The sequence below is a fragment of the Nyctereutes procyonoides genome, unplaced genomic scaffold (assembly GCF_905146905.1).
Source record: "Nyctereutes procyonoides isolate TBG_1078 unplaced genomic scaffold, NYPRO_anot_genome, whole genome shotgun sequence".
Lineage (NCBI taxonomy): Eukaryota > Metazoa > Chordata > Mammalia > Carnivora > Canidae > Nyctereutes > Nyctereutes procyonoides.
Genome location: NW_026575035.1, coordinates 20,082,158 through 20,154,246, shown reverse-complemented (window position 1 = coordinate 20,154,246; position 72,089 = coordinate 20,082,158). Strand labels below are relative to the sequence as shown.

The 72,089-nt window shown below is 37.8% G+C and overlaps 1 protein-coding gene across 1 annotated transcript; it reads left to right on the top strand.

Annotated features, from left to right (window-relative positions):
- The first annotated feature begins 38,984 nt into the window (after window positions 1-38,984).
- On the top strand, window positions 38,985-71,433 carry UBXN2B (UBX domain protein 2B). The gene is made up of 8 exons (XM_055318326.1): window positions 38,985-39,088; window positions 45,137-45,240; window positions 49,823-49,973; window positions 55,664-55,747; window positions 56,765-56,874; window positions 60,121-60,258; window positions 66,532-66,693; window positions 67,109-71,433. Exons 1-8 carry the CDS (start codon window positions 39,008-39,010, stop codon window positions 67,269-67,271), a joined length of 993 nt encoding a protein of 330 aa, XP_055174301.1. The 5' UTR covers window positions 38,985-39,007; the 3' UTR covers window positions 67,272-71,433.
- Window positions 71,434-72,089: the final 656 nt, after the last annotated feature.

The following is a 72,089-nucleotide window of genomic DNA, read 5'->3' as shown; positions in this document are numbered from 1 at the left end:
TGCTCTGTAACAGCCCCAGTTGTGATAAATTGCAAGTATTTTAATTATGTGTGCTTCTTCCTCTCTACTATAGGCTCACATTAAATATATCTTTAAACCCCCAGGGCTTAGTTCAATAGATGGTACATACTTGGTACTCGGTAAATGGGTTTTTCTTTTTTTAATGAATGAATAAAAACATGAATCCTCACTACTTTCCAAAATTGAAAACCATATATTGTGTGAGTAATTTTCATCCTCTATCCTTGAAAATGGCCTGGTGTTATTGTTTTTATTTTTCCCTCCTTTACAGTACAAAGCTGTCAGTTAACATGATACAGAATTCCAAGTAAAGATTAGATTACTTAACAAAAGAAAGATTTGAAAGAGTTGTAAAAGGAGAAATAATGATGACAGACTGACATAGCAACATTGTCCTCTCATAACACTATCTGCTTTCTTCTGTCATTTTACCAGGCACCTGGGTACAAGGCTTCAGCTTAGAGAACTGTAATGATTAGATCTTTACGCATAGCTGGTCTGCCCTGAGAGTGTGTAGCTTACTTTGTTGACTTCCAACTCCCAGTGGCTTCAGATACAAATAAGATGGAGCTGACATGATAACACAGAGGAGCAGCCCATCAAGAAATGACTCTGTCAAGCAGCAAGTGACTGCTGCACTTTCAACTGCATAAAAATCCAACAATTTTGGGGAGAGGCTACGGTAGTAACACATAATGAAGATTAAATAAACCTTCCAGCTTGTCTGTTACTGTAGATATTCCTTCGAAGTTTCTGCTATTTTAAAATATTGCCAATGTGGACACAATTTGCCATAACTGGCAAGAACCTAACCATAGAAATGTTTAAATTACAAAAGAGATGCACTAACACAAATGTATAGAGAAAGCACATACACTGCCAGCTTTGCTATGCCTAGTTTTCAGGCAATGATTTTCATTTTCCTAAGTGACCAAATTTACTCAGATATTGAAAAAAAAAACTTTATCCATTAACCCTAAATTTCAAAATTTCCTTAAATATATACATTAATATCTGTTACTATTAAAATTAAGACTACAGCTTATATGTGATTATGTGAGTTACATATACGTGTCTTGGTTGCCACTAGCTGTGGGAGGAGACGGTATGAGAGATTCCAACTTGTCAAAACTGACCCAGTATAGCAAGTTAGTTTTAGTTGCTCCACGCATTGTTTATCCACAAAAAAGAATCTATGACTTCAAAAAACCTGAAAATGGCTACACTAAAAAACAAAACAAAACAAAACAAAACCAATAATCTAAGGCAGTAGAATCTTATGAAAAGGACCCAGGTTCAGATCTAGGAGAGCTTGGATCCAGCCTAAGCTGAGCACTAATCAGACCAATGCTAATTGGACAAACCATAAAAAACTGGCTGGATCTCGATTTCCTCATCTGAAAACTGATGCAATGAATAAGAATCTATAGCCCATTTCAGCTCAAAGATTCTGAAACGCAAATGAAAATTTTTGAATGATATTAATGATCACTTGTGGGTAGGTAAACACAATCTCTGTCTCAGATGTTTTAAAAGAAATTTTATTTTTTAACACAGTGACGTTCCGTATAATAAATGTAACATATGGAAGTCATCTGTCTTTAGTTGGTGTTTCTCATAAATGGTGCTTAATCTCAATGCTTCCTTAAAATTCTGTCCCTGTTGTTTTTGGTTGCCTGATTGAAAACTGCAACCATATGAGCCAGGCCTCCTTTTCAATTTGCTCACCTTATTAATTATTTAAATTATGTGGTTCAATTAAACCAAAATGAAGATCCCTAGCACCCCAACGTGATTAAGAGAATATGAGACTAATCCATAATTCAAAAATTATAAAGATATGATTGAGCTCAGAAGCTCAAGGCTGTTCCATATGTCACAGCAAGTATTTCTCTATGTTGCTAATAAAATCTTGAATATATTGCTAAGTAATAATATATTTGACCTCCTTGGGTATATCACCTAAGATAAGCAAGCATTAAAAACCATACACACACACATATGTATCCACAGATGTACATATACATATGCCTGCAGGATTTTCAGGCATCTTATCTCTTAATTTTCACAACTCTATGAAATTGCATGTGTGCACGCACATGCATGCGTGTGTGTGTGTGTGTGATTAAGAAATTATCAAAGAAATTAATTACACTGCTCATGGTCAAATCTAGTAGGGATCAGAGATCCAGAATTAAACATAGGTTTGGAGATCCCATTCATTGTTCTATGCACTTCATCATCATCTTGACAATTGAATTTTCTAGGGTAGTGGCAACTTTGAAGCATCTAGCAAGTGCAGTGCAAGGACATCATGGGATATGTCCTTTCCCGTGGAGCTCTTGTCATCAGTTAACAGGCAAAGCACAGAAGAAGCACCATATGACAAAGGCAGCATTATTGAAATGCCCAGTGAGTAGTAGGATCCATGGGGCTGTGAGAAGGGAAAGACAAATTATGGGCTGTGGTGATGAAAAGCTTTATGTAGGAAGTAGGACCTGACCAAAGTTTTGAAGGGTAAAGTTCTGAGTACAGGAGGCATTCCAGGCAGGGACTGAGAACATGAGCAAAAGCTTAAGAAGCAAGAATGAAAAAGCATCCCATCACATCATAGGCAAACACAGTGGTAATGCCCTGACCCAAAGTTGGAGGAGAGGAGGAGAATCGTAGTGTTCATTTTATTTGCTATGCTTTGAAACATCCATACATATGCTACATATATTCTTTTGCATACAATTGTTACACAATAAAACTTGAGCAGATTTAGCAAAGTATATTCAGGGAACAATTAATAGAACCTTCTGGGGATACAGGGTCTATAATTTGAGGAGAGGAAAAGGAGATTTGACAGATGAATTGAGGTTAAAATGAGAACAGACTTGAATACAACAAGGAAACAATTAACAGTTAAGGACAATGAATTCCATTGGGAAGAATTAAAAGTTCCATGTAATGAAGTTATTATAATATCTTTGCAAATATGAAAAACCCTTTTGTTCACTGATTGCAGAAAATCACATTTAATTAATAATTTGGGATAATCTTATATATTTCCCTGGTTCTTGCCAGTGGTTGTTGGCAATGTCCATTAAATGGTGCTTAAAGTGGACACTCTGCTCATGTGCTGGGACATATTTATGTGCCATCAATCTTCTTATCTCCAGCATGCCAGTTACCTAAACCTTGTAGACACATAACCAATAAAAGTGATTTATGGGGTGCCTGCGTGGCTCAGTCACTTAAACATCCAACTCTTGGTTTCAGCTCAGGTCATGATCTTGGGGTCCTGAGACCAAGCCCCCCGTTGGGCCCCCTGCTCAATGTGGAGTTTGCTTCAGATACTTTCTTTCTCTCCCTCCCCCTTAGTCCCTCCCCACTTTTTCTTTCTCAAATAAATAATTAAAATCTTTTTTTAAGTGATTTAAAGTAGTTGGTGTTCTGAAAGCCAGAGCTGTTTATCTACTTCACTATTATATCCCTAGAGCCTCAGAGTTGAACTCCTATAGTCACTCACTTCATACTTATTGAATACACAGATGAAAAAGAGAAAAAGGAAGGGAAGGAAGGAAAGACCATTTACCCTCCATTTCCTTTTCCCAAGTACATATTTTCATTTTTCATTCAACAAGTGGTTATTGAGTGCCTAGTATGTGCTAGTCACTGTTCTATGTGCTGGGGATATAGCAATGATCAAAATGAACAAAAACTGCTTACCCTCAGGGAATGTTTTCTAATATTCAAACTCAAAAATAAGCTATTTTTCAACCCTGCAGAATGTGATTTCCTGTAATGAGGGTTTTTTTTTAATTAAACAATGAGTATGTGTGCACACGTGTAGCAAAGGATTTTACTAGTTTTCAGTTAAGAGATACAAAAACATTTTTTTCGAATTAATCAGATCTTCATCAACTTTTGCAATTAAAAGCTGCCACAATAGATAATATTGCTCTGTTGTTAGAATGGTGTGTCAAAGGAAAGGAATAAATAAATCCATTTTGTTTTAATGGTTATTTTCACATTTTCTAAGAGTCTAGTACAGAAATGACAACATAACTCTTTTTAACAATTGGAAAGGAACTAAAATAGTTTCAACCTAACAAGGTCATATGAAAGCTAAGCTGCATTTCTGGATGTGGTACGTCGCGCGGACCTCTGGTTTCTTTTCAGCAGAAGTCAACTGTGAGGAAGCTATTGGAGATATACACAGTAGTGTGACTCAGACTTCCAGCAATCACCGGCAAACTTTCTTGTTTTATTGGTTTAAAAAAAAGAGATTCTTGGATAGAGTGATTCATAGTTACATGCTAAGGTGAGCTGGACTCCCAACGTATTGCTCATGAATGTACCAAATGCTATTCAGAACTCTGGTTACAGATATATTTTACTTAACTCTAGTGCCAAGATATCATTTCCTTAATCTTACTTCCCTCTCCACTCTAAGGGATCACTGTGCTATCATGGAGGAAAATCCCCATGCAAGATAAGCCTACCAAGCAGCGTAAATAACATTAGCATCCTATAACTTCCAAGTATCTCTTTATCCCCCTAGAGCACACCTGGACACATATGCTTCACCTTTGGAGGCCAATAGCTTAAAACTAGGCCTTTTTAGTGAAATTGCTTTCTTTTCAATCATAACTGGATTTTCATTTCTGGCTTCGCTTTCCTTTTGCAAAATTACAAAGAAGAAAGCAATTTGCTACCATACTTGTCTTAATTCCTAAAATAATTTTATTAATAATCTAATAGATGATTTTCAGTTCAAACAAAAAACACCCAAATAGGATCCCCATATGACTGCAAGATATTGACTTGTACTTAGAATTCCCACTGCCCTGTATTAGAGATTTCTTCCTAGAGCCACAAAGGATGAATGTTTAAAAGCTCATTATCTGCTAGTCAAAATAAATCCTTAAAAAAGGTATTTTACTCATATGGAAGGTCCAAATGCCTTTTGAACCAAAAATATCTTGAACTCCCCTCTCGTATTATTAATCACACATTAAAGTCTGTATATGGCCCAACGCCACTCCAGGAGGCTATAAATTCTATGACAGCAGGCAACATGCCTATGTTATCGCCATGCCCCCAAAGTTAGCCGTATAGTAGCTGCTGGATAAATTTATGCTCCAAGATTAACATTTTCCTAATGAATATTGAAAGCATAATTCTGAGTAAGGGATATATGAATACATAAATATAAATATATAGGCTACTTTATATATAAATGCAAATTTACACATATATTATGGAAGACAGAATGGCTGTAATTGTTCTGCTAAGAAAAGCAAATGGCAGTCTCAGACTTTGAAATATTTCACTGTTTGACAAGGCTGTGGAAGTTTCTTAGGCATCCAAAAGGACAGATTATTTCATTAAAGGTAGAATGATTAGCAGAGAGAAATTCTGACATATCAGAGCAGGGAAGGAGCACAGAGCAGGCAAAAGCCAACGTTTTCTGGAATTCAGTTGGCACAAGAACTTTCTACATCAAAGGATGAAGAAGAAGACACAGATGGTTTTGTCCTTCCTACCATCTTTCATCAGGAGACTACAGGGATTTCTCTCGCAAGCCTCTTTATTTTGCCAATTAAGCATGCTACTGTTATTGTTGATGCTGTGAGAGGGGTAAATCCCTAACTTAAGATACCCAGATTTGGCAAATAACAGTAGGAGATGCCTGAATAAATTTGAATTTCAAGGGATAATTTCAAAGTAAATGTCCCAACTGTTCTATTTGAGAGTCCTGTGTTTTCTCCAGCAATCCTACCCCAATAGCAGATACATTTGAATTTTAGATAAACAAGGAATAGTTTTGAAATACATGTCCCAGCTGTTCCATTTAGGAATCTAGCAAGCCTACCTCAATCTTACCATGCTTCCCAAGAAGGAAATTTCGAATTGATTGTAGGCTTCCAAGAATTCCATTTCTTTCTTTTTTATGCTATACCTGTCACATTTTTCCTCTCTAAGGACTGAATGATTAACTACATTGGAGATTTTTTAAATTTTTCTCAGGATATTGTATTTTTATGCCATGATGACTTTCCAGTTTTTCCAGGCAGACTCCACTCACCAACCAGCATCCTGTTCCTGTGCACTCCCTATAGCAGTGTCAACTTCCCAAATATTGGCATAAAGGGAAACTCTGTTGACACATTTTTCAGACTTGATCAAACAGACTTCCTCTCCTAAAAGACGTCTACATACCTTTGTTGCCTTTTGACAGAGTGTAGCAAGAAGAAAGGCAGCTAGTCTTCAGGAACTATGGACTTCATTTCTGGCTCTTGCAGAGACTTTCCGTGTAGCCATCAGGCAAGTCATCTCAAGATGATTTGGGGGCTAGTCATCCCAGCATCTCCTACCCGAAAAAAGGATTACAAGACTAAGATGAAAATTCTTTGAAGAAAGTGAAATTTTGTGGGGAAAATGTAACATCACCTGTTGAGAAAATGCCTACTTCTTGGAAGGTCTCGGGATGGCATAAAATACTTTTAAATATGACCTCTCTTTTAAAATAAAATGATGTCTCATTTCCCTGGCTTTTTCAGAGTGCTCCATAGTAAGCAAAGATTTTAGAAAAATATTTCTAAATCTTGCATCTGTGAGCATACTGGAAAAAAATTGCATTTTCTTGATGATTCTAGGGCAACATTAGAAACATTGGTAATTGTGCTGTGCTATGTGAAACAAGTAAGCAAGAAACAGACACATAAATAGATTTTGTACTTTTGAGAGTTTCCAGAGTCCTTATGCCATGGAGGATCATTCGCCCTTGTGCTAAATAGCTCCGGCTGCTGGGTTTTACAGTGCTGTCTCCCAGCTGCTGTCATTTCTCATGGCTGTCACGGGCCATCATTGCTTCTCCCTTATTTTGCATGCAGTTTTATTGTAAGAGGCACACATCCTATAACGAAGCACGTGGGATTTGGCACTTGGAGGCGTTTTTACTTACTCCTGTTTTGCTGCCTATAGTCCAAGTGGTTGAGATTGGCTGTTCCTGGAGGACTCTGTTATATATCTTCATGTCACCCCCAGGTCCCGTGTACATACAAGATATTTAACAATCACTGATCTTTATCTCAAATGTAGAGTGGTTAACATACCTCCAGATTCGTTAACAACTACTGAATTGTTTTTTTGAAATCAACCTTTATCAAAAAGTAATGAAATTGTATGCCTGACAGCTGCTAAACCTGTCAGCTGAATTACCATATTCCTTCATTTTGAACATGCCTGAATAAATATTTTACTATTTCTTAAACTGAGATGTCTTAAAATTGACGTATTTAATCTGAAAATGCCCCTTTGATTCCAGGAAAGCTGCTATTAAGAATGATACAGTTTCAACTAACGAAATTGTAGTTGAAGGAAATAGGAACATTTTGGTGGGAAGGGGAGGGGGTAATTGGGTGATGGACATTAAGGATGGCACATGATGTGATGAGCACTAGGTGTTATATGCAACTGATAAATTATTGAACACCACATCTGTAACTAATGATGTATTATATGTTCAATAATTGAAGTGTTAAAAGTGGGAAAGAAAGAGAAAGAAAGAAAGAAAGAAAGAAGAAAGAAAGAAAGAAAGAAAGAAAGAAAGAAAGAAAGAAAGAATCTTTTTAGTGTTTTTCCACACAAAGTTCAGAGGCAAGTAAATACCATGAGAAAAGAAGTAATATTACAGATATTACTAGTACAGCTTTTAATCATCACATCTTATCCCTATACCATTATTTCCCCCCACACCCCAAAGGCATGTATAATTTTGAAATCTAGGCTTCCATTACATTTTTTTATATGTATGTAGCCTCTCATTCCATATACAATTTAAATTATCTACTCTTACTGTAGGTGTTTTATATTATTCCAGAATGATATAATAACATTGTTGTGTAATTTGTTTGTATCATTCCATATTACGTTTTGAGAACTAATCAACATGCATACAGTTCTATAGGAATATATGCAGAAATAGCTCATCATTTTTAACTGAAGTATAGCCTTCATGTAACTTATCATGGTTTATAAACTCATCTTTCTATTGATTGATATTTAGTTAGCTTTATGTTTTTAGCACTACTATGAATCTTCAGGAAACATGCTTGCTCCTGTCTCTTGTGTTCTTGTGCCAGAATGTCTCACAGTGTGGAGGCGGACCCAGCTCAGGTAAACCCATGAGAGCCAGAGACAGTGCACATCTCTTCCCCGTTCTGCCTGCAGTGACGTTACATTGGTAGCTTGAATATGACCATGGTGAGAGCATTTACACCATGAAAAACGGCAAACCTACAAACCAAACTCTCCAACTTCCAATCAGAAAGCCAGTTAAACATTTACCAGCAAACCACTGACAATTTTCCAGCCCAGCACTAGATGTATATTCCCTGAAACAGAATTGCTAAATATTAAACTTGTTTGCATTTTTTCCAGATGCAACCAAGTGTTTTCCACATTGCTCTCCCACCAGTGTATGAAAGTACTAGGTTTGACATATCTTTACAAAGGCCTGTTGTTGCAAGATTAATGTATACCTACAAGATAGGTAGGAATTGGCATCCCATTACAGGCTGCATTTACAGTTTCCCACTAACCGATGAAATCAAGCATATTTTCACATGCATGGTAGATATTTGCATTTCCTTGACTTTAAATTACTTTGCCCATCTTTAAATTGGCTAATCCTTTTCTTATTGAATTATCATTCTTTACATACCCTGGGAAATTAATCTTTTTCTGTTACACAAGTTACAAATATCTTTTGCCATGTTTGTTGCTTGTCTTTAAACCTTGCTTATGTGCTTATTGGGTACTAGCTATGTGACTTTTAGAAAGTTACTTATTATATAAGACTGATGAATCACTGACCTCTACCTCTGAAACTAATACGTTAATTAATTGAATTTATATTTAAAAATACGTAAAACAAACAAATCTATATATCTCATATTTTTCACCTATGAAACTGGAGCAATCATTGAACCCACCTTGTTGGTTGTGTGGATACATGTATTAGGTATATCATTGCCTAGTAATTCTTGTTACTGTTATTGTTATTATACTGCTCTTTGGAAGTTCTTGATTTTGATGTAGGGTTTATTTTTTTATGGTTGTTTGTTGAAGGAGTATTTCCCAAATCCGAAAGGTGGGGAAATAGACAACTCTACCTTTTTTTTTTTTTTTTGTAGTTTTAGAAGTTTTCACATTTAGACCGCTTATACCTTTGACTCTGCTTTTTTCTTCCCTTTATTCTGATTACCTAGCCAGAAGTCCTAGAGCCTGTAGGCACTCAATAAATGTTTACAGAAGGAAGCAATGAAGGGAGGGAAAGGAGAATTAGCATTAATTTTTATAAGTGGTCCTACTTAGAAACCCAAAGGGGGAAAGAGATGAAGGAAGAGCTGGCAGCATGAGTTACTATTAACCATACTTAGAACCTATTAAATGGAAATCCTTTATTCCTCATCATATTTATGTCAAATCTTCTAGAAGCTTTAAAAATTGATAACTTTTAAGACAACCAAAGACACTTGGCATTCTTGCCTTGAGATGTTTTATCCTGTAGGTAATAATAAGTTCTTCCTTTATTCCCTCCCTAGATAATATCTAATTCTTGCACCCTAAACTATCTCTCCCTGAATCATAGTTTTCTGTATGTATTTGTGGGATTTGGGGGGAGTCTAATTTAAATTTACAGTCAAAAAAAATTTACATTCAAAAAGTAGGATGGAAGAATATGCTAACTGCCAGACCTCTCTTCCCCCATTGAGGCCTGACCCAAGGAGCCACAATCCGTGTGTATGAACCATAGGACTAGTACACAAAACCCTCAATTCTACTATATCTTGTACCAACTAGTATTTGTAGACTGAAAAGTTAAGGATATCATCATTAGCAGCTGGGAAGTCCTCATACTCAACACTTTGGGAACCACCAACTAAATGATAAGTACCAGGAAAGCTGGACTTTCAAATGCTTGCCTAGATTGGAAAATTTTAAATTCAAGCCAAATGGGAAATTCACAAAGTTCACTGTCAGGTGATTCTTGCTTATTGACACTTTCTGCATGCACACCTACTTTTATCCTATCAACCAATTAAGTTACTCAAATGTCAAAATCTTTGGGATTGGGGATTTTATTATTTTTTTAATAACTCTCCCCATTCCCGTGAGTTAGGTACATTTCTAATGTCCAGCTTACCATGTTGTACCAAACTAAAATGATGTGGTTTATAGGTGGCCCTTGACTTAAAATTACTAGCCTTTCTTACAACAAGAATTTTTGTGATCAAACATTATTGCATCTAGGGCACTTTTTTGGCAGCAATGGGACTTTTCATACATTAGTTCCTAAATGTATATGTAATTCACAGTGCAGTGCATAGTGTCTCAGGCAGCATATGCACTTTTGCATGATTGCCACCTTTATCAATCAGCAGTGTGGGATGCAATTGCTAGAATCTCGCATTAAGGTTTACCAAAATAGGTGAAAGTGGAAAAAATGAGAGTGTTGATACTAAGGCAAAGATCACTGTGACAAGAGTGAAATTGCCATCATGCTAAAATTAAAATGTATAAGACTTCAATCAGATGCTCCTTTGTCTTTAAGAGGCCATTTACACATTCAGTTCTGAATGGAAAGACTAATACGAATGTGTAGAAAATGCTAGAAATACACAAAGGGGAGGTGTCTAAGGAATGATCTGGAATTATAGATTTGAAAAAAGTATTGTGTATACAAATGGGAGATGTTGTTCTGACGACATTTGTTCCCCTTAGGAGAAGAAGTCGGTTTAATTGGTCTTCAACCCCAGCACCAAGCACAGCACTATCTCTAGGCACTAAAGAGAGCTGTGTTGGCTCAATTTGTTTAATTGCATACAAGCCTCTTTTTCTATTCACCCCAGATATCCAGGACCACTCTCATGAAATAAAAAAGTTTTCTTTTTTTTTTTAAGATTTTATTTATTTATTTGAGAGAGAGAATGAGAGGGCACAAATAGAAGGGAGGGGCCAAGGGGGAGGAAGAAGCAGGCTCCCCACTGAGCAGGGAGCCCCACACAGAGCTCTATCCCAGGACCCTGGGACCGTGACCCCAGCCAAAGGCAGAGGCCTAACCAACTGAGCCACCCAAGCACCCCTCATTATATAAAAATTTAAAATACTTCTTAGTGCCTAGATTTTTCTTTTGTTTCTGTTTACCCACAAGAAAGCATTTCCCTCTCGGCTCCATGGATAACTTATCCTCCCCAAGATTACGCTGCTCACAGAGTCTAAACAGACGCTGACTCCTAGGTAAGTGCCAAAATTCAGCTTCACAGGATTCCTACTTCTTATATCTCTACTATTTCACTCACCAGCCATCCTAGTGACAAAATTAATGGATGCAATTTTTACATATGTACAAAACGACTCCATTTAAATGAATCCCAGTCCTTCTGCTTCTTTTGTGCAAGCTTTTCACTGGTGCCAGTGAGAGCTTGGCTAGAGAAAGCCTGAAGGGATTGGTCTGTTATTGGAGAAGGGAGAGGAAGGAGTGTTTTATGAAAGTAGGATCATTATAATGCTTCCCATTAAAACATTTTTAGTGCTCGCATTTCAAGCTTAACACAGTCGACCCTGTAAATTGGCAATAGCCCAGACCCAAGAACCAATAAGCTCCTCCGTGCTTCCTGAGGCTTCTTAAGCAGTGAAGCAGGCAGCTCTTTCTCTTTTCTGATCACCATCAAAAGAATAAATTACTAAACAATAGACAATCCTGCTTCATTTAAAACATATGAAGCACTTCACAGTAGCATTGCCATCTCTTTTTTTCTTTCTTTCTTTTTTTTTTTTTTTTTTGGTGTGTGGGGGGGTAAATGAAACAGCTGTTTTAAAGCCATAGCATTAGACCTTAAAAATTATTAATCCAATTTAGAATGATTTAATCCATTAAAATAACACTTCACACTAAGTGCAGGCTGTCAATTTCAATGAAGTTATAAAATTGCCTGACAAAAGTGGTCTTGGAAAACTCTATTTTTTTGAAATGTTGTGATAAGATCTTCCTTTCAGAGTGTCAAAGACCTTACTAAATAATTCGATTTTTTTTTTAAGCAAACAGATCTTTACTTTTTAAATAACAATGGATAGAGACTCCTTATAAACATAACCCTGCTCTGGATGTTTATGGCGTTGGTTTGACCTGCGAAGTTTTTCTCTGCTGTGAAGTCATGAATGCAGTCATTGCCTTGATTAACCATCTTTATTACCTATGTATTTTGCTGCTATCATGGTGTTGCACAATTTCTGTCAGCGTAATGTCAGCCAAATTGATCTTTTGTTTCTGAAGTTTCATTTATTCTGCAACCCCAAAAGACAAATGACGAATTTAGCTTTCCTCTCATGAGTAAGCGAGTGGTTAGCAATTTCTAACAACTTAAAAAGAGGTTGGAACCAATGGTTTCAAATTCAGATTAATATATGGCTGTTTAAACCACAAAGGAAATAACGACAGCTCATCATGATATTCTCAAAGTCAGTAAAGCTGCCTGCTCCCAATCAGTAATCCTGGACGCCAAGACATTTTCTGAGAAGGATGTGTATAGATGTATTTTTAAACTTCCTGCGTGTCTTGCTATGAGAAGAAAAACATCCCTAAATGTATAATCCTGCAAAACAGAAGAAAAGGCAAGAGGACTGAGAGCCGATACATGCTATTCATGACCCTCTGAGATGTCCTTTTAGGTGGCAGTTAGCAATATTGTGTCACATGTTATCTAGCAAAATAGTTACAACATCTAATGTAGCAGCAAGGATGTTCGGGCCTTGAGAAAACTGATGACATCAACAATTAGCAGCACATAATTCCAAAAACAAACAAATAAAGCAAGGCCAATGAAGAAAAAACAAGATTACTAGCAATGAAATGTCTAGAATATTTGATGCAAATATGGCATCATAAACCATATTACATTCTAAATTAGTTAAAGTGTAAAACACACATTGAAAACTACTCGTGAGTCAGGAAAAAATTTAAAAACACATTTATAAGATGACACGAATAAATATTTTAACAAGAAGGCAATGAAATTCCCAAACTGACAACATAATTTAGAAATTTCATATTCTGACTACATAAAGAACTGATACAAATAACATCAATGGAGATAGGAAAGAAATATAAAATAAATTCCAGTAGCCACTACCTATCTATGAAACCAACCATAATAAATACCAATGATAGGAGTCAACATGAAAGACAAAAGCTGCAAGAAAACAAGGGTGCCTGGGTGGCTCAGTCAGTTAAGCATGTGACTCTTAGTTTCAGCTCAGGTTGTGATCTGAGGGTCATAGATCGAACCTCCCCATGCTCAGTGGGGAGTCTGAGAATTTCTCTCCCTCTCTCTCTGCCCTCCCATTCTGCTCACATTCTCTCTCTCTCTCTCAAATAAATAAATCTTTAAAAAATTATTTTTAAAGCTGCAGGAAAGGAAAAGTATCCCCAGTAAACTATCTGACACCATCAAACAATATTTACAAAGTCTATGACAACATGGAGTATCTACTGATATAGTCATGGGAGAATGTGCAGGGCCAGTGTGAGGGGATCAGAAAAAGCTTAGTGGTTGCAGTACTTCACTTCTAAAGTTTGTAACTAAAGACAAAGCAACTTAAATATTAAAAATAATAATAATATGGACTTAATTACTTGGTTATGCTAATAGAAACACAACAAAAGTTGAAAGCTGTGGTTCTAGAGGCCAGACTTGTGAAATAGAAATAGTGAAGCAGAAGACTACTGTTTGTAGTAAGCCTTGGAATATTAGTCAGTTTTGTGATAATGTTTGCTTTGAATTTCTTTCCAGCATAATTAATTAATGTATTACTTTGAGAACAATTTGAGAATAATGCAAATTTTCCATTTCTTTATGTGCAAATGTGTCTGCACAGAACACTAGTAATATTGCACCCAGCTGGAACTCCTGGGAATACACAACACACACACACACACACACACACACACACACCCCAGATATGTACCAGCTGCCTCGATGCACCACGTGTATGAACTATCCACTGTTCCTATTATGCATCTGTATTACTCATAAAGATGAGCAGCAATAAACATGACTGTTTCTTTTTAGTCACACCAGCATTGATGATTTTTTTTTTGCTAAATTTTGCAGTTAAACAAAGAATTTTTTAAGTATTATTTATTTTCTGACCACTTATGTGTCAGGTCATTTTATGTCATTGATGAAATGTTGGAGTGCCTTGCCCCTAACTCCGTTTTTGCCCTGTGGTCTCTGTTTTTTTGTTGTTTGGTTTATTTTTTTTAATTAATAGATTTTATTTTTTAGAGCAGTTTTAGGTTTACAGAAAAATTGAATGGGAAGCACAGAAGTTCCCAAAACATATCATTAACATCTTATATTAGTGCAGTACACTTGCTACAATTGATGAGACATTATCATTTCTAAAGTCCATAGGTCAGTCTTTGTGTTCTACATTCCATGGGTTCTGACAAATGTATGATAAATAACATGTACCCACAATGATAGCTTCCTACACAATAACTTCCCTGTTCTTTTTTTAAAGATATTTATTTATTTATTTACTTGTTTATTTATTCATGAGAGAGAGAGAGAGAGAGAGAGAGAGAGGCAGAGACACAGGCAGAGGGAGAAGCAGGTTCCATGCAGGGAGCCCGATGCGGTACTCGATCCTGGGACTCCAGGACCATGCCCTAGGCCAAAGGCACCAAACCGCTGAGCCACCCAGGGATCCCCGTAATTTCCCTGTTCTAAAAATCCCTGTGTTTCACCTACTCGTTCTTCCCACCCCACTAACACCTGGTAACTGCTAGTCTTTTTACTCTCCATGGGTTGCCTTTTACTGAATATCATATGATTGCAATCATACAGTATTTAGCTTTTTCACATTCATTTCTGTCACTTAGTAATAGGTATTTAAGACTCTAGCTTGTGTCTTTGTGGCTTGGTAGCTCATTTCATTTTATTGCTGAATAATAATCCTTGTATGGATGTACCACAGTTTATTTATCCATTCATCTTCTGAAAGACACAGTGGTGGCTTCCAATTTTTGGCAATTATGAATAAAGTTACTAGAAATATCTGTGTGCAGGTTTTTGTGTGGAGATAAGTTTTCAAGTCATTTAAGGGCAATTAAGTTTTTAATTCTAGGAGCACAGTTGCTGGATTGTTATGGTAAGAATATGTTTAATTTTGTAAAAAGAAAAAAAAAACTACTCTCTTCCAAAGTGGCTATAACAGTTTGCATTCCCTCCAGCAGTAAATGAGAACTCCAATTGCTCCACATCCTTGCCTGCATTGGATATTGCCAGTGTTTTGGATTTGGGACATGGTAATAGGTGTGTAGTAGTTGTGGGGGGGGGAGTTTGTTGTTGTTGTTTTTGCAATTCCTTAATGATATATGATGTTGAGCATCTTTTCACATGCTTATTTTCCATCTGTATATTTTGTTTGGAAAGGTATCTCTTCAGATTTTTGCCCATTTTTTTTGCCTTTTTTTTAATTGGGCTGTTTCTTCCCTTACTATTGAATTTTAAGAATTCCTTGTATATTTTGGATACCAATTCTTTATCAAATATGTGTTTCACATTTTCAGATTTTCTCAAAATCTGGCTTGTCTTTTATTTTCTAAACAGAGCAGAAGTTTTTAATGTCAGTGAGGTCTAGCCTTATCATTTTTTCTTTTATGGGTCAAGTTCTTTTATTGCACAATTTTGCACTACTCAGTGATTTTTAGGAATTTGTAGAGTATGTAATAGCCACTGACCACATTTATCCTTTTTCAACCATTCATTTCTTTGACCAAATAATTCCATTTTGAATGAAGTTCCCAGAACAATTGGTGGAGAGGTACAGCGTAGGACAACTTATGGCAAAAAAACTGGAAACTTAATGTCAAACAGATGAGAATGACACATAATAATAGAGAATATTAACAAAATAAAATACTAGGGGTGCCTGGGTGGCTCAGTTGGCTAAGCAGCTGACTACTAATTTCAGCTCAGATCGTGATCTCAGGGTCATGGGATCACAAGCCTGGCGTTGGGCTCTGTGCTGGCATGAAGCCTACTTAGGATTATCTCTCTCCCTCTCCCTCTGCATCTGCCCCCCCCCACACACACACACCATCTTACTCATGCTTGCTCACTCTCTCAAAATAAATAAATAGATAAATAAAAAGTAAAAAGTAAAATACTAATATGCCGTTAAAGATTGTTAGCATGTCAACATTCTTTGCATACAAATACATAAGTTCATGGAAATGTTAAGTGAAGAAGATAGCACATAAAATACTACTTATACATAACTTCAACTAAGAATAAATGTAATTTGACAAATAGAAATTAAAATCCAGTATCATGTATTAGTTAGAATGAGTAGCACTAGTTGCTGTAAAGCAAATTCCAAAGTTTCATATTAAAAGTTTAAGTTTTATTCATGCAAAGCTAAGCAACCATTTCAGGTAAGCATCAGCTAAGGGACCCAGGCTCCTTCCATCTGTGGCTCTGCCATCCCCTGGGCTATGGAGCCCTTGGCCATTCCTTCTCCTGCATGTGGCTGGGAGATGGAGGAAGAGTTTGAGGGAACCACACAGGAGGTTTTTATGGGTTTGGTTTAGAAGACTGAACTCACTTGAACAAATGTGGCGAAACCTACCTTGAAGACAGGCTGGTCTAGCTGTGTGCCCTAGAGACAGAGGAATGCTTTTGTGCCTACATAACACCACATTTGACAAAATTGACTGCTGATTTTCTTTGGTTCCTTTCTTTTTTCAATTTTGCTTAACTCTATAGTAATATATAAGTATCTCTTATTATCTTATTTAGTTCCTGAGTCCAGAGAATGAGGGTTGAGATACCACTTATGCCACTTATCCAAGTCTACTCTGCTCCTAAGTTCAAATAGGAAGAGTTTTGATAGTTAAGATGTATTCATTCTTTCCTTAAAAAAAGAAAATTGAAGTTTGCAGTCTTTCTGAATTCATTTCCCAGCCATCATTTCAGACAATCAACTAAATCAACTCAGATTATTGTCTGTCCTATTTAAAAATTTTACAGCAGATTATATGTCTTGCCAAGGGAGCAATATGTAAAAATCTTTTCTGTGATTCTTTATTTCTAACCTATATTTTTTGTTTTTTAAGATAAAGCAAAATTGCTTTGATTTTCTTCTCTGCATATTAAGAAGTAGTGTTTGGTTATGCATCTTTGATAACATTCATCAGAGTCAATTCTTATTGAAATGTTTCATGTTAACGTAGATTTTTTTATATGATAAAAAGACCTGTAAACATGCTGTATTTGGGGAGTAGAAAATCTTTGAATAATAATCTGTTTCTAAAATTATTTTCTATTTCCATGATCACCTTCAACATTGTTCTCCATTATCTTTCAATTTTAACAAAAGTTTTTCAAAATGTCTGAAAATTATATAGAGTAAGTTGATATTATTAGTATCTTTAAAAATTATCATATGTACTTACTTCCTGGTTTTTGCAGATTTTTTTAAAAGGTTTATTTATTTATTCATGAGAGATACAGAGAGAGAGGCAGAGACACAGGCAGAGGGAGAAACAGGCTCCCTGAAGGGAGCCAGATGCGGGAATGGATCCCAGAACCCCGGGATCACAACCTGAGCCAAAGGCAGACTCTCAACTGTTGAGCCACCCATGTGCCCTGGTTTTTGCAGATTTTTACTATTAACTTGCCAACTTGTGTAAAATGTTCCGTACAGGCTCTTAACATATATTTACATTTTATCTATGTTTACTTTAAATAGTATTTTCACGTGCAGTGTATTTAATTCTGTAATTATGAATATCTTCCTTTATTTTTCCTACCAAAGTTTTCTTATATTCTGTGAATATGTTTTATGTTCCAAGATAAATCACTATCACCTATGCAAGGCTTTTGCTAAGTACATTTATTTTTTATTTTATTTTCTAATTACATGTAATTAATATAAGTGTGCAATTGATTTTTTGAAGTTACACCAAAATCTTTCCATTTTGTGAACTAATTTTTTGGTTGATATACTTGATTTTTGATATAATTCATTGTACAATTAGCAGAAGTTGACTTCCTCACTAGATATCCAGAGACATTATTTGAGGCTTTCCTCTACCTTTTTATGCAGTATTTTTAAAGTTCCTTTTTTTCTTAAGATTTTTTTATTTATTTATTTATTTATTTATTTATTTATTTATTTGGAGGAAGGGGCAGAGGGAGAGACAAAGAATCTCAAATAGGCTCTGTGCTTAGCCCAGAGCCCAACAGGGGGCTCAATCCCACGACCCTGAGATCATGGCCCGACCCAAAATCAAGAGTCAGATGCTTAACTGAGACACCCAGATACCCCCAAAGTTTCTTTAAGATATACAAAGCTTGGGGTACCTGAGTGGCTCAGTGGTTGAGCATCTGCCTTGGGCTCAGGCTGTGTACCCAGGGTCCTGGGATTGAGTCTTGCATCAGGCTCCCTACAGGGAGTCTGCTTCTCCCTCTGCCTGTGCCTCTGTCTCTCTCTCTCTCTCTCTTTCTCTCTCTCTCTGTCTCTAATAAATAAATAAAATCTTAAAAAAATAAAAGATATACAAAACTCAATCTGTATCCACTTAGTCTTCTAATTAAGTAAATCTGTTAATTGAAACCAAAATATTTAAAAAAATTAACAGAATTAAAGAAATTGTGACAGATTGGAAATCACATCATCTGAAGTAATTGGATTTGGAATTCTATTTCTATACAGGAACAAATTAAAGGAACAAATTAACAATTCATTGATATCCTAAGTGAATATATTAAGCATAACAAAAATTTTACACAAGCAATTTTTGTATAACATTGTGTAACATAATACATTTTATAAATGCACTTTTTGTGTAAAATCAGAATTCTACTACAATGACAAAGAATATTTCTGAAATGAATTCTGAGGCAATGGTAATCAGTTATTAGATCAGTAACTGTTTTGAGTGTTGTGATATCACCACCTACTGGATAATTAGAATTGGAACATTTTCATTTTGGAAATCCTCATCAAATGGCAATATTTATTGAATTTAGATCTTTCTAGATTTTCTTTATTTTTATTTTTTATAGATTTTATTTATTTATGAGAAAGAGAGAGAGAGAGGCAGAGGACACAGGCAGAGGGAGAACCAGGGTCCCTGCGGGGAGCCTGATGCAGGACTTGATCCCAGGACCCCCCCAGATCACCCCTGAGCTGAAGGTAGATGCTCAACCCAGGCGCCCTGACCTTTATAGATTTTCTTTTTTTTTTCTTTATAGATTTTCATAACATTTGTTAAGATATTGAGATCTTAGTCCCTTACTTTACACACATGTGAAAATAGACATGGAAGGGCTAACCATTCAATGATTTGCCTAAAATCACTACTAATTATGTGTAGTTGATCATATAAGATGAATTACACATAAGACTCTACTCCATTTCTACCAGTCCTCAGCCCCATTATCTGTGTTCTATAACTTGCCTGCTAATGCAACAGTTGCCATGTTTATTGTCAGTATCCATTATAATGAAAGCTAAAAACACTCTTGAAGTGAAAGCAAAGTTGGTTTTCTTACCAAAATTGTTTATCATCATTTCTCATTTTTATTTTACTGCCTCAGAATAATCAAGGGCTAAATTTTTACTAAATTCTTAGGTTTTCTCCCACAGATGACTACTGATCAAATTATTTAGTAGGAGCATCCAGTTTCTCATTATCCTCCTTTTATTTTCTCACCCATAATTAGAGAAAAAAGGAAGATAGCACTTTCCAATTCTGACTACAAATTAAAAGACTGTTGGAAACTATGGGAAAACAGGCTCCCTCTCAAACTTAGAAAGAATAAATTGGTGTTCAAGTTTGTTAGTAAATTCACACTATCAAAAGTTTAAAAATCACGTCGCCTTTGACACTAGAATTCCACAGATATTTTTGCCCAAATACCACAGTAATATTGCTGATAGCAAGAACAAAACAAATATGGAAACAACCTAAATGTTCTAAAAGGATACTGATAAATTATAGAACATTGCCACAGCCATACTATATGGAGTACTGTTCAGCCTGGGGGAAAAAATTACATGGTTCTGTGCATACTTATAAGAAAAGAAGACTAAACTTTATATGTAAAGAGAAAGAGATAGTTTTTGCATTATGTATATTATCATTCCACCTGGGTAAAAATATAGAATTGTAGAGGTACCTGGGTGGCTCAGTCAGTTAAGGGTCTGAATCTTGATTTTGGCTCAGGTCACGATCTCAGGGTCCTGGGATCAAGCACCACATTGGGCTCTGCTCTCAGCAGGGAGTCTGCTTGTCCCTTTCCCTCTCCCTTTCCCCACTCATGCACTTTCTTTTTCTCTCCCTCTCTCAAATAAATAAATAAATAAAATATATTTTAAAAAACAAAACTTCCAGTATTGGGAAAAATATTAAATACTAAATTTAAGTTTCAAATATTATTTTCAAATGTTTCATGTACTTTTAAGTTTGCTATCATGAATATAACTTCTAATATATGATTTTTATGTTTGAGATGGCTACACCCAATTTTTGATCAAGACTTTTAACATATATTGTTGTCTAACTCTTGGCCACCTTGGATGAAAAATCATTATTTGCACTAGAAATACAATAGAAAAAATTATTTTGCAACCATGTGAAAATTTTCAAATAGCTGAGAGTCTATATGTTAAGAAGAATGTCATCTCCTTTTCCTTCATCGATAAATGTAATCTTAAAATTTCTTTGGGGATGTGACTGGGTTTTCAAGTTAACCAAACATTACACAATCTAAATAATCTCTCATTTTCAAAAAGGCATGAGCCTTGTTAGAGCAGTCACCCTCAAAGTGGTTTAGATGGCCCTTAAAGGATGTGTCAGCCCCAAGTAGACAGAATTGTATGATATACATAGTGTACTGGGTTGAATAGTGCTCCCCCACCACCAAAATTCATGTCCATTCAGAACCTCAGAATATGACTTGATTTGAAATAAATGTCTTTGCACATGTAATCAAGGTAAGGTTCAAGATAGGATCATGGATCATGGTGGGCTCAAAATCCAGTGGGACTATCTTTAAAAGAGAAAAGGAAGACTCAAGGACTAGAGAAGAATGTGATATGAATATAGAGGCAGGGGTTGAAGTGATGCATCCTCAAACCAAGGAATGCCAAGGACTGAATTCTATCACCAGAAGCTGGAAGAGAGAGTCAGGGAAGGGATCTCCCTCAGAGCTGCTGGAAGAAACCAACTCTGGTGACACCCTGACTTCAGACTTCTGGAATCCAGAACCATGAGAGAATGTATTTATGTTATTATAAAGTCACCAAGTTTGTGGTACTTTGTCATGGCAGTCCCCAGAAACTAATATTCATGGCTGACCTCTTGAGGTCCCGCCCCTGGGGTGCCTGGGGCAGGGTCAGGGGCCTACGGGGTGGCCGTGGAGTCTAGTAGAGCTCTCTTTCCAGGAGGTCAACCAAGCTTTCACTTTCAAGACAGAAAATCCAGCAGACTCAGCACTCCACAGCCTGCACCAATCCACCTCCCCCATGTACAAACCGTTCAAGGAAAACCCCGTGAGGGCGACACTTAGAGAACGACTCCGGAAAATCAGATCGTCATCTAATTCCTGTTACAGTGTGGTAGAATGTCATAAAGCAGAGGATGAAGAAAATGATCAGACCTCTCCAGAGAAAGCAGTATCTCCAACCAAAGAAAATGGTTGGAATATCAAGAAAATTTTAAACACATGAACAGTGAATCTGATGACAGGATGTAGTTGAAAAACACCTTCAAGCATATCAACGCACGTGAATCTCTGTCACTGGATACTAGGTGACGCAGTGGCCCCCCAAATGATATCACAAAGGAGAAGCTTCTCAAACAAGGATTCAATGAAGAAAAAAGGAAAATTAGTGAAGCCCATTCAGGAAAAAGAGGACCTTCTTCAGAGGTTGAAACTAGTCAAAATGTATGACTCAGGCCATGACTGGGTTACAACTGTTAAAGAAGTGGAGAAGGGGTGCCTGGGTGGCTCAGTGGGTTAAACGTCTGCCTTCAGCTGAAGTCATGATCTCGGGGGTCCTGGGATCCAGCCCCACACTGGGCTCCCTGCTCAAGGAGGAGTCTGCATCTCCCTCTCCCTCTTCCTCTGCTCATGCTCTCTCTCTCTCTCTCTCTCTCAAATAAAGTCTTTAAAAATAGAAATAAAAAATAAATAAAAAGTAAAAAGGGATGGAGAAGCTTTAGCCTGCTGTTGCTTTATGACGTGCAGTCAGCTGTGTGTGAGAACAAGAAAGGCAGCCTTGCTCGGCTGACAGGCCACTGTAGGTTAGGTGGTAGGTTGCCACACTATAACAGAAATGAAGAAGAAGGTATAGGTGTTTCATTCATAATTTTTTCTCCAGAATGTCTTCAAGAATGACAATTTAATTAAAAGATACTTATACATTTGAAAAGGAAGATACCAAACCAGTAGGGCATAGAGAAAGGTATCCTGGCGAACATAGTTTATTAAATATAAACCAAGCTCTAAAATGAAAATTTGGTATGTGGGGTAAATCTTGCAAAGAAAATTGGACCTCTTGGGTGCCTGGATGGCTCAGTCATTTAGGTGTCTGCCTTCGGTTCATGTCATGATCCTGGATCCTGGGATCAAGCCCCACATCAAGCTCCCTGCTCAGTGAGTCTGCTTCTTCCTCTCCTTCTGCCCCCCACCCCTCACTCATGTGCGCGCACTATCTCCCAGATAAATAAATAAAATCTTAAAAAAAAAAGAAGAAGAAGAAGGAAAATTTGGCAGCTAAAGTAATGTGAAAAAAAATTAGATTGTGTTTAAAAAAATAATTTGGACAATTCCTGAAGCCAGTTTTAATATATAATTTGCTTACTGTAAAAAGTTTTATGTTGATTTAAAAAAAAAATAGTCCAATCTGGTGAATGTCTAAACCTAAACTGGTCTAAAAATGCTTGCCTCTCTCCTAAGTTTGTGATCTTCATTTCTATCCATTTACTACACATTTCTCCCTCGGTGGTCTAGCTATGTCCGAAACTTTAAAATAATTATAAATTATGGAGACAAAAATTGGGGGTCACTGCACAAGCTAGAAGCCTTTCTGTGTCCTGCATCAGGTGCTTTGGGCATCTGGAATGACAAGTCCAGCAAAGCTCCCCCTCTGTGCCCAGCAGGGATTTCATGGCCAGCCTACAGAAACAGACAGACAGCAGAGCCTCCACCACGCTGCCCCTCCTGTGGCCTCAGCAAGCTGGCCCGGTACCGCTTTGCTGGGCCTGCGTGAGGCCCCACCTTGATCAGGCCCCCTTGGAAAAGTGAGTTTGGAGAGCCCCGGGAGCCCCTCAGGCTGAGGGAGTAGTCCCCTCAGGCACATCTGTGACTCTTCTGGGCAGCTCAGAAGTTACCTCAGGGATGTGTGCTTGGGATGTCCCATATGGGGACGGAGAGTTCTCACATTTGCATTTTTACACTTCTATGCTCATTGAGTCATTTTAACCATCACTATGCATTTTATAGTTTTTAAAACTAGTTTATATGTAGGGACACCTGGGTGGCTCTGTGGTTGAGCATCTGCCTTCGGCTCAGGGCATGATCCCTAAGTCCCGGGATCGAGTCCCCACATAGGGCTGCTCACAGAGAGCCTGCTTCTCCCTCTGCCTATGTCTCTGCCTCTCTCTGTGTGTCTCTCATGAATAAATAAATAAGATCTTTAAAAAAATAACTAGCTTATATGGAAATGAAAACAATAGATGGATCAAATAGGAGAGCATTTCCTCACCCTTCCTCTGTGTTCTCCCATCCCCCAGTCCCTGGCCTCCCTTCCCTGGCCTCCCTAACGCCAGGCCCTGCCCCTCACCATGTCCTGCTCCTGGTCTCCTCTCACATCCACTCAGGAGCCTGGCTGTGCTGCAGGGAAGCCAGCTAATCCTGAGGAGAGCAGGCCGTGCTGTGTGAACGTAGTAGCACTAAGTGAGCCGAGTGTCAGTGGCTGGTAGACTTCTGCTCCGACTTGTCTCTTCCACATAACCGGCTGGGCAAACGTGGCCACATATTCCACCCACTCTGAGCACGTTCCCTAGTGGGTGCCACCTCACAAGGTGCGGTGAGGATGATAATGTCCCCCTCGTAAGGCTGTGAGAATTTGATAGCGTGATAAATGCAGAAGTCCTGACGTGAGGCAGGGCAGTGACGAGCCAGTCAGAGGAGCAGGCAGTGACAGGTGACAGAAAGCCAGAAAGGGGCTCCCACATCACCTCTGCTTCTCTGTGGAAGTTTGCTTTTTCCTTTTATTTCTCTCTGCCCAGCCATTCCTCCTGACTCCTTATCCCTCTCCTCTGTTAGAAAATCGCTGCCCCATGCTTTGAGCATTTTGATTCCAGCCTATGGGGCAGTCTAACCTATAAACCAGAATCCAACTCCATATTCCGGGAAAGAGAACCAGATGGGCCATGCCTGGGTGACAACTGTCAATCCACTGACCAGTGTTCTGGGGTCAAAGTCAATACCTACCGTTCCTTGAATAACATTCAATCCATTCTGTGAGTAAAGTTGGTCTCCTTCTGGTCTCCTTCTAGAAGACAAACAAACTGAAGTACATTTGGTTAAGGATCCCAACTTTCTTGGACATAGGATATGGGCAGATAACATATCCCCCAAGTCTGCAGTGTTTTGATGGCCGGGGCTCAGTGTCAATCAACCTAATATCCATGATGTATTCATGCAGGCTTAGAACAGAGCTAGATATATGGTTTAAAAGGAATATAATATTTATACTATAAAATATTTACACAGTATCACTGCTTTAGCTGCACCTAAATTCATTAAAAAGTACATAAAGTTTTAGAAATATAATTATATATAAAGATTCTATAAAACGTTTTTATTTGTAAGACCCACAGAAAATACCCTTTTGGAAAGTGAAAGAACCTCCTGAAACAAGAGTAGTTGTTTCCATATTCTTCTCTTTAGTTTATAAGGTAGTCAGGTATCCTTAAGGTGAAGAGCTCTTAGAATTTGTTTTCTGACATGAATTTTTGTTTCTAAAGCTTCATTGAGATGTATTTGACAAAAAAAAAATTGTGAGATATTTAAAGCATACATGATGTATACAGTGAAAGGATACCACAATCAAGTTAACACACCCATCACCTCCCATATTTACATTTTAGGGGGACAGGAAGACACTTAAGACCTACTCTCTTAGCAAATTTCCATTATACAATGGAGTATTATCAAGCAGAGTTACCGTGCAATGTGTTAGAGCCTCAGACCTTGTGCACCTAGCAACTCAAAGTTTGTACCTTTTTATAGCCTCTACCTATTTCCTTTACTCCAGCACCTGGCATCTACTCTGTTTCTATGAGTCTGGCCTTTTTTTTTTTTTTTTTAAGATTCCATATATAAATGATACCATGCAGTATGTGTCTTTCTCTGGATTATTTTACTTAGCATAATGGCATGATGTAATTATAAACCTCTGAGCTCCCTAGTGATGAAGAATGAGGAATGACTGACCTATGGGGTTCTATGCAATGCATAGTCAACCACCAGGCTCACTCTTCTGTAACCAGGGAGGACCCCTGGTGTCATAGGAATTTAGGGTGGAATTTTATTTATTGCATTCTTGTCCTTCACATTTACCGCCCAAACTCTGGTTCTTATTGCTGATAGTGGTGAGTTGGCATGTTTGTCTTGGGGCCAAGGAAGAGAGGTGAAGTTTAGGAGCTGGGAAGAGCTTGGGGAAGACAACCGTCAGATATGTGTTATATCTCTAGAGTACTTTCCACAAAAAGATGAAGGTTTAAGAAATAGCTTGGCCAAAGTTTACAGTAAAATCAATTAATACAATTTGGTTACCCTAGATCCTTTAAATCATTTTTTCATTTTTTTAGTTTGAGTATAATCGACACACTAGTTTCAAGTGTACAACATAGTGATTCAACTTCTCTACGTTATGCTATGCTCACAAGTGTAGCTACCATCTGTCACTACATGACACTATTATGGTATCATTTACTACATTCCCTATGCTGTGCCTTTTATTACCAGGACTTCTTCATTCCATAGCTGGAAGGCTGTATCTCCCTCTCTCCTTCACTCATTTTGCCACTCCTACCCCCTCTGACAACCACTGGTTTGTTATTTGTATTTATGGGTCTTATTCTGCTTTTCGTTTGTTTATTCATTTGGTTTGTTTTTTAGATTCCACATATCAGTGGAATCACATGGTATTTGTTTTTCTCTGTCTGATTTAATTCACTTAGGATAATACTATCTAGGTCCACCCATGTTGTCACAAATGTCAAAATCTCATCTTTCTAAAGAAAAAAGGGACCTCATCCTTTCTTGTGGCTAATATATATATATAATATATATATTATATATAAATATATATTTATTTATATTTATATATATTTATTTATATTTATTTATATTTATATATATATATACCCATATCTTGGCTACTGTAAATACCACTGCAATAAATATAGGAATACATATCTTTTTAAAATTTATGTTTTCATTTTCTTTGGGTAAATACCCAGTAGTAGAATTACTGGATCATATGGTATTTCTATATTTAATTTTTTGAGGAATCTTCTAAATAATCTTTTTAACATTCTTCCCCAAGCTATTTTGCAATGAATGGAAACAACCACTACAAATTTCACATCACCAGTTCAACCTCTCTCTCTCTTCCAAATTCAGCTTTACATTTCTACAGAATAACAATCACAGTAATATAATCTTCTCTTAATGTATATTTCATATAACACTGCCTCTCTGAGAATTTCACCTTCTCCGTTCAGTCCAGATTAGGAGGAATCAAACTGAAGTTAGAGTCTCAAATTACAGGCAAACCTGCAGGCTGGCTTTCCCTCTCGTGGACATTTTTTGCATTGCACATGCTTTTTCTGGGTTTTTTTGTTTTTGTTTTTGTTTTTTTTTGGTTTTTTTTGTCCTTTTAAAGCAGGAGCACTTCTTCATAGGCCAAGAAACATCTCCTAAAGCCAAGAATAATCAGAGGATAATCTCAAAAGATCCCTGCTTGATCAAAAATGCATGAATCTAACAAGATTAAGTTGATTGTATTTGCCAGAATTTTCAGGGAACTTTTTAAAAAGTAATAGCTTTGTAAAACCTTGGAATGGCAGATAAAGCCCCAAGAGAATGCTCATTAATAATTATTTTTCAAATGTTTGTTCTGATTGATAAAGGATGGGGAGTTTACATTTGGGAATAGGAAAGAAAGACATTTCATCCTCACCCTGAGGATGGTGTAGCTTGGTAAAGTAGGGACCACAGAAAATACATGCTAAGTGAAGTGTTCATTTGGAGCAATCTGAGATGCTGAACCCTTCCCTGGAGAGCTGATTTGTAGATCCTACTGCAGAAAATGGTGAAGCAGCTGAATTCTATGTGCTGGGTGATTTGAGGTTCCAAAGGTGACTGGCTGAGACCCAGACCAGAGTCTGAAGAGCTGAATGGAGGAGCCCAGCATTACCACCATGGTCCCTTGTTGCAGAGCTGCATAAATTCATCATGCTCGAATGTCTATGAGTCAATACTATTGAAGTGGTTAAAGGAGTCAAAAGCAATGCTGTAAGTCAGTGTTTCCCAGCACAGGAAATGTCAACATATGTGTAGCTTGCTGACAGAGGTGACTGTCCAGGGCCTGTTCGGGATGACCTCAGACTCTGTGTTGCTTTCCAAGATGCAGGGGCACCAGCACTTTAGCACAGTTGTAGCCTACTGAAGACAACTCCTTTAGCAGGTAGACTGCACACGAGGTGCTGAAATGTCAGGAGCTTGGTCAATAGGACTGACAGTAGACCTCTAGACAAGGCCAAGATCTGAGACCTGCCCTTGTCTTACACAACTCTAACACTGATCTCTCTGGGTCATCTTGTCATATTAGAATGGATTCCTTTATTAAATGTTACCTGCCTAATCAGGCATTTAAATTCTCTGTGCATTTACTCAATAGCTCTATTTTTAGTCTCAAGTGGATAGAAATATGCTGCTACAATATTGGTGGCTGCTCCTCTTCCTTTCTCTTTATGTTTACTCTATCTGGTCGTTTTTCCCTGTAAACACTTTACTAACAAAGACAGTAACACATTACACAACTGAGAACAAGGAAGTAAGCAAAAAGGGGAGAAAACACCTCTGAATGGACAAAATAGATATTGCAAAGCCTATGTGTAAGACTGATGTCATGTTTGCATAATCCTGAAACCACTATCTGAGAACAGTTCTAACGTCTCTTATGCTGTGATGAGGAAAAACCTCAGGGCTTTTCGAGGTAAAAGTGAACAGCTTTCTGGGAAACTTGGAGTGATGATTTCCTCAATTTACTAAGTATCTTTTTCTTAGTTACACTTCCTAATCAACTCTTGCTGAGGAAGGTCATCAAAAAGACATGACCACTGGAAGATATTTGCAAATGATACATCTGATAAAGGATTAGTATCCAAAATACATAAAGAACTTAAACAACTCAACACACACAAACACAAAAATAATCCAATTAAAAAATGGGCAGAAGACATGAACAGATATTTCTCCAAAGAAGTCATCCAGATATCCAACAGACACATGAAAAGATGTTTAACATCACTCATCATCAGGGAAACGCAAATCAAAACCATAATGAGATATCATCTCACACCTGTCAGAATGGCTAAAACCAAAAACACAAGAAACAACAAGTGTTGGACAGGATGTGGAGAAAAAAGAACCCTCTTGCACTGTTGGTGGGAATGCAAACTGGTGCAGCCACTCTGGGAAACAGTATGGGAGCTCATCAAAAAATTAAAAATAAACCACCCTAGGATTCAGTGATTGCACTACTGGGTATTTACCCAAAGAACACAGAAACATTAATTTAAAGGGAAACATGTACTCCTATATTTATTGCAGCCTTATTTACAATAGCCAAATTGTGGGGTGTCTGGGTGGCTCTGTTGACTAAGTGTCTACCTTCAGCTCAGGTCATGATCCCAGGGTCCTGGGATAGAGCACCACACTGGGCTCCCTACTCATCAGGGAGCCTGATTCTCCCTCTCCCTCTTCTCCTCCACCCCCGCTTGTGCTCTCTCTCTCTCATATAAATAAATATCTCTACAATAGCCAAATTATGGAAGGAATCTGTGTCCATCAATAGATGAATAGAGATGTCCTAAATATAATTGGCCATGTCCACAACAGTCAAACTATGGGAGGAGCCAAGATGTCCACTGATAGATGAATGGATAAAGGTGTGTGTGTGTGTGTGTGTGTGTGTGTGTGTGTGTGTGTGTCTCCAATGGAATATTACTCAGCCATCAGAAAAGAAGGAATACTTACCATTTATATTGACGTGGATGGAACTGGAGGGTATTGTGCTGAGTGAAATAAGTCAGAGAAAGGTAATTACCGTACGGTTTCATCCATACGTGGAATATAAAAAACAGCACAGAGGATCACAGGGAAGAGAGGGAAAACTGAATGGAAAGTAATCAGAGAGGGAGACAAACCATGAGAGACTCTTAACTACAGGAAACTAAAGGTTGCTGGAGGGGGAGTGGATGGGGGGGATGGAGTCAATGGGTGATGGGCATTTAGGAAGGTAGGTGATGGGGTGAGCACTGGGTGTTATACATAGCTGATGAATGATCGAACTTTACATCTGAAACCAATAATGTACTATATATTGTCTAATTGAATTTAAATTTTAAAAAAAGAAAATAACTTTGTAATACACACACACAATGGAATATTCTTCAGCCTTAAAAAAAGAATGAAATCTTGCCATTTGCAACAACATGGACAGAGCTAGAGAATATAATGCTAAGTGAAAGAACTTGGAGAAAGACAAATACCATATGATTTCACTCGTCTGTGGAATTTAAAATACAAAACAAATGAACAGAGGGGAAAAAGGGAAAGAGACAAAAAACAGACTGTTAACTATAAAGAACAGAGGAGTGGTTTCCAGAAGGGGGGTAGGTTGGGGGGTGGGGTAAATAGACAATGGGGATCTTGAAGAGCATAAGTAATATTTGGAATTGTTGAATCACTATATTGTACACCTGAAATGAACAGAACACTGTATGTTAACTACACTGGAATTAAAAAATAATAATAATAAAGACATCCCGATTGACCGGAGAGCAGAACCGACCAGGCACTTAAAGGCTTCTTACCCCCTTGGTTGTACTAGGAAATGGTTCTGCTTGCCTCTCCTGCTCCCAGAGGCTGCTCCAAGGACATGGACTTGAGATAATGATGTGGTATTGACAATACCTGCAATGGTATATGTGGCTGAAGCCAGACAAGGCCTCTTTATAAACTTCCGAGATTTGGATGGTGGGTACTGGAATCTACTCCTCTTGCTACTGCCCAGCACAAGCCTCTTAATGTAAGTTCCCTTTGCTTATTACAACTTCCACTTACCAGCCTGGAGCGGCCTTTCTCTTTGGTCTTCTCCCTGCCCTCTCCCTGCCCCATGTGGGGGCCAGTTTCAAATTTCATTTAGGAAGTTCCCAGAAGGGTTATGAACCAAGAATTGTATGGTATCTTTTGTCACAATTTTAAAATTAGATGAAAGAGACTATTCACTGCTAGAACCAGTGCAGACAACATCTTTAATACTCTCCTATTCTTAATTTGTGAATCACACTGAAACAGTCTACTCACTGAGATTTCCAGTTCTGCTCAGAGTACACCATAGGATTGCGCTCCCCAATTCCCTGAGTGTGGCACAACCATAGGATTTGCTTTGACTAAGGAAATATGCCTACTCAAAGAAATAATGGTTCCTTGATGGGACCTGTATAATACATATATTGGTCAGCAGGATGATGTCCCATAATTCCCTCAAGTTATTTTCATTCTTTTTCTTTTTGTTCCCCTCATTGGATGTATTCTACTGCCCTGTCTTGGAGTTCATGGACCTTTCTTCACTCTTAAAAAGGAAGGAAACCTGCCATTTGCAACAACATGGATGTACCTTGAAGGCATCATGCTAAGTAAAAAAAGTTGGGCAGAGGGATCCCTGGGTGGCTCAGCAGTTTAGCACCTGCCTTTGGCCCAGGATGTGATCCTGGAGCCCTGGGATTGGGTCCCGCATCGGGCTCCCTGCATGGAGCCTGCTTCTCCTTCTACCTGTGTCTCTGCTTCTCTCTCTCTCTCTCTCTCTCTCTCTCTCTCTGTGTGTGTCTCTCATGAATAAATAAATAAAATCTTTAAAAAGAAGTTGGGCAGAAAAAGACAATATTGCATGCTATCACTTATATGTGGAATCTAAACACAAAAGTCAAACTTACAGAAACAGACAGTAGACAAGTGTTTGCATGCGGAAGAGGGAGAGAGAGATTGGTAAAAAGTACAAACTTTCTTTCTTTTCTTTTTTTTTTTTTTTTTAGATTTTATTTATCTATTTGAGAGAGAGACAGCCAGAGAGAGTACATGAGTAGAGGGGAGGGGCAGAGGGAGAGGGAGAAGCAGATGCCCCGCTGAGCAGAGAGCTCCACTCGGGGCTCAATCTCAGGACCCAGAGATCATGACCTGAGCCTAAGGCAGATGCTTCACTGACTGAGCCACCCAGACGCCCCCAGGTTCAAACTTCCAGGCATAAGATAAATAAGGTATGAGCATCTAATGTATAACTTAGTGAATATTGTTGATAACAATGTATTGTATAATTGAAATTTGCTAAGAGAGTAGAATTTAAGAGGTGCCTGGGGATGGCTCAGTGGATTAAGCATCTGCCTTCAGCTCAAGTCATGATCCCAGGATTGAGGCCCACATTGGGCTCCCTGTTCAGCAGAGACCCTACTTCTCCCTCTTCCCACTGCTCATGCTCTCACTATCTGTCTCTCTTAAATAAATAAGTAAAATCTTTTTTAAAAAAGTAGAACTTATATGTTCTTGCCATATGTATATTTAAATATATGTAAATATGTGAGGAAATGCGTGTGTTAATTAACTCAATGAGGAGAATCTGCTTACAATGTATACATACATGAAATCATCACATTGTACACTTTAAATATCTTACAAGTTTATTTGTCAGTTATACCTCAATAAAAAGAAAAAATGTGAATCATGTCAGTAGAAGTAAGAGTAAAAAGGAGAAGACATGCTCCAGAGATGAAATCAAAAGATCTGGTAAACATGGGTACCTGGGTGGCTCACTGGTTGAGCATCTATCTGCCTTTGGCTCAGATCATGATTCCGGATCCTAGGATCCAGTCCCACATTGGGCTTCCCACAGGGAGCCTGCTTCTCCCTCTGCCTATGTCTCTGCCTCTCTCTCTGTCTCTCATGAATAAATAAATAAAATCTTTAAAACAAAATCTGGTAAACAATAAATGGTGTGAGTAAAGCAAAGAGAGGAATTAAAATGACTCTGATTTGTAGCTTTTGCTAAATGGTGATGTAGTAAATGCTAAAATAGTAAGGAAGGTTTATAGGAGAAAAAAAAAAGGGACTGGTTTGAGACGTAATGTTTCTAAGACATCCAAATGAAAATTACAGTTGACAGCTAGAAATGCAGGTCTGGAGCAATGGAAAGAATAGGTATTGGAAAAAATAGATTTTGAAATTTTAAATGCAGTCAACCCTCTATGCACATCTCCATATTTGTAAATTCACCTACTTGATAACATGTATTTGTAACCTCAAATCAATACACATGGGGCTTTTGTGGTCATTGGCAGATGTGCACACAGAAGCAAAATATTTGAATTACCCAATGAGCATGTTCCCAGCTGAGGACAAACAAGGCAGCACTCTACCTTCTCATTTGAGCTCTTACATTGTAAACAAATATCTTTTGCGTGGCCTATTTCATGCCACCTTTTTTGCATTTTTGTGCATTTTGTTGGTGATTTTGCTGTTGAAAAGGGCCCCACAGGTAATGCATAACTGCTAATTCCTAAGTCCAAGTTCATAAGTAACAACAGCTTATGCTTACAGAGGAAATACATGAATTAGATGAGCTTCATTCAAGCGTGAGTTATGGTGCTATTGGCTATGAGTTCAGTGTTAAAGAATCAATGATATGTATTAAATAAGAGGTCTTTTAATAGGTTATATATTAATTGGTTGATGAAAATGTAATCAGAAGCTTACCTAACCTTGTATTTCCTCTAGAAGCAATGGTTCAGTATGCACCAATTTCATGTTCTTGGTAACACTAGAGAACATAACTACTGCAAATAATGAGGATTTTCTCTGTAAAATCTTAGGTGGACAAGATTGTGACATTGAATAGTAAATGCGTAGACAGCAAGAAAGTAAAAGCACTGAAGGCAGAACTCTAGGGAACACCAGTATTTAGATGGTGAACAGAAGATAAAATGTTAGAAGAAGCTCAAAAGGGATGATTAGATAGGTAAGCAGAGAGCACCAAGAAGAACCCTGACGAAATTTCAATAAGAGAATAATTCCTAGGATCAAGAGCAGCAAAACGACCAAACAAAACAAAACAAAAAAACAACATAAAACTCCCAGGAGACACACAGATGGTATAAAGGAGAAGCATACATGTTTAAGTCTAATGGACCTGAATTCAAAACTTAGTTCTGCTACCTTCTAGCTAAGTGATATAAAGAAACTCATTTTATTTCTCTGGTCCTTAATTCATTCTGTAGAATGAAAACAAGATGTAACACAGAAGGTCGTGGTAGATTTAAATATTCTACATTCTGTAAACATTAAAAAGCCAAGATTAAATGTTTTAAAGAGTTATATACTACAGTGACCTCGGATCTCAGCCTCAGTTATGTTTCAGTATAAGTGAAAATTATACGAGTATATTGCTGCACGTTTCATTTAGGTTGGGAAGTTGTAGTTGGATACAGTATATTAGACCAAGATAGATGATAGGCCTGCATTTTATTCTGTCTCTCCTATTCATATATGACAATTTCTGTTGATATATCTTGTTATTTCTTGACTTTGCATGAATGGAAAATGGCCTTTGGAGATAGTCACACCTTAGCTATTAATCCCTACCTGCTCCCTCCTTCCTTCCTTCACTCACTTATACACTTTTTAAAGATACATATTGGGCCTCTGGGTGGCTCATCAGTTAAGCATCTGCCTTCGACTCAGGTCATGATCTCGGGGACCTGGGATCGACTCCTGCATTGGGCTCCCTGCTCAGTGAGGAGCCTGCTTCTCCCTCTCCTTCCACCCCTCCCCCTGCTCATTCTCTCTCTCTCTCTCTCTCTCTCTCTCCTTCTCTCTCTCTCCCTCAAATAAATAAATAAAATCTTAAAAAAATAAAGATACATACTATGTTACGATTTCTATATTAAGGCACTAGAGATAAAGAGGCCTGTAGCCTCCATGATCTTCTAGTCTAATGGAAGGAAAAACTAAATATAACAAGGTATAAAATTACGTTTCCAGTTTAAGTACCCCAAGAAACAATACATATTCTATGCAGAAGCAAGTGTGAGACAGAAGCTCCTGGACTTTATACCCTATAGAATAAATGCTGTGATTCTTGAACCTCCTCAACCACTTTGAGAATATAAAATAGAGGATGGAGAGACAGTGAGGTATTTATAACCACATACCTTTGGAGAAGAATGGGAAGAGATATTATAGTTTTTATTACAAACTAAAAGAGAGGTGATTTCAAAGGGACCATGTGAATGTCAGTTGTTATTTTAATTCATGTTAACAAGATATGAGCAAAAACAACACAATCATATGAAGTAACTCAATGACATGACATGAGCAACTTCTTTTCTGAATCAGCTAATAATTTTCAAATACTGCAATATGTCTTTTCTCTTTTCTTTCTTTTTTTCTTTTTTCTTTTCATGATATAACAACAGCTTAGACACAGCATACTTTTAAGTCTTAACTAAACTAGGATACTTTCCCCCCCACCACATTTTTAATTCTAGAGTAGACATTGAACAAAATAAATCAAATTTTTATTTGTGGTTACCAATTTCTGAGGTGTAAATACTGCCATCCTGGCAAACTTCAAGCTACCACATGCTGTTGCTGAATGCTTAAGGAGTTAGTTAGGAAGAGGTGTGCAGTAGCGTGTCATTACACAGTATCTCTACCATATGGATACAAGAGATGTAAATAGCCTCAACGGCATAAGTAATAATAAAATGTATTTTAAAAATTAGGCAGTGATGGTTTTTGAGTATTTATTACATTGGTTTTTGATATGATTTCATTGTAGGTTTATGTAATTTACTTTTTTTTAAAGATTTTATTTATTTATTCATGAGAGAAACAGAGAGAGAGGCAGAGACACAGGCAGAGGGAGAAGCAGGCTCCATGCAGGGAGCCCAATGGGGGACTCGATCCCAGAACTCTGGCAGATGCTCAATCACTGAGCCACCCAGGCATCCCTGTAATTTACTTTAAAAAAAAAAAAAGGATTTTTATTTCTTTATTTGAGAGAGAGAGAGAGTGCCATTAAGAGAGAGCACAAGTCAGGGGAGGGGACAGAGAGAGAAGCAGGCTCCTTCCCCACTGAGCAGAGAGCCTCACTTGGGGCTCAATCCCAGGACCCTAGGATCATGACCTGAGCCATTTAACTGACTGAGCCACCCAGGCACCCCTGTAATTTACTTTTAATAATGGCTATGTTTAACAACTGCTTATAAAATCCCCGAAAACTTAACAATAGGCTCTCACAAGCCACTATAAGCCACCTCTTGCACACCACTGACTTTAAGTACATTGAAAACGTAGCCTTCACTGTCCTAGCTGTCACTCTCAAATTACTAAAATATGGGTTGTTCTCTGTATGAAATTAGTAGTGACCTTTGGTACACTGATCTCCTCTCCCTTTAATCCAGTGGATACGTTCTGGTCCTAATCTTACTTGATTATCTGTAGGAAATGACTCTGTCAGTCTCTTGCTTGAAACTGCCTTGTCACTAGTTTTTTCAGTCTTTTGTCTTCATCCTACCTGTCTGGTGATTTCTTAGGTCTACTTTGAATGCTCTCCTTTCTCCATTGAACCCTTCACCATTAGTGTTTCCGTGTATTGTCAGTCCTTGTATCTTCTCACATTTCACACCGCCGCTGGAAGTCTGATCTACTTGCACTCAACACCAAATCTGTCTATCTCCGCACCAAAATTCTCTCCTGATCTCCTAAAGTCCACACCCACATTTGCAATTGGTCTATGATGTATTTTTGCACTAGTGTTTCACATAAATTTCAAATTCAGACTGTCCATAATAGATTTGTTTCTTTCTTTGGAAGTTTATTTCTCCCTGTCAACTCAGTGACTTGTGAATAGTGCCATTTACCAAACCACCTAACCAAAACCCTGAATGGCATTCTTTATTCCTCCTTTCATGTAGATTCCAGCACCTATTGGGTCTCACCCTAAAATCTCTACCAACCATTGCTTCTCTCTGTACTCACTGCCACTGATAAAACTTGAGTCCAATCACCTCTCATTGTTACAACCTTTTAATCTCCTAACAATGATTCATCCTACACACTGATGCCTCTGTGATCTTTCTAAATCACAAATCCTTTAATAACTCCCCGTTGCCTTAGGTCAGTGGTTCTCAACCATGGCTGCACAATAGAATTATCTGGGTAGATCTTTTTCAACCAACTTTATAAATGTATAATTTATATATAATAAAGTATATTATAAGTATATAGTTCAGTGTGTTTTAAACAAATGTATATACTCATGTAATCACCATAAAATATAAAACATTTCCATCATCTCAGAAAGATCCCATATGTCCTTTTCCAGACAAACTCCCCAAGCTTATCCTTCCTCGGAGAGACAACCTTAAGCAATCACCAGCTTTATGCCAGTAAAGATTAGTTTTGCCTATTCTAGAATTTCACTTACATTGAATTAGATGATATTCACTCTTTGTATCTGATTTCTTTTACTTAAGATGTCTTTGAGATTCAATCATGGTATGTGAATCCATGATATCCTCGTTTTTTCTGTTTTGTGCATTTATCAAAATGTCATCCATTCATTTGTTGATGAACATTTGGATTGTTTCCTATTTGGGGTTATTATGAATGAAGCTTCTATAACCACTTGGCGCAAATACTTTTGTAAACATGTTTTCATTCCTCTTGGACAAATCTTAGGAATGGAAATGCTAAGTCTTATAATAACCGAATATTCAACTTTAGAAGAAACTATCTTCCAAAGGTGGTGTGTCGTTCTCCATTCCTACCAGCAGTGTGTGAATGAATGGTCAAGGCAGAAAACCAGAGCAAACACAGCTCATCTTGCCTGTTTCCCTTCTGTGGGCTATCACAGACTTGTACTGCCTGTTATTCAATATTCAAAAATAGCTGTTTCATGTACTTTGTCTAGCTTTTTAATTGTTGGGAGTGGGAGGGCAAGTCTAGTACAGTCATGAGTAGAAGCAAAGTCCACTTGGGGAGCATCTTAAAAAAATATGAGTTTGGGGGCAGCCTCGGTGGCGCAGCGGTTTAGTGCTGCCTGCAGCCCAGGGCATGATCCTGGGGACTCTGGATCAAGTCCCACGTCAGGCTCCCTGCATGGAGCCTACTTCTCCCTCTGCCTGTGTCTCTGCCTCTCTCTCTCTCTCTCTCTCTGCATCTCTATGAATAAATAAATTAAAAAATCTTTAAAAAAATATGAGTTTGAGTCCTACCTCACATGAATTAAATTTGGATTTCTGGGATTAGGTAGGGAGGAGAGAGGGTTCTAACGTGGGCCCTAATATGCAGTAATATTTGAGAACCACTGGCTCAGAGGTAATGTTCCATCCCTTCACTAAGACAGGATCTTTCAGAATCTGTCCAAAAGCCTGTATCTCCAATCTAGATCTGTACCCCCTAACTCCATTACTATCTTGTCATTTCCTCTATGCTTCAACTATGCAGGACTTTATCAATGTGAACATGGTATCTCAAACCAATGCCACTCCTTGTGATCCCTTTTGATCCAAAGTCTATGGGAAACACTTATCTTTTAAGATTTCAGCCAAAATACCATTGGCTTTAGGGGACATAAAGAAGAGCTGAGGATTTCCAGGCCAAAATGTCGTATTAAAATGAATATTGGGTGAACACACGCCAGGTTTGGTATCTGATACTGCCACTGACAACAGGTGGATCTAGCTGCTCTTTATAATCTGGTTTCCTTGGATATAACACGGTAACAATGTTTAACTAACAGAGGTGGCCGAGACGACACACGGAACGCAGCTAGCAGGGTGCACACAGCAGGCACCAGCAGAATACTCTCCTCCACACCCCATCCCCCACTCACAACATTTAATGCGAAGCTCTATTGCAAATTGCACTTTATTATCTGCATTGCATTTTATACTATCGCATTTATTATCTCCCCCCCACCCACCCCACTAGATTTTGAATTTTAGAATGACCGGGACTACTACTACTTTCTACCTTTGCAGACCAGGGACATAAAAGTACCTGGAATAAGACAGGAGCTTAAACAAATCTCAGAGGAATGAGAGCAAGGGGCTTCCGTCCTCAACACCAATTCACGCATCGGGGACGACGTCCCACCCGGTCTTTGGTAGGCAAGATGAGAGAGTTTGGTCAAGACTAGAAAGTAAGCTGCAATTTTTACTAGACAAAGCGTCCAGAGGATGTTCTTTCATTGTGCAGTCAGAAGAACGCGCAAGTGCATGCTGCCCTCTAGGGCGGCCTACAGCATCTTCAGGCGTGCTGCAGAGGGAACACAAGGCTTACGAGCCGCGTCCCTGCGGGGAAGGTCTCCGAGTCCGTTGCCTTTAAGAAAAAGCGGGGTGCAGACCCCGAGCGGCGGCGCCGGAAGACGGGGCTGCGCGCCGGAAGCTGGGGGAAGCGAGGGCGTCTAGGCACCGCCCCTCCCGCGGTTGCCAGGCGACCGGCCCCGGAAGGCGCGTCGGCGCGCGGCGGAGGCGCCGGCGAGCCGGTGAAAGATGGCGGAAGGCGGCGGCGCCGACCCGGGCGAGCAGGAGAGGTCTTCGGGGCCGCGGCCCCCGAGCGCGCGGGATCTCCAGGTGCGGCGAGCGGCCGGGGGCGGGGCGCGGCGGCGGGCGACGGCGCGGAGGGGTGCGTGTGGGGGCCCCCGGCCTCCGCCGAGCCCCGGCCAGAGCCCCGCTGGGGGTGAAGTGGAACTCCGGCGGCGCGGCTCTCCCCGCGGCGGCGCAGCGAACGGCGGTGTTCGTGGAAACCAGAGCCGGAGCCCAGCGCGGGCGCCCGGGCCTCGCTCCCCCTCCACCCGACGCGCAGTTTAAGCAGCAGCTGTTCCTTTAGCCTGGCACTGCGTGGAGTCAGCCGCGGGGCTCCCCGGTTGGTGCTTCCCTCGCATTTACCTGTAGAAGCTTTACTGCGGCGGTGGGAAGCCAGGAACTCTCGATAAGTAATAACGTGTGCCGGCTTGGTCTTTTTTTTTTTTTGTCTAGGATGCCGTTTCTGTCTGGATTATTTTTACATAAAAAGGGTTCCCCCCTTTTTTTTTATCAAATAGCTTTCCCCCCTTTAAAAGTGTCAGCTAAAGTATTTCATCCTACAGCTGCACGTCCTAGTCGTAAAAGCCACCATCTGTGAAGCATTGCACATAAACAGCGAGATGCACCCTCATGATGACGTCAGGTAGCTCTATACGAATGCAGCAAACTGCGCTTTTTCAGATGCTTAACACTGCTTTGCTCATTTGGGGTTTGTTTGTTTCCTGTCTCATAAGACCATTGATAAAATCAACAAGTAATTCAAAGTAGAAATGACACCCAGTCTACATGCCTTGGCAGAAAAGTTGTGTTACGGTTACGCCTTTCAACAAGCATTGACCCCCTGCCATGCCACACATACTGCTAAACTCCGCGGAGTGCAGGGATGACTAGGACGTGAAATCCGTGGCTGGTGCTGGACACTGTTGAAGGGGGTAGAAGTGGTAAAGGCTATTATTATTATTATTATTATTATATTATTATTATTATTTTTGTAGTAGTAGTAGTAGTAGTATTGAACATGACATTTTAAGGTGGAGTGTGATCGAATGCCAAAAAAGCAGTACATAAAATGAAGAATTTGAAGAATGGAGAGCTCGGTGTCCGGTTAGAAGATGAACTGAATATAGAATAATTCCAGTACTCATGACAATTCAGTAGTAGTAAATGGAATCAGCGATAGGAAGCTCTCATCTGCCTCATCTTTTCTATGGTAGACTACCATCACTAAGGCAACATGGGATGTTGGGGAAAAGTGAAGTCTCTGGTTAGACCAATTTCTTTTTTTTTTTAAAGATTTTATTTATTCATTCATGAGAGACTTGGAGAGAGAGAGAGAGAGATGCAGACACACAGGCAGACTTTTCTGTTTGCATCTTGGTCCTGTCACTTAGTAGGCTTGTGAATGTAAAAGAAATGTCTTAATCTCTCTGATCCTTAGTGTCTTTATATGTAAACTAGGGGTGATGGTGGTGGTGTCAAGGGGGAAATGTTTGTAAAGTGCCTATGCACTCCCATATTATCCTGGATTGGTAAATGTTTGGTTTCTTTTTCTTTAAGGGTGGAAAATACTGTAACTTTAACTGGTTAGTCCATTCTAATGCCATTACAGTTAAAACTATGTAACTTAATATCCTTTCTCTAATCTCATTGTTTCTTCTTTTCATGTGAAAAGTGTGAACAGTTTAGTTAATGACTGCTTAATCCTTGGCAAATTTACACACTTAATCTAGTAGATTAATTTATGAATAATAAAAAAATATGAATAATGGTTGGAGATATTTTGGTAAATGTCAATAATTGAGAGAATGCCTTCCTCTTCATCAATTAGAGGATAGAGATTTTTTTTTTTTGATTGTCTACTTTCTGGTAGGTAGGTTGGTAAGTAGATAACTAATTTTTTATAAATGCAATTTGGATATCAAATACATTAAATATTGATAATGTTTCTTTTAAATATTTTTTTTTTAATTTTTATTTACTTATGATAGTCACACACAGAGAGAGAGGCAGAGACACAGGCAGAGGGAGAAGCAGGCTCCATGCACCGGAAGCCCGACGTGGGATTCGATCCCGGGTCTCCAGGATCACGCCCTGGGCCAAAGGCAGGCGCCAAACCGCTGCGCCACCCAGGGATCCCGATAATGTTTCTTTTAGAATTTAATATGAATCTGAAGAACTTGCCAAAAAACCTGAAAACAACCAAAGTGATGATGTACAAAGAAATAGAGTAGGTTTAAAAGAAATGAACAATGTTCTTCTCCCCAACTAGTTTTTTGAATAGTGATTATTGTTTGATTATCTTGCTGTTTAATCTAGCTGTGCTTAACTGTACTTTTCAATAGATACTTCATACTTTCTAGACAGCTTGCTCTAAGATTATTCATAGTATTATAGAGGAAAAGGATGATGTATTACTAATTGGAACAAGCAAAAGATAGCCCTAAGTATGTATATCTTAACTGCCAGGAAGTGTAGGGTTTGTCAGCATCTAAATCAGGAGAGGTTTCCCCATTTAGCATAGGAGGAAACATGGATGGTTGTCTCCCAGAAAGCCTGCCAACACTGTGAGCCTTGGATTTAAAACTGCAGAAATCTGTGGATATCAAACCAAGAGCAGATCTTAGCTCTCTTCATCACCCCAAATCCGGAAACATTCAGTCGGAAGGTTTAGGATGGGGTTGTTACTGAGAGTCCTCACCCTAAAAACCTCAGTGTTCATTAGTATTTCTGAACATTTTCAGAGACCTTTATCTCTCCTGATTCCCCTCAGTCTGTCTACACACATGGGTTTAATAGTTGGCTAACATATTTAATTGTATACTTCTGTCTCAGGTTTCCTGCAGAATAATATCAAAAGAAAAAAATTTCTGTTCTTAATTCTGTATTTCCGTATGTTAGAGTTGGAGGGTGATAGAGATCACTTCAGTACTTTATTAGGGTCAAGATGGAGTGGGATAGACAGTGGAGTTCTAACCATGAGAAAAGAGTAGGAATGTCTGGTACTATGTTACAGTTTCAACAAGTATCCTAATCCTGTTGGATATCAGTATTTCATACTATTGGTTCTCAATTTCAGGGTGTATCAGAATCGTCTGGAAGGCTTGATATAGCACAGATTGCAGGGCCCCATCTGAGTTTTTCATTCATTAAGTCTAGGGTGGGGCTAGAGCATCTGCATTTTCAAAGGTTCCTGGGTGATGTTAATTTTGCTATTCTATATTTTTAAAAATCCGTATACCTTCTGGCAGTTGTCATTCTAAGACTGAGAATTTAATCTTTTGCTCTATACTTGATTTTCTGGTTCTTGATTACTTTGCTTTCAAGTTTCTTTTCATGTGCTTCACATTTCAAATTCCAGAACAAAGATTATCAGTACTTATGTACTGTACTTTATTCCTTCTGTGTAGTTGAGGTGGCTTCATAATCTAATTGCTTAGCCTGTGGAACACTCTGTCCTGATTATTCAGTCTTCATTACTTCACAGTGCACATATTCTTATCTCTTTATTTGACTGATACTTTGTTGTCATTGTTGTTTTATTTGTTTTGACTAGTGCTTTATTTTGATCAGTTTAAGTAATCAGTTCTTTTTTGGTGTGGTGTCATTTGCTTTGTCAACTAATACAAATTAAATTTCTTTATAATATTTACTAATGAATTTATACCATATGATACCGCAGGGACATCATGAATCCCAGCATTAATTCCCTCTAAATATCATTTGTTTTCCTCTAAGTTAATAGTGTACCATTAATAACTAAGACCTTTCAGCTAGGTGTACTCCCTGCTCTAATACAATTTACCCCATATTCCTATTTTGTTTATATATTCCACAGAGTCAAAACACATTTGCTTTATTCATTTATTTTACAGAAGAAAATTAGTTGAGTGACAGGGTTTGTTCAAATCTTAAACAAAAGCAAATAAGGTACAAAACTACATAGAAAATCTGAATTTTAGACTTTATCTATATATATTATCTACATAATTCAAACATAAATTTATTGGATGACCATGAAGTACTATATTAGAAACAATCTAGGAAACCTCAATTATAGCAGGAGAAATAAAATAGTAAGAAAAGTACACGTGATGACAATATGATGTTTAATATAAATGTTAATGGTAGGATAGCATATGCTATGAGTTAGGAAAGAAATATCATTAAGGTAAAAGTAGAAATGGCTTTGTGAAGGATGGCTGAAGTAGACCTTTGAGATATAGGTAACATTTCCACTGATGGGATTAAAAATCACATAAAAGTAATTCATAGAGCTGAAATAATATAATTGGCTCAAGAGGAATTCTATAAAGGAATACTGTTTTGAACAGATTTTAGGGAAGTAAAATTCCTGAAAACATTGGACCCAAGGAGTCAGGCAGAGTGTCTGTCTCCATCTCTCTCATTTGTTTTGTTTTGTTTAGTTTCAGAGGGACTAGGGTGGGAAGAGACCATAGGAAATATATAGCTAACACTGAAGAAATAAATCTTGGGGAAAATGAAACACTGATATAATCACAGTTAAACGTTTTTTAATGTCTTCTAGTAATGAAGCACTTGCCTTACGCTTCACATGCATTCTGTGATCCTTAAAATGACCGTCCAAGGTAATTTTCTTTTAATAGACACTTAAAGGTGAGGGAACCATGGCTCAGAGAAGTTAAATAACATGCCCAAGGTCAAATCATGAGTCCAAGTTAGGATTTTAATTCAGTTCTTTTAGATTACAAAGCCCTTTCATAATAAGGATTTCTAACAAAATTGCCATGTCAGAAATATGAAAGTTGTAGCTGTATGTAGATGGGGTAGGGAGGAAAAATTGGGAAGGAAAATAAATCCTTTTGTTTTTGTTTTTTGTGTATGTATATATTATATATGTATAATATATATGAATATAATATATATATTTTTTAATGTGTATGTATATTTTAAAAGTTGACTAATCAAATCTTCAAAGAACTTTGTCACAATTCTTCTTTTCCTTCTGAGGAAAGAAGCCCTGGAGGTAGTTTTCATATTTCTTGTATTTCTGGAGGGATCACTTTATCTGGATTTTTGGGGGGATTTTTTTTTCCCCCAAAGATTTTCCAGAGATTATGATCATACCAGTTATGGAGGTATAAGGCAAAGTTTTTGAATGGTTGTCCAAGATGTCAAAAGTGGGAACAAAATAACTTAATGCTGAAGTATTTAGATAATTTTTTAAAATTCCAATTCTAAGAACTACATTATGTTTATTTCATCTTAAAGGTACCTAGCCATGTATCTATAATGCATAATTTGGTAATATTGCTTTCTAAAAGTTAGAAAAAACATATATATATATATATACATATATATATATGTAATATATTGTCTTAAATCTTTGAAAGTTCATTTTCCTAAACTTGATAAACTTTATGTCAGGCAGACTTTTAAATAGAATAATTTTGAAATTATTTTATATGCTTGGATTTTGCAAACTTAAACAGCTAAATGAAATAACTTCATGAGATTTGATGACAGCAGGCTGATACTGGTGTGAAACATCTTCAAGCATTTTTTTTTTTATTATTATAGGAAAATTGTAGGTCCAAATTTGAAAATGATCTATTCCCAGTTTTTGAAACAGTTGAATAGTTAATTGAAAATAATTAAGGGGTACCTGGGTGGCTCAGTCCATTAAGCATCTGCCTTCAACTCAGGTCATGATCCCAGGGTCCTGGGATGGGTTACCACATCAGGCTCCCTGCTTTGTGTGTAGCCTGCTCTTCCCTCTCCCTCTGCCTGCCACTCCCCCGGCTTATGTGCGCATGCTTGCCTACATACACGCGCACGTTCTTTCTCTCTCTCTGTCAAATAAATCAGTGGAATCTTTAAAAAAATAATTACACTATTTAAGTAGTTGTTGTAACTTTTATATGTGGCATTTTGATTAGTTTTAATCAAGTGAGAGATACATTGGTTTTACTGTGGAAGGGGGTCATCTGAAACAGCAGCCTTTATTTTTCATTAGAAATTTGTACTGCACAATCACATGTTCTACTCATAATTTCTACTTGTGTAGAAGAGTTCATTTCTAGTGTTATACTTTGTAACAAATCTGTTATTTTATAGTTGGCTTTGGCAGAATTATATGAAGATGAAGTGAAATGCAAGTCTTCCAAATCCGATAGACCTAAAGCTACAGTCTTTAAAAGCCCACGAACACCACCTCAAAGGTAGGTTTTGTCTTCTTTTGGCTTTAAACGTTGTATTTCTTTTTAATTCACTAATCCTAAATTATTTTAGATGGCCTTGGGAATTTTCTTTAAAACTATGATTTCTAAAAAATATATTATTTAGGTAGTGTTCCTAAAATGGTAATAGAAAGCTAAAAGGAACAGAAAAATTATCTTAAATACCTAATACTTTGGCAGACGTCATAAAAAGACATCCACTGAGGAGTATTTTTCTTAGACACACTGGTTTATAGGATGCACTGAGGATCTGACAGCTGTAGCCCCTCTCCCCGCAAAACTGCATTTATGCACAATTTTGTCCGTTGTCTTTAAGGATTTGTGTTTCTGGGGTAGCCTGGGTGGCTCAGTGGTTTAGCACTGCCTTCGGTCCACGATGTAATCCTAGAGGCCCGGAATCGAGTCCCACGTGAGGCAACCTGCTTGGAGCCTGCTTCTCCCTCTGCCTCTGCTCTCTCTCTCTCTGTCTGTGTCCCTCATGAATAAATAAATAAAGTTAAAAAAAAAAAAAGGATTTGTGTTCCTGAAAACCCACTTGTGGAGCCCCTGTGTGCCTCTTGCCCCCAATTTGAGGATCTAGAACTTCCAGAACCTGTCTATGCTTTCACTGAATGATGTGATCTCCTGGATAATATTTGCTGTTGTTAAAATTCCTGAACTAGAAAGAGAGCCAGCCATGAAGATAAAAAGATGAGAGCCAGGAATTCTTTATTACCATGAATTTTCTTATTTTTAGGAATATTTTCAGTAAGGTCTTTTTCTTATTTTTTTTTTAAGATTTTATTTATTTATTCATGATAAACACAGAGGGGGAGAGAGAGAGAGAGAGAGGCAGAGGCAGGCTACACGCAGGGAGCCCAATGCAGGACTCGATTCCGGGACTCCAGGATCACGCACTGGGCTGAAGGCAGGCACTGAACCGCTGAGCCACCCAGGGATCCCCTAGTAAGGTCTTTTAAATACTGTGAATCTCCTTACTGGGGAGATATGTGGAATTTTTCCATTATATATCATTTACAGAAAGTCTATCACTTTATCAGAAGTTTAAAAATTCACTGGAAGGGGGCACCTGAGCGGCTCAGTCAGCTAAACATCTGCATCAGCTCAGGTCATGATCTCAGGGTCCTGGGATCAAACCCCGTTTTCAGGCTTCCCGCTCAGCGAGGAGTCTGCTTCTCTCTCTCTCCCCCTGCTTGTGCTCTCTCTCTCTCAAATAAATTTTTAAAATAATAACTAAAAATTCACTGGAAATTTTTCTTTTTTGTCTGTCATTTTCCACATCTTTTTTTCTGTAGGAGAGAGAAAAATGACATGTTTTTGGACCTGAATAAGAAGACAGAATATTAATTTTTCCCTAAACTTTTTATTTTATAAATTTTCAGACCCATAAGGAATCAAAAGATTAGTACAATGAATATATGCTATATATGCTTCACCTATATTCACCAGTTGTTAACATGTTATAGCATAACATCATGCAAGCACTCTTACTCAACTATTTGAAAGCAAATTGCAATCGTCCTAACACTTCATCCCTAAATACTTCAGCATGTATCTCCTAGGAAGCATGTACTCCTTTATAACTCTTACAACATATCATACCTTAGAAAATAAACCATAATTTCATAAAATCATTTAATATGTAGTCCATAGTCAGACATGTCTTCAAGCCTTTTTTGGATTTAGGATTTAACCAAGGGCCATGCATTCTACTTGGCAAAAGACAAGGGAAATGATTCCAGAAACAAATAGGGACAGAAGAGAAAATAATAAATATGACAAGAGGAATCAGAAAAGGAGCCAGCAGAACTTTCATAGTCTAGTGGCAAATAAGGTTAAAGAGTGGAGTGCTGGCAGAGTGTGCTGCAGGGATGTGTAACCTGTGCATTCACATAGAGCCTCATGCTGAGAAAGGCTCCATGCTTGGGTTGATGTTTTGTTGTTCCTGTATCGAAATTCCTAATGAATTTTGAACAAGGAGACTCATTTTCACTTGGCATTGGGCCCCACAAATTGTGTAGCCAGTCCTGAATAAAGCCACATTATGGACCGCCTTGAAAGCCAAGGGGAATTGTATTTGTGTAGAAAGCAGTGGAAAGCCAGTATATGTTTTTTAATGTAAATTTTATGATAAAACTGTAATATATGTGATAAAAGCTTTGATTCTAGCGATGGATATACCTCAGTTTTAAGGTTTTTTTCTCTGTTCTAATAAGGTTTTGCCAAGTTTTTTAAATTCCCTAAGCTTTAGTTTTATCTGTGAATCAGGGATAATACCATTGTTATAATACCATTGTTAGAAGGATGAAGTGAACTAGCTGTTACTATATTTTTAGAAAAATAGGACAGAAATACAGTGCAAAATTAATAGTAACGAAGAGAACAAGATAAGAAAAATTAAGAAGAAAACAATTACGGTAATCTAAAGAATGTAGTAATAAAATTTTGGATTAAAGTGGCATCAGTGGAATGGAGGAGAAAGAGTGAAATCAGCGTGGGAGACTTTCAAAGAATTTATTGTAGACACTTGATGACATTGGATATAGGAAGCAAGTGAATGAGAAATTGAGACCTAAAGGTTCTTAATCTGGTGTACAGGAAAAAATGTGATTGTTAATGGGGAGATTTATGTGAGGAATACAGGTTTAGTTTTGGAAAAATGATGTACATTCAGTAGGTGCTTTTGAATTCAGCCCATCAGTGGGGCACTTGGGTGGCTCAGTCACTTAAGCTGCTAACTCTTGGTTTGGCTCAGATTATGATCTCAGAATCTTGAGATGGAGCCCAGCCTTGGGCATGTGTGCTCAGCAGGGGGCTTGCTTGAGATTCTATCTCCCCCTGCCCCTCCCCTGCTCACTCTTGCATGCTCTCCCTCTCTCCCTAAAATAAATAAATACATCTTTAAAAAGAGTAAAAATGAATAAATAAATAAATTCAGCACTTGACCATAAGTCATTTGTAGAGGAGGCTGTTATCTGTAGAAGTGCACAAATATTTTGATGATCAAAGGAGTTTAAGTAGAGAATGAGAGTCAAGGATATAAACATACTTAATTAGGAAGGAGGAGAAATGGATGGATTGTGTATCTAAATACAAAAGGAAATGTAAATAGAAAAATAATATATAATAGGGAAAACAATAAAATATAAAGATAAAAAGAAAATGATAAAACTTCTGGAAGAAAATGGAGTATCAAAAAAAAAGAAAAAGAAAATGGAGTATCTCCATGACCTTCAGTAGGCAAAGATTTCTTAAACAGGAAATAAAATCATTAACCATTAAAGGAGCTAGTAAATCTTTTCCCATTTCAGATTTTTCCTGTAAGGTCTTTCTAAGCACAGCTGAGGTAGAAAGGAGCTATATAGCTGTACTTTCCAGGAAAAAGACACTGGTCAGAGAGGGAAGGAGCTACAACAGAAGGCTTTTTCTTTTGTTTTCATTTCCCCCTCCCTCTTTCCCTCCTTTCTGGTAACTGCCTTAAGTCGTCCTCCTCGAGCTCCTCCTCATATTACCAGCTATGGTATTGTTTGGCCTTGCTACACCAGGTCCTCTGTGGAGGACCTCTGACTCTGCTCTGGGCAAACTCACTCTGTACTTGCTGGGTACACTAGCAGGATGGAGGCGAGCCCACCTCCCCCCTCCCCCCAGCAGTTATGAGTTAGTCTTGTGTTCATAGGGTTCTGTTGTTGGATTTGTTTTCCAAGTGGATTTTTCCTTTACTTACAGTGATTTGAGAGCTACCCTCCCCTTCCCTCTTTCCTGGTCAGTTTTGCATGTACTAATTTTGCAGGAAGTCTTGAAGGTGACCTCTGTTCCTAGTCTCCAGCACTGATACAGTTTTCCCTTCTTTGTTTTATGAGACAGTTCAATGCAAATTTGGAACTGGATTGCAGGGTATGAGTAGTTAAACATATAGCAGTCTCCATGTTGGTATTTCATTGGCTTTATTTTCTAATACTCCGCACTGAAAAACATCTTGAAAGATAAAATAGATAAAATCATATAAAAAATGAGGTGAATTTTTATGTTCCTGGGACCATTATGAAGTTGGAGTCAAACTAGAAATCAGTCACTGTGTAGTTAATACACTGGAAACATTGTTTATGGTCTAAATTATTTACCTTTAACACAGGAAATTATAATTTTTGAATCCAAAAATCTCTGAGGAATAAACTCCCTATGTGTAGCCCTTCACTAACTAGGTCCCTACTGAGTGTGAATTCCTCGGGAAGAGACTTAATTCTGCTTGTCAACACTGCTTTACCCACCACACCAAAAGTGCCTAAGTTGTGCAAGAGATGCATTTAATAAGCAGTTACAGAAAGGAGAGAGAAGAAGTGACAAGCCAGTTCTCATGTGGAATGCTGACCTTGACTGCCATAATCACAAACTCCATGAGGAAGTGTATGAACTGTTTCGTTCCTTAATCCCATTTTTAAAATTAAAGATTTCCACAGAAGCCGTAAAAATGGTTCTTTTTAAATAAGTTACTGTGTAAGACTGTAGCTTTTTTACTTTAATGTAGTTTATGTTTGTTCTAAGTTTCTATTCATGAACTTTAAAGGTTCTATTCAAGTGAACATGAATACAGTGGATTACATATAGTTCGACCTTCAACTGGGAAAATTGTGAATGAACTTTTTAAAGAGGCGAGAGAACATGGGGCTGTCCCTCTAAATGAAGCCACAAGAGCTTCTGGTGATAACAAATCTAAGGTAAGTGATAAATTTAAAAACTAAATATAATATATATATTTGGTCTCTTCTATAGGTTTTTATATTATTTGCAAACATTACTTTTCTAACTACATATTTCTATTTTTAGTATTCAGTCAGTTTTCATAAGATTACTACCTTTCTATTAATGATTGAAAGTTGCCTCAGTTTCTTACCTTTTTTTTTTTAATTTTATAAATTAATTTTTATTGGTGTTCAATTTACCAACATACAGAATAACACCCAGTGCTCATCCCGTCAAGTGTCCCCCTCCGTGCCCGTCACCCATTCACCCCCACCCCCCGCCCTCCTCCCCCTCCACCACCCCTAGTTCATTTCCCAGAGTTAGAAGTCTTTATGTTCTGTCTCCCTTTCTGATATTTCTCACACATTTCTTCTCCCTTCCCTTATATTCCCTTTCACTATTATTCATATTCCCCAAATGAATGAGAACATACACTGTTTGTCCTTCTCTGGTTACTGTGGCCAAGTTCAAAAAGGGTGTTGCCTGAGTTCTCCTCTGGGATTTTGATGGAATCTTGTCTCACATTTAGATCTTTCATCTATTTTGAGTTTATCTTTGTGTATGGTGCAAGAGAGTGGTCCAGTTTCATTCTTCTGCATGTGGATGTCCAATTTTCCCAGCACCATTTATTGAAGAGACTGTCTTTCTTCCAGTGGATCGTCTTTCCTCCTTTATCGTATATTAGTTGAGCATAAAGTTCAGGGTCCACTTCTGGGTTCTCTGTTCTGTTCCATTGATCTATATGTCTGTTTTTGTGCCAGTACACACTGTCTTGATGAACACAGCTTTGTAGTACAACCTGAAATCTGGCATTGTGATGCCCCCAGCTATGGTTTTCTTTTTTAAAATTCCCCTGGCTATTCGGGGTCTTTTCTGATTCCACACAAATCTTAAAATAATTTGTTCTAACTCTCTGAAGAAAGTCCATGGTATTTTGATAGGGATTGCATTATACGTGTAAATTGCCCTGGGTAACACTGACATTTTCACAATATTAATTCTGCCAATCCATGAGCATGGAATATTTTTCCATCTCTTTGTGTCTTCCTCAATTTCTTTCAGAAGTGTTCTATAGTTTTTAGGGTATATTTTGAGAACCATTTGAATGGTAAATGGTTCTCCAACCTTTTATTTTCAGGTTGTAGGTGTCCTTCTTCTAAAATGAGTCTCTTGTAGACAGCAAATAGATGGGTCCTGCTTTTTTATCCAGTCTGAAACCCTGCGCCTTTTGATGGGGTCATTAAGCCCATTCACGTTCAGAGTTACTATTGACAGATATGAGTTTAGTGTCATCATGATATCTATTTAGTCCTTGTTTTTGTGGATTGTTCCACTGAACTTCTTCTTAAAGGGGAGTTTTAAGAGTCCCCCTTAAAATTTCTTGCAGAGCTGGTTTGGAGGTCACATATTCTTTCAGTTCCTGCCTGTCTTGGAAGCTCTTTATCTCTCCTTCCATTTTGAATGAGAGCCTTGCTGGATAAAGTATTCTTGGTTGCATGTTCTTCTCATTTAGGACCCTGAATATATCCTGCCAGCCCTTTCTGGCCTGCCAGGTCTCTGTGGAGAGGTCTGCTGTTACCCTAATATTCCTCCCCATGAAAGTCAGGGACTTCTTGTCTCTTGCTGCTTTAAGGATCTTCTCTTTATCTTTGGAATTTGCAAGCTTCACTATTAGATGTCGAGGTGTTGAACGGTTTTTATTGATTTTAGGGGGGGATCTCTCTATTTCCTGGATCTGAATGCCTGTTTCCCTTCCCAGATTGGGAAAGTTTTCAGCTAGGATTTGTTCAAATACATATTCTGGCCCTCTGTCCCTTTCGGCGCCCTCGGGAACCCCAATTAAACGTAGGTTTTTCTTCCTTAGGCTGTCATTTATTTCCCTTAATCTGTCTTCATGGTCCCTTAATTGATTGTCTCTTTTTTCCTCAGTTTCCCTCTTTGCCATTAACTTGTCTTCTATGTCACTCACTCGTTCTTCCACCTCGTTAACCCTCGTCGTTAGGACTTCTAGTTTGGATTGCATCTCATTCAATTGATTTTTAATTTCTGCCTGATTGGATCTAAATTCTGCAGTCATGAAGTCTCGTGAGTCCTTAATGCTTTTTTCTAGAGCCACCAGTAGCTGTAGAATAGTGCTTCTGAATTGGCTTTCTGACATTGAAGTGTAATCCAGATTTTGTAACTCTGTGGGAGAGAGGGCTGTTTCTGATTCTTTCTTTTGAGGTGAGGTTTTCCTTCTAGTCATTTTGCTCAGTGCAGAGTGGCCAAAAACAAGTTGTACTGGAACACGGGGGAGTATCACTGGTCCGTCCAGCTGGTCTTCTGGGGGAGGGGCCTGCTGTGCTGATTCTCAGGTGTTAGCACTTGGGGAGCTCTGCCCCTGCCTGCTGCCGGGCTCAGCGGGGGTTGTTTACCCCGTGGGGCCCCAGGAGGAACAGCAGCAGTTGCTATGGCAACTCTGGAAGCCTGGATTTAGCCTCCGCAGGAACTACGGGGCTCGGGGCTCTCGGTTCTCCGTCCGCTGGGCCTGGAGGCTCCGGGGCGGGGCCGCTGATCTGCTCAGCTCGGGGCAGGAGCGTCCTTGCTGTCCTGGGCCCTCCCAGCCTCTGCCTGTCCCGGGGGAGGCCGGATCCTGGGCTGTGTCCCGGCGCCCTATGCTCCGGGGCCTGCGCTGTGGGATTCGCGCTCCCGCCCCGCAGCCCCCTCCGCGGAGCCGCCGCCCGAGCCCCTCCGAGCTGCTCCGGCCCCGCCGTGCGTGCTGCAGCCCTTAGGGAGCTCGGCGCACTCTCCCGGGGCGCAGGTGTCTGTTAGTGTCCCCGGGAGCCCGAGGGCATCCCCGCCCTCCTGGGTCCTGCTCTAACTCCCTGCGAGCCCCTTTCCGCCCGGGAAGGTTGGTGCAGCTCCTGCTCCTCCGGGACGGGGCTCTCCTGTCCTGGGGACACTCGCCCCGGCCTCAGCCCGGCTCCTCGCGGGGCCCCTCCCCCTCGGAGGCCTTTTGTTTCTTTATTTCTTTTTCCCCGTCTTCCTACCTTGATAGAAGCGCGAACTTTTCTCACTGTAGCATTCCAGCTGGTCTCTCTTTAAATCTCAGGCCGAATTCGTAAATTTTCAGGGTGGTTTGAAGGTTATCTAGGTAATTTGGTGGGGACAGGTGATTTGGGGACCCTGCTCTTCCGCCATCTTGCCCCCTCCTCCTTACCTTTTTTTTTTTTTTTTAACATAATTGTAGATTCATATGATTTTCAGAAAGAACACCAAGAGGTCCTGTGGTTATATCCACATTATGGTTATGATGTGGTTATAGCCTGTGGTTATATCTTACATAATTAGAGTGTAGTATCAAAGGCAAGATTTGACATTGGTACCATGTATGTATATAGTTCTGTCATTTTCTTACATGAGTAAATTTGTGTAATTGTCAACCCAATCAAGATACTGTTTGGTTGTCATAAAGATCTCCCTCGGCCCCATTTTAGTCACGCCCTCTGCCCTTTCCCCCACCGTCTCTGACCTCTTGCCACCCTAATCTGTTCTCCATCTCTATGATTTTGTAATATTGAGAATGTTATACAAACAGAATCATAGAGGATGTGAGCTTTTGGGATTAGCTTTTTTCACTCAGCTTAAGGCCCTGAAGGTCATCATAGTTAACTGTCTCAGTAGTTCATTCTTTTTATTCCTGATATTACTCCATGGTATGGATGTGCAGAGTTCGTTTAGGCGTTCACTCATTGAGGGACATTTAAGGTGTTTCCAGTTTGGAACTATTACAAATAAAGCTGTTGTGAACAATCACGCACAGGGTCTTATATAGATAATAGTTTTAATTTCTCTGGGATAAATGCCCAGGAGGACAATTGCTGGGATGTATGATAAGTATATGTTAATTTCTTAGAAACTGCCAAACTCTTTTCCATAGTGAATGACAGATCCCTTTTCTCCATTCTTGCCAGCATTTGGTATTGTCACTATTTTAAAATTTAGTTATGGTAGTAAATGTATAGTTATAACTCATTGTGTTTTTAATTTGCATTTTCCTCATGGCTAGTGATGTTAATTTACATATTCCTAATGGCTGGTGATATTGAACTGAACATCTTTTCATTTGTTTACTTGCCATTATCTTTCTTATCCCTTTCAGTAAAATGACTTTGACCTATTTTCAAATAGGATTGTTACTGTTTGAGTTTTGAGAATTCTTTATGTATTTTATTAGTTTTGAGGCTTTTATCAAATATATGGATTGCAAATATTTTCTTCTAGATTGTAGCTTGTCTCTTCATCCTCTTACCAGGGTTTGTCACAGAACAAAAGTTTTTTATTTTGATAAAGTCCAATTTATCTTTTTTTTTTCTTTAGGTTATTCTTTCGGTCTCTTATCTGAGAACTCTTCCTCTAAATGTAGGCCTCTAAATGTCATCTAGAAAAGTTTTATAGTTTACATTTTACACTTAAACTTGTGACCCATTTTGAGTTAATTTTACATAAGGTTTACATCAAGGTTTGTTTTTCTGTTTATGGGTGTCCAGTTGCTACATCATTAGTTGAAGAAGCTCACCTTTCTCCAGTTGCTTTTGTGCCTTCAGAAATTTGTATACATCTTTTACACAGCTTTTATAATTATATCAGCTGACATAGTACTGGTATATTGAAGAAGACATGAAGACATCAGGTGTCTTTTTGTGTATAATTGTCATAATATTCTTAAAATTAGCATTTCTTAACCTGAGTTCCCTTGTCAGAATCATTTGGGGAGGATTTCTAAACTACCATATGGCCTCTGGTTCAGTAGGTTTCTGATATACCTAAGCATGTATCTTCTGAAAAAGCCTGTCTGATAATCCACTCTTGAGAACCATTGCTAAGAGTCACTATTCTAAATGAAACATAAATCTTAGTTTTCATTTTGTTACTGACTAACCGCTTACAACTCTTTCAACTAAGTCTGGAGTGATTTGCGTTCTTGCAGCTTCTCTGATTCTGTAAGAAAAATGTGGAATTTATATAGTTAGTTGATATATTTAGTCTATAGAAAAGAAAGAAGTATGATCATTAAAAGCTCATGTATGAGATGCACAGTGATTAAAAGGAATGGCATTTTTACCTCATAAGCTATCCTACACCTGAGAAATAGAAGACCTTGTGATCAATATGGTAAAACAAAAAGTACAATCATAGTTGATTATTACAGTTGAATAAAAGCAGCTTTAAAAAATAATTATGGAGCCTTTCCTCAGGGTAGTTTATACCCATTTATAAAATTCTTCCTTTTACATTGTGAAACTTTTATTTACTTTGTGAAATAAGATTTAAACATAATTTTTATTAGAAGACATCATAAAATACTAGTGGTAGCTTTTTAAAATCTGTTTATACTTGAAAATATATATTTCAGTACATAAATGTATTTTTTAAGTTAAGATTGGCCTAAATTATTTCAACTTCTGAGTCACTAATGTTTTATGGGAAGAAATCTAATTTCTTACTTAAGTATATACCTCTCAGTAACATAAAACCTTCATTTTAATATAAAATTTTCCTGGAAAGTATAAACTGGTTTGGCTAATTATAGCTGATCTAGTTTTGAAATATATATTACACATTACCATAACATTTTTCCTGATAAACCATAGTGAATTTTTAACTCATTTGCTATGTATTTTAGTCATTTACAGGTGGAGGATACAGATTGGGTAATTCCTTTTGTAAGCGGTCTGAATACATCTATGGAGAAAATCAACTGCAAGATGTAGGTACAGTAACCAAAATGAAAAGTTGCAGATACTTGCCTCTAGTGACTACTGTTTTTTTTTTTCTCTATGTTTTGTTTTTTTTTTAATTTATTTATGATAGAGAGAGAGAGAGAGAGAGAGAGAGAGGCAGAGACATAGGCAGAGGGAGAAGCAGGCTCCATGCACCAGGAGCCCGATGTGGGATTCGATCCCGGGTCTCCAGGATCGCGCCCTGGGCCAAAGGCAGGCGCCAAACCGCTGCGCCACCCAGGGATCCCAGTGACTACTGTTTTTAAAGTTAAAAATTGGTAATATGAATATAATTTCTGTTATTTTTGAAACCTGGATTTTAAGACTAATGTGTAAGCTTTTAGTCTCAAATTTTATATTGTGTCTCAATTGTGCCTTGCACTTAGATGGTAAATATTTTCTATATGTTGAAAAAAGATAGGATTCATTGTCAAAATGAGCTTTATATACATACAGTAATTATTGTAAATAGTATAATGTCATTAATAGAGAATTAGCTAGGTTATAAACAGGGAAATCCCTAAAGTCATTCTTTGGTTTTGGCTTTTAAAATTTGGAGTTATAATTTCATTTAAACATGTGTACTCTAGCCCTATAGGGTCACTGAAAGTTCTGTCTTGCCCTTGACATAAATATTTAAGCCCTGTGCAGCGGACAAGAATATAGGTACAGATGAAGACGAAAAGCGGATGTGGAGTAGCAGCTGGACACTCTAATTGCTTTCATTTTCTCAGTGACCCAGACTAATTGTACATCAAGGCCAGGATCTAGCTGTGGGACCTTTGGCATTTCAGCCATTGTCACTTTGTTAAGTTACATACAAATCTGCCAAGCAAATACTCATGCGTTCATTTATATCTTTAACAGTAACTAAAGAATAGAATGAATAACTCCATATTTGAAATAAAGTAGGTGGTTTAATATGTTGTGAAGCCGCATTTGAAGCTTAAAATTATTTGATGCAAATGGATTCTTGTATTTCTTTTTTTTCCTATGTTCAAAAGGTTCAGATTTTGCTTAAACTATGGAGTAATGGTTTCAGTTTAGATGACGGAGAACTGAGACCTTATAATGACCCACCAAATGCTCAATTTCTGGAGTCTGTTAAAAGAGGGTAAGATATATTTACCTGTATTCTATTTGTCACTGAGGGTGGAACTTTTTTATTTTTAAGGTACTTGAATATATTATGTAAGTTGGGGGAAGGGTATTTTTAAGTATCTAAAAGGATATATTGCTCTCCATAAGTCTCTGGTTCTTAATTTGGTGGGAAGGAGCAGTAGACATTGGTCACTTTCAAGATCTGGTCAAGCTGTGGTCCCTGTTCCAAGAAGAAACATCTCAATATAATAAATCAGTACAATTGATTAGCCTGTAGCTGCCCATCCTACTAAGCCACTGTCCTGCTTACTGTTAACAGGATGGCTCTCATTGCATGTTTGCCTGAAATTCAGAAACTTATATTAGAAATCTTTTAAAGTGGCATTTCTGCTGGTAGAAGATTTAAAAAGTTAGTTTGAAGTTACAGTTTGTGAAAGTAAACCAGATATACAGTGCTCTGACCGATCTAAAGAATATCATAGCTCACTAAGCTCTTGCTAAAGGATGAAGAATCAAGTGATTTTGCTATGATTATAAAAGCTTTTCTGCATCATTCTTTCACTGGCTGACAATGTGATCATTCCTAAGTAGAAATACAACCAAGCACAAAAGGTTGGTGATGAACTAGGAGATTTAAGTCACAGTGAAGAGACTGAGTAGGAGGTTATACTCCATTCAGGAATTAAAGGTGGGGCTTTTCCAAGTGATACAAATATGTCCAAGGAGAGTGGCTGAAGTGGAGTGGAGGTGAAACTCACTGGCATAGAGGGAGTCAAGGACCTCTAAAGGAACGATATCTTTAGAACACTAGCATGAAATTTGAATTTGAATTCTACAAAATAGTGTCAGGACACCAAAAAATCGCAAGAAATACTGTAAACAGTATGCCGAAGACGTTGAGAAAGGTGGGAAGCTGTCCAAGGAGGTAGTATATAGTGGTGATAAATACAAGGAAATAATAGTTTGAGTCAGTGCTGTGGACTTGGAAACCTGAAGTCACTGGAAAGAGCTAGGAACGTGTAAGTAAGGGAATGTTCATCTGCTAAGGGAAGATCAACATTGTTGTTGAAATTGATGCTTATTTCAAAGATGTTGGAAGATAACATACTGATGATGAATGTACTATAATGTAGATCAAAACTCATTTATTCTTAATTGAAAATAAGCCAAAAACTTTGTGGGCTAATGTTCAAGCAGTCATGATGTCCTCATGACTGAAGTACAAATTATGAACAACAACAGTTTTAGAAAAAAGTCCTTGAAGACATGACTGATGTCAGATAGTGTTTGTCAACTGTTAAATCGCTGTCTTCTTTTTATAAGAACTATTTTGTAATACTGTCTTCACTGTCCTCAAAGAATGACTCCATAGATAATATAATCTGTCCCTACATATTATTTCCCCCAAAAGATATAATATTTATCTTAAATATATTGAAATAAAATATCATAAAATTGTATATATTTCAGTTTATAAATGCTTTTGTTTGACCACACCAGAAGACATAATAAAAGTAGTCAGATAGTTTGCACCTATGTGCAGTTTAGCACTTCTCAAGAAAATGTGACAAACACAAAAAACAGAATAATGAAGTATGTGCGGTTGGCAGCATAATTACTAGCAGTGGCGTTGTAGTCAGGGACTTGATAAAGTTCCAAACAAAACACAGTCTTCTCTTGGTTTATATGGTACAGGTATTCCTGAAAATTTCAAAGTGTATTAATACAATGCTCCCCCCACCAAAAGAAAGTCCTTTTTTCTTCTTTGTAAGACAGACCTTAAGCTTTAAGTTTTAGGCTCAGACACTACAGTGTCCTCATCATGCAAATCTCTAGCAGGGCATTCAGTGGTTCTGTGGGACCCAAGACAAGACTTGATTAGGCAAGATGAATCCCTATAGAAGAGTGCATCTCGTATCTGGATCCTGACCCTGAACAACAACAGCAGTCACGAACCACATGACCATCAAATACATCAATTTTTAAAACTTCTTCCAAAGATTTTAGAAATAAATATCTTCATTAACTATTATGTCTTCATAGGAATTTTCTAGTGCTTATTTAGGTATAAATTACTGTCTTGCAATTTGGGTTTCTAAATGTTAGAAGCACTCCAAGATCACTGTGACAACAAAAAGTCCCTATATTGAGAATCACTGGGAATGAGGTGATGCAACTTGTTTTAAAATTTTAATTCCAGTATAGTTAACATACAGTGTTATATTCATTTCAGGTATACAATATAGTGATTCAGTAATTCTGTGTATCATCCAGTGCTCATCAGGACAAGTACACTCCTTAATCCCCTCACCTTTTTAACCCATTCCCCCACTCCATCCCTGAAATAACCTTCAGTTTGTTTTCTATAGTTAAGAGTCTGTTTCTTGGTTTGTCCTTTTTTTTTGTTCATTTGCTTTTATTTTGTTTCTCAAATTCTGCATATGAGTAAAATCATATGGTACTTGTCTTTCTCTGACTGACTTATTTTGCTTAGTATTATACCCTCTGGCTCCATTCATGTCATTGCAAATGGCAAGACTTCATTTCTTTTTTATGGCTGAATAATATTCCTGTGTGTGTGTGTGTTGATTCTCACATCTTCATCAGTCAGTGGACACTTGGGCTGCTTCCATATTTCAGCTATTGTAAATGATGCTGTGTATATCCTTTGCTTTAGTGTCCCTGAATTCTTTGTATAAATACTCAGTAGTGTAATTGCTGGATCATACGGTAGCTCTATTTTTAACTTTCTGAGGAACCTTCCTACTGTTTTCCTGAGTGGCTGCACTATTTTGCATTCCCACCAACAGTGCAAGAAGGTTCCGTTTTTCCCAGATCCTCGCCAACATGTATCTGTCGTATTTTTTGTTTTAGCCATTCTGACAAGGGTGAGGTAATATTTCAGATGACACAAAGAAATGGAAGGACATTCCATGCTCATGAATTGGAAGAACAAATATTGTTAAAATGTCTATACTACCCAGAACAATCAATCTACAGATTTAATGCAATCCCTATCAAAGTACCAACAGCATTTTTCACAGAACTACAACAAACAACCCTAAAATTTATATAGAACCACAAAAGACCCTAAATAAACAAAACAATTTTGAAAAAGCAAAGCAAAACTGAAGGTTCTATAATATGATGCAACTTGAAGAAGAAAATATTTCCAGAATAACTCACAACTTGATTATAGTAATGTCAGTGTGGATTAATTTTTTTTGAGTTAACTAAAACCTTTTTCCCTTTTTAAAAGAGAGATTCCCCTGGAACTTCAGCGACTGGTTCATGGTGGCCATGTGAATTTGGATATGGAGGACCACCAGGATCAAGAATACATAAAACCTAGATTGAGGTTCAAGGCTTTTAGTGGAGAAGGACAAAAACTTGGAAGGTAAAATGCTGAAAAATGAGAAAGATACTTGTTTTTGTTCAGTATGACTATCCTTTGAGAAACAAAACAGCAAAATGACCTAGAAAGTAAAAACTAAAGCATGAACTGTGAAGACCTTACTGATGGAATTAGGTACTAGTGATGATATTAGTAGCTAATGATTATATTAGTGATAGTCTAGTGATAATATTAGTAGCTAGTACTTAGATGGCAGTTACTACATTCCTGGCCCCTAAGCACTTTTATACATATTAACTCACTTAATCTTTACAACTCTTGGATGCAGATCCTGTGGTGACTTCATTTGCTTATGCAATAGTATGCCCAAGGAGATTGAGCTAGGAAGTGGTTACTTTCTGGGATTCAGACCGACACTATGACTCAAGTCTGCTTTTTACCATTGTACCATCCTACCTCATTCTGAGTACATGAGCTCAAAAGAGGAAATTGTAAAGGGTTCTTGATTAGGTTGAACAGTCGGTATCTTATTAGATCTTATCTTATTAGATCTTATTAGATCATGCTTATTAGTAAGCATGTCTGCCTTCAAGTTAGGGAAAACCAGCACATAAAACACTTAACAAAACTGGAGCTTCTGTTGTAGAAGGAAGGAATTGCCTCAGAGATGTTTCTAAAAGATCCCCTAGGACTTTGCTGATTACAGTTCAGAAACCAATGTGCATTGTATAATGTGAGTGGACTCCTGTATAAAATATGTACCTTCAAAGAATTTTCATAAATCTCATGAAATTTGTTGGGAAAAGTTACCCTGTATTATATGTCTGCGTATTACTATAAGTGACATGTGAAATTGGAGTATTGGCCATGTTTCTAGTATACCCTTTTGTGTATCCTTTGTTCTTTTTTGTGTGATTCCTTGCCTTCCAACTTCTCTTCACTTGGCTTGTGTACAGTGGTTCTCCATTCCCCTTGCATTTCTAAAAATAGGGAAGAATTCATGTCAGTTCTTTACACTTGTCTTTCATACCTCAAGTGTCCCTTTCTGTATCCTTTTCTCCTGATAGAGACTGATTTCTGAGGCATGTAGAGAATACAGGAACACGTGTCACCCTGGCTTTTCTTAGGACCCAAATCCTTCAGTGCCCACTCACAGGTCTACTTGGAAATTTTCTCCCTCATCTCTCCTTACTACCAACACAGGTCAGATTTGTCCTGATTGTTCTTTCTTCCTCTCTTTTGTTTTTATAACTATGACCTCCAGATATATTTTTAAAAATATTTTCTAGCACTTCTCATTTCTTTCTTTTTTTTTTTTTTTTTTAGATTTTATTTATTTGAGAGAGAGAGAGAGAGAGAGTGCATGTACAAGCAGGGGGAAGGATAAATAGAGAAGAGCAGATTCCCTACAAGGGGCATCGAGGCTCAATTTCAGAACCCTGAGATCATGACCTGAGCTGAAGGCAGGCGCTTAACCAATTGAGCCACTCAGACACACCCCTAGCACTTCTCATGTCTTAATGTTTATTGAGATTATGATTTTTAATTAGAACACAGGTAAAAGATGCAGCCATGTCTCTGCTTTATACATATTTTCCTTTTTTTTTCATATTTTCCTTCTTATTTAAATTCATGACCAAGAATGAACGTTAGACTGTACATCTTGATTAGCAGAACAGTAAATCTAGAACTGAAATTGAAAAAAGTACCATAAAGGGAAGATAGCTGAAAAGAGCCAGTGATTACAGTTGACAATTTCAACTCCTGAAAATAAGGATATTATCTCATTTTCATATCTTACAAAGATTGGCCTTTCTCGTAAGTCAAATAGCTAGAGAAAATGACTCCCATGAAAGAGGCAGTGATGGAGGAGAGTGACAAAACTAAGTTGTAAGAATGCTGGGTTGTTAATCATTAGCTGTATTGGTCGGGGTTTTTTATTATAGAAAACGAAATCTACTCAGTAATTTAATAAGGGGCTTCTGACAGAGCCCTGGATAGTTGATAGCATTTCTGGAGCTAGCAGATCAAACTTTCCTAGAAGAAACAAACAACAAATCTATCTAGAAAGAACATTTCCTGTGTCCCCATCAGCTGCTCAGTGCCCATGAATCTGGGGACCAGACACTAGAACATTCCATCATGACCTCTGTAGAAGAATCAAATACCTCCAACACCTTGGTATCCAGAAGAGCTGCATAACTTTCACTTCACAGTACTTAACGTTTACCACACAAGTGTGTATTTTTGCTCAGTAGAAGGTGGAATCATATAAAATCCTAGCTGCAAGGGAGGGAGTCTGAGAAATGTAGTCTTTAGAATTTTCAGCTTCTGTATAGGAAATTACACTAGATTAATGTGGTGTGAGCCTCTGTGGTGCACATGAATTGGAATGTTGAACAGTTGAATATATGTTCTAAGAAAGTGAAGAGTTGTATAGAACATTTTAGAAGGCTTTCCATTAAGAAATCTGTTAAAATATGAAAGTTCTAACAGTTAACCTTCATGTATTCAGAAAATCACTTTCTGAGATGGTTCATTTCCCAAGAGTTCCAAGCAACTACCGAACAGAGAAATAAAAAGAAGCAAACGAAACAAATGGAAATAATTCCATTGTCTTCCATAGTTGGCAGTCTTATTGCAAACATAACATTACATAGATGAAAACTAACTTAATTTTTTTACTATGATATTATAAATTATTGTGGGGTAAGCCTAAATGCAGTAAAAATATTACGTAGTTCCTTCACGTAGTATCATAGGAGCAAGCAAATCATAGCTGTAACACTTGCAAATTTACCGTGACAGAATAAACTGTACAACTGCTTAAGAATCAGTTAAGTGAGCTGGAGCAGAGCCCAACAGACCTAGAATATCACAGAATCATTTTTGATAAGCAGAGCTAACAAGTAGATAGTTGCTGGAGGCTTTTGAGCTCGTGCATATGGTGACACAGATCGTGATTGGAAGCAAACCTCTCTGCCTACGCAGTTACTGTCTGTTTTTCATACTGTGCAGTCTGAAAGATTCCATTTGCCACTCACCGATTCTGGCCTCTCAACCTGAGTTTTGACTTCATCTTGATCCCTGGACCCTTAGGAGCTCTCTGTTCTAAAGCCTAATGACCCTTTCCTTCCTGCCTTTTCATTGTCTTATCCCAGCCTTCCTGTTCAACCATTGGATTTGTCTGCTCCTCTGCAGTTCAGTACTGGTGGGGATATTCACACTCCCATGCTGGGCGGGCACCTCTCCCACTGTCCACTGATCCCAGATGTTCCCTGCTCTCATCGCAGTCATCTCAGTAGACTTTTTTTTCTTTCCTTTTTTTTTTTTTTTTTTTTTTTTGCCTACACAAGAAAATGGAGCCTGACAATGAATGAGCTTAATATATTCCTCTTAGCTTCCAAGTTTATTAAATCCATCCTTATTGCCCTCTCTTAAGTTAGAAGATGTTTCTTTTCCTGACCAAGGGACTCATTCCTCTTACAACCAACCTACATCCTTTCTTGCAGTTTGCCTAGAAAGTTTATTTTATTAGTTAACTTGCCTCTTTTTAATGTAATACTTGAATCATACAAACAATATACTGAAAATGTCATTATATTTTATCAGTTGAATGATAAGGAAAAACTGTTAAGTCATAATCAGGTACAACTCTGAAGGCTAACTAGTAAAGTTACTGTAATTTTTTTAAATGTGTTTTTATACCTCACCAGCTTGCTCAGCTATCTAATTCTTTGGCTGTGAGCATGTCTTTCTATCTCTCCGACTCTTTTTTTTCCTATAAAATGATATGGTTGACCTAAACTATCTTGAAAATCCATTCCTGTTCTCAAATATTATGATGCATATAATTTCATTTTGACATATACACATCTTATAAAGAAATGCGTGAAGAGCTTTCCTTACTTAGTTTCCCTACCTGGTATTTTCTTTTTGTATTTTGAGAAGAAGCTTATCTGATCAGAATCTATTTTAAACAGAAAGCAGTAAAGTACAGAAATAGGGGTCTGAGGCAACTTTTATCCTGGAAAGAACCAAAGATGAATGTGGCCTTTCTCATCTATCCACAAAGAAAACTTTTCCCTCCCTAGTTGTTAGGATAGGAATCATGATGCTAGTAGCTGCCTTTTAAGAAGTGTCAACTGTGTAAAAGCACTGTTTGAAATGCTTATATGTCCTCATTAACTTAATCTTTACTGCTGTGCTGCTGCTATCTGTTTTGCATGTGAGGAAACTATTTAGTGACTTGCCCAGGGTCACACATCTAATACGTTGTAGAATCAGAAAAATCCTGGAGTCAGGCTCCTGAATCCATGTTGTTAACTATTCAGCAATTGCTCCCTCCTTCACATCGTGACTTAAATGAACAAATGAAGTGATGGCTGTGATGGTGGTAGTGATAATAATAATAATAATAATAATAATAATAATAATAATAATAATAATAATGTATATACCTAGTTATTGGTGAGGCAGAGGAAGAGAGGAGAAGCTCTTTGCATTCAGTGTACCATCCCTTTGGGTTTTGTACCTCTCAGTATGTAAGGGACGCTGGACTCTTGACACAGTGAACCAACGTAGTGGTGAAGTCCTCAGTTCCAAACTTGAAAGAAAATTCCTTAGTAATACCTGATCAGTGATTACAAATTACCATTTTCTTTTTTTCATGTCTTTATCGTATATACTCTGAAATCAATTCTTAAATATGTCAGGAGGGGCGCTTGGGTGGCTCAGTTAAGCATCTGCCTTCAGCTCAGGTCATGATCTTAAGGTTCCTTGGATGGAGCCCTGCATCAGGCTCCCTGCCCAGTGGTAAGCCTGCTTCTCCCTTTGCCTCCTGCTCCTTCCCCTGCTCATGTTTGCTTGTGTGCGCGCTCTTTCTCTCTCTTTCTCTCTCAAATAAGATCTTTTAAATAATGATATAAAATTTATGTCAGGAAATAGCTAAAGAAAGGGGAAGTGTTAGGAATAAGTACCATTTAATTTTACCACTTCACTGTATATTTTGAGAAACTTTGGATGAGAATAAGAATCAGGATGAGCTAAAGCAGAATCAAAATGCTCCTGGAACTTTTATACTAATAAATATATACTTATTTTTTTCAAAAGAAAATAATTTATGAGATACCATCTGAATCTTAGTACTTGAGAAGATAAACATTAAGACTATTAAATAATCTCTTTAGATAAAGAAGATTAAGAGTTGATATCTATAAAGAATTTGGCTAAATTTGTTTTAATTTCTTAACCAAAAGAACACTTTATTTTTGACATAAATGACTTTCAACTTACAGTGATGGGTCATCCTGATAGCATTAGAAGGCACTAAAAAAGCAGTACTAAGGTCCTTAGTAATCAAGTTCCAATGGTAAGATGTCCCATCAAATAAGTTTTATTATAAATCTATCACCATGGGGGCAGGGCACCTGCGTGTCTTAGTTGAGTGTGTGTCCGATTCTTGATTTCAGCTCAGGTCAGGATCTCAGGGTCCTGGGGTCAAGCCCCGCATCGGGCTCTGTGCTCAGTGTAGAAGGCTTGTCCCTTCCCTCTCTGACTTGCACATACACATTTTCTCTTTCTAAAAAAATAAATAAATAAAACCTTTTAAAAAATAAGTAACACAAGTAAATCTATCACCATATATAAAATTTCATTCCTCACTAGCACTTAGAAATTACTTCTCTTTCATAAAGGAGTAACTACTTAAATCAGGTGTTTCTAAGTAATATTAGATAAGTTTAAGCTAATAATTCAGTGCTGATGATATGTACAAAACTAGTTGGCACCTGTTGAAACACTGTTCTAGGCACTATGGGACTTACTGGTATAACAAACCTACATAACATTGTATAGTTGTCTCCCTCCACCCCCCATTTTATACATGATAAAACTGGGATTCAGAGAGATTAATTTACTTCCTCAAGTTTATGCAGTTGACATAGCTGGGATTTGAAATCAAGTCTGTCTGTACTCATTGTCATTCTTTGACATTAACTCAGAGTTGCTCAGATTTTTGAGTGAAGACTGTTGTGCTAACAGCCTCATGGAATTTCAAAGGGAAAAGGGAGAAAAGAATACAAAGTTAGGCTTTTGAAAGAGATTGGATAAACAAAACTTGAATCATAGGATACAAAATAATTTTAATATATTGAAAGAAGTTGAAAGAAATATGGGAGACTCAAAAGAAGCCATGTTTCCTTTGAAAGAAGTAAGGAAGTCACAGGCAGGAACACTTGAGACTCAGCCATGGATGTCATGGTTATTCTTGTGTATTCAGATTCATGTTCTAATTTTTCAGTTCTTCTTTCTTAGCCTTACCCCTGAAATAGTCAGTACACCTTCATCTCCAGAAGAGGAGGATAAGTCAATATTTAATGCGGTTGTTCTTATTGATGATTCTGTGCCAACAACAAAAATTCAAATCAGATTAGCAGATGGGAGTCGTTTGATACAAAGATTCAATAGTACACACAGGTAAGCTCATTTGTGGTTTTTCACACATGGTTTCTTATCTTTATAAAACTATGTGACGTGCTGCTGGGGATTTTTTCTAGGTCATCTGCTGCTAAGATATTTTATACTCTGAAAAGAATGGGACCTGCACTTTTAATATAATAACATTGTTGACATCTATTTTATGCATAACTCACCTAAAGATTGTCTCTTTACAGAAAAGGTAAATATTAGCTACACTCCAGGAGTAATGCTCGATTGTATCTATAATCCAAGATAAATCCATCCATTGAAATAACGTAAATTTTTAAAAATTACAGTACATTTAAATAAGGATTAGAATTGTATGATTTATATCACTATCTAATTTTAGCTAAAAGCTTACATGAAAATAAAATTTTTGTATCACAAATTATTTTCATCTTGTTTCTTTCAGGATCCTGGATGTCCGGAACTTTATTATACAGTCCCGTCCTGAATTTGCAACTCTTGACTTTATTCTTGTGACTTCATTTCCAAATAAAGAGCTAACAGATGAAAGCCTGACACTACAAGAAGCAGATATTCTTAACACTGTGATACTTCAGCAACTAAAATAATACAGCTCCTATCCATGCAGTAGCATGTAGGAAAGATAATGTACCATAATAATAAGGAAAATACTTATAGCATTAAGAAAACAAACTATTTTTTATTATTTATACAGAAAAATTTCGGTTTTATTCTTATTCTGTCTTCCAGCCTTAGTATAGATGAATTTGGACCAGGAATAGATTTTGAGATAAATGTTTGAGTTTTTAGTTGCAGGGCTGGTTTATGTTGATAGCTTGTAAATATTCAGGCAAACCAATTTGTTACATGCTCTGGGTTAATGTAACAACATTTGTTTGCAGAGAAAATGAACAAAACCCCATTTTGATAAATGCATTTGGTAAAATTTGCACTAAAGTTTCTTGATGGTGCGTTGATCAACAGCTATCAAGAAATCCTCTGATCAAATTGAAATTTTTGCTGTGATTATATTGAAAAGTATCTGTATTCTGATTTTGAAATATGTTGATCAGATAATTTCCTTCTATTAAGATTGTATGCGTCCATCCGTACGTGTCCTTTATACTTACTGATTTAGCTCTATTACTAGTGTCAAAAAATACAGTTTGGCCTTGTATTTTACGGAACTATGACTATCATAAACCAGAAACAGACAGAAAGGTCAGCAGTTCTTGAGAAGATCTCTTAAATAGCACTTTAAAATAGAGTCTCTCCCAGAGTCTGCCTTGATCACATTCATTTATTTATTCAACACATTTTTCTAAGGGACCCACTGTATATACTGGACACTATTCTAAGTGTTCAACCCAGAATGTATTCTACTCCAGGGCAAAATGAGTGTACAACTTCAGAAATGTAAATTCTGTCAACCAGACTGGGCCTAAAGGATTACCAGCAAAAATATTTGCATTTCTGCCAAAGCCAGGTGTTTCCTGAATGAGGTAGGCTATATCAGGAATGATAGAAAGCCTTTTTCTTCCTCCCAGATACCATTTCATCTTTGGTCAACACTCCTAGTTAGTTTTCTGTGGCTGCTGTAACAAATTACTACAAACTTAGTGGCTTAAAATAGCACAAATTTATTATTTTGTAATTCTGTAGGTTGGAGGTCTAACATGGGTCTCACTGACTAAGATAAATATTGACAAGGCTCTGGTCCTTTTGAGAGGCCCTAGAGGGGCATCATTTCCTTGTGTGTCCAGCTCCTAGGGGCCCCCTTCTCCCATCCTCCAAGCCAGTACTCTTCTCTGCCATTACATCTCTTTGACAACAGCCAGGAAAAGTTCTCTGCTTTTAAGGACTCGTGTGATTGGGCCCACCAGGTAATTCAGGATTATCTCCAAATCACAAGGTCTGTAGCAACCTTAGCTGCATCTTTAAAGTCCCCTTTACTAGGCAAAGTGACATATCACAGATTCCCTCTGGAGGCTGCAGAGGTGAGTCTGTTCTTTGCCTCTTCCAAGGATGTTAACATCCCTTCACTCTAGCTGTATCTCTCCAATCTCTGCTTCTGTCTTGACATCTTTTACTACCAACTTTATTTCTCCTGCCTTCTTCTTACATGATCCTTGTGATTATATTTGGTTTACCTAGAATAATTACCAGAAAAATCTCATCTCTAAATACTTAATCACACTGGCAAAATCCTTTTCTTGTTTACATAGGAAGCCGTTACCATACCTACATTACCTAGGTATGGTAATGAGAACATGAATATTTTGGAGGTCATTCTGACTACCACAGTCCACACCTGCCAAGGATTCACATCGATTCTGCATAAAGCCACCCCATCTAAAAGTATCAACCAATTATAACATCAAAGTGCAACATCTTACCTAAAATTCACCAGCTCAAAAATCCGAAACCTCATTTAAATCATCTAAATCAAAAAAAATAAATAAATAATAAATAAATAAATAAATAAATAAATAAATAAATAAATAAAAACATCTAAATCAAGTATAAGTGAGGGTCTTGGTATGATTCCTGGGACACCGTTTCTCTCCATCTGTGTACCTCTGAACATAGAAAACCAGTTATCTGTTCCCAAGTGTAGATAGGACATTCCTTTTCAAACAAAGCGGAATGAAAAGAGGAGCCACACACACTCTAGTAGATGTTAAATCCTGGGAACAGTCTGGCAGCACTATTCTAGGCTTTTGATGTCCTCTCAGAGTCCTCTTCCCTTTTTCATGAAAGGTAGCACCTGTTTGCAGCTGAGTAGTTTTCTCAGCTTATTTCTTACCTGTGGAATTGTGGGAAGTCCGGCCATCTTTGGTTTCATACCACCACCATCTTTTTCAATTTAGGGGAGCAGTGTGTGGCATAACATTCTCCAGAATTTTGTGGATCTTGTGTGCCTGTTGGGAGGATTCAGTTCTTTAGACTGGAGGCCCCTGCACAAAGCATTCCTAGGTAGTCCCATCTCTTATTTTTGGCTTTTTCTGAGAAGGCTGAGAGGATCTATGAGTCCCACCCTTAATGCCTTCAATGAACTTGTGGTGTGACAGAAAATTCAGGCCTTCCCCAGGTATTAACAGAGGGATGTATGACTGTACCCTACTCTTGAGCTGGTTCCCTGACAGTGAATTCCTTAACTGTAATGTCTTCTGTCAGCTGGGTAAGCTAAGAATTTCCAAGTCACTGGGTCCTGTTTTCTTTATATTTAACCAGTTCTTCACTCAATTTATCTATCTCCACTCACATTGTATTCTGACCAGCAAGAGGAGAGCAGGGCACACCTTGCACACTTTGCTTAGAAGTCGCTTCAAACCAAATGTCTTAAATTTATCCCTTACAACTTCTGTTTCCACGTAACTGCAGACACCACTATATAACCAGTCTCTTTTCCTTTACTTTCCAAAGCATGTTACTCATTTCCTACGAAGCCCTCTTGGCAGCACCTTTAATGTCCTTTTTTCTTAACAGCCTGTTTAGGACAATTTACATCATCTCCATGGCAATTTAGGTGCTCTCTACCATGCTCTTTACCTTCCTTCAGCCCTCACCAGCATTAACATCCATAGATCTGCTAACAGTGTTCAAAGCAATCCTGCCTCTTTCTGTCATGCTCCTAAAAATTTCTTCCAGCCGTCTACCCACTGTCTCATTCCAAAGCTAAGCCCTCCTTTTCAGGTGTTCAGCAGCGCCCCACATCCAGGTATCTGGGAAAGTCTACTATGCCTATTCACTGCCACTTAACTTGAATGTGCCAATAGGAGATTTGGAATTCAGCTTCTCTGGGAGCTCCGTTTATTTCAAGGAGGTGACCTGTGGTCAAGGTTTTCCTACTGTCAAGTGCTATCAGAACTACCACAGGATAGAAGTGTTGGATCTCACCACCACAGAGAAACTGGTTCTCAGTGTCACAATGCAGAGTGAGAAGATTATTCCTAAATCTTAGAACAGGAAGCCATGCTCCTCTCCACCAGTCAACAACTTGGAGAATATATAAATAGCAGTTCAGAATGTTACCAGGAATAAACTACATTTTCATAGGAGCAAAACCATCTTCCTTAGGAAATACTCTATCGAAACAAATGAACATTTTAAATAAGAGGGCACTGCCCTATTTTGGATTAACAAAATGGGGTGAGGGGATTAACCAAACCCTGTAAAAGTGTTTGAAATGTTATGCCTGTAGTTTCTTTTTATCATTTAGATGGAGTGCCCATAGATGCACGTACAAAAGCAACTGCCATTTTTGTATATGATAGTCTTCCAAAAGGTAGAGATTCATATTAGGAGGGATAATTAAACATTCAGAACAATACTTTCACATGTACTACACAGTGTTTTGCTTCATTAGAGTTTTCCTGAATTCTTTTTTACTATTGCAGTCACCGTAACTTATAAAGTTTATAGTCATCCCCAAGGAATTATGTCACAATGGGCAGGTAGAGAGCCATGTGTGAGGTCAGTTGTTTTGCATGACATATGTAATCAAAAAATTTCAAGTGTCTGGTTTACCAATAAAGAACGTTTTCACTGAAAGTCATTGAAAATCCTTTTCAAAATTTCCTTAATTAGGTTTATTTGAGTGACTTAATGAATTATTGTAGAGCATGAATAACATTCCCTGTGGTTTAATCTCTTGTGGTGCATCTTCTTGATTGACAGAGAAGAACTGAATTATAGCAATGTTTTCTCAATTTCCCATTACTGTTTCTGTTTTCATTCCACCAAAATAAAGGTGCGAATTTTTCTTAACTTTTTGTCGCAGTGGATTTCTGAAAACCGTGTCACAACATGTGTTGTTGATAAAGTAAGTCATAATTTTCCCCTTATAGAGTTTTTCCCTCTGATCAATGATACAAATTAATACATCTTACTTGTGTACAATGTTGTAATAATGGCTAAGAAATACTTTCTGTAATCCTCTATACAGTTTTAAGGGAAAGGATCTTTTAACTCCAAGGAAATGATTTGTAAAAGTAGCCCCAGTGCATATGTGTGTGAGAGAGAATGTGTGTGTCCACATAGCACGGTTATTACGTTGGGATGGATAGCAATATAATCATATTTAAGACCGTGACTTTTCTTGCCTTAACCTGGGGAATAGAAGAGTATATAAAATGAGTGTATGTCCTTTGATTTTATGCCTTCATATTTGCTTTTTGGTTCATACTTCCCTTATCTACATAGTGTACCATTCATGTACTTTTTAGAACATTGTTAATTATAAAGTGTCCCAGGTTGTAGTTTCCACATTTCACATCTATCCCACTTCGGTCCTCACTTTTGTGTTTTTGGGAATAGCTTGTTTCTTCTAATGTAAACAGTTTTCATCATTTTTATCCTAGGACTGGGATTTGCAAAAAATATAATTTTTAGTTTTCTATCAGAATCTGTGTTTGTTAAAAAGT

Coding starts and splice junctions, on each gene's coding strand:
- UBXN2B (XM_055318326.1), top strand. CDS start 39,008: ATGGCGGAAGGCGGCGGCGCCGACCCGGGCGAGCAGGAGAGGTCTTCG. Junction 45,241..49,822: donor CCACGAACACCACCTCAAAG/GTAGGTTTTGTC, acceptor TGAACTTTAAAG/GTTCTATTCAAGTGAACATG. Junction 60,259..66,531: donor GAAGGACAAAAACTTGGAAG/GTAAAATGCTGA, acceptor CTTCTTTCTTAG/CCTTACCCCTGAAATAGTCA.